This window comes from Lissotriton vulgaris, chromosome 1_1, assembly GCF_964263255.1.
Source record: "Lissotriton vulgaris chromosome 1_1, aLisVul1.2, whole genome shotgun sequence".
In the NCBI taxonomy this organism is placed as follows: domain Eukaryota; kingdom Metazoa; phylum Chordata; class Amphibia; order Caudata; family Salamandridae; genus Lissotriton; species Lissotriton vulgaris.
Genome location: NC_141685.1, coordinates 1,652,753,111 through 1,652,825,199, shown reverse-complemented (window position 1 = coordinate 1,652,825,199; position 72,089 = coordinate 1,652,753,111).

Here is a 72,089-nt window from a genome sequence, read left to right as displayed (position 1 = left end):
AGGGCGGAATTGAAGCAAGTAATCCACCATGCAAAGGTGGAATGGGACCATTCCAACTGGGAAAACATGCTGGCCTCTCTCCAGACCAGAGATGCTCGTAAATTCTGGCAGATAGTGAGAACAGGGTCTGCCGAGCCGATTCCAGCTATGGAGGCCAATATAGCGCCTGCGGTGTGGGAGGACCACTTTCGCAGCCTCTATGAAGAGGTTATGCCTGGTTTGGCTAAGCTTCATGATGGGCTACCGATTGCATACCTCCCACTCTCTGGTGGGCCAACCGCGCACTCTAACACTATGGAGGGTGCCGAGGCAATGCAACTTTCATTGGGGGAGGTTTTCAATGTAATATCTAAGCTGCCATTGGGTAAAGCTCCCGGGTTAGATAAAATCCCGGGAGATCTATTTAAGCACCAACCCAGGGTTTTGGCCCCCTACCTTTTGGAAGTTTTTAATGCAAGTCTTGGGGGAATGGCGGTCCCTAGTACTTGGCTGGGGGCAGAGATTGTCCCTATCTTTAAGAAGGGCTCTCTCTGCTCCCAGCCAATTACAGGCCGATCAGCCTCATCGACGTTTCACAAAAAGTCTTCACGAGGCTGAAAATTGACCGCCTGCAGGAATGGATGATAGACCATTCAATCCTACGTACGTTCCAGGCTGGGTTCAGGAGCAAGGTTTCAACTACGAACCAAATTTTCCGTCTGGCCCTCCTCTTTAGGAAGACTGTGTGGGTGGAGGGCGGTACGCTGTACACCGTCTTCGTTGACCTCCGCGCAGCCTTCGATTTGGTTCCGCGGAGTAAACTATGGACGGTACTCTCCAAACTGGGTATCCCCCCCGATCTTTTAGATATCATCGTTCATCTTCACACACACAACTATGCACAGGTTAGGTGTGGGAGGATGGGCAGCCTCTCAAAAAGATTTCCCGTTGGCAGAGGAGTAAGGCAGGGATGTGTCCTAGCACCGACCCTGTTTTGCCTCTTTGTCAACGGGGTAATCGATTACCTAAATAAGGTCCCCAACACAGACGCACCAAGGCTCGGCGGCAGCAGGGTGCCCGCAATTATGTTTGCGGACAACACCCTGCTGCTGTCGAAATCCCCAATGGGGATTCAGCGTATCCTGGAGGGTTTTGAGGCATTCTGTGGAGAGCATGGTCTCGAAATAAATGCCCTCAAAACCAAGTATATGATTTTTAACCCCCCCAAAAAAACACACCCCAACCCCTCTATAGGCCTGAACAGGTTAGAAAGAGTGTATACGTTTGAGTATCTGGGTGTGACCATGAACGACAAATTGGAATGGGGCAATCATCAAGATAAGTCTCAGCACAAACTAGCTCAAATAGCAGGGGGAATAATCAGGCTAGTTAACTGTAATAAATCATCTGCTAGACCGATAGGCCCCCCGTTGGAGATCTATAGACTCCAGGCCAGAGGTGCGATTCTCTATGGTAGTGAACTCTGGGTTCATGTCCAAAAAAGATCTAGTCATTGCTGAAAATAAGTTTCTCAGACAACTCTTAAAGTTACCGGCTAGCACCCCCCTTTTGCCCCTCGGGTTGGATCTGGGTTTGAAACCTCTGGACGAAGTATTGGGTGTAAAGCCCTTAACTTTCTGGCGAAGATTATGGTCCACTCCTGAGTTAGCCAACTATAGGCAGGAACTGCAGGACATTCTTGCTCTTCCTACTATAGAGAACATCCCGTGGTTTAAATATCTAAAAACCGAGTTTGCCCGGCTGGGTCTTCCGACCCTGTGGAGTGATCCCGAAGCGGCTTGTCAGGGACTGTCTCGCAAACATCTGGTGGCAACTTTCCATACATGCAATCTTGCATCCCATATACAGGGTACACGCCCAGATTCCATAACTAACATTTTCCTTGGGGTCAAAGACTGCTACAAGTTTGAGTCAGTTCTTGACGACATTTTCCCGAATCTGGCCAGGAAATTATACCTGCAGTGGCGGTATGGCACTCTTCGCTAAGAGCCTTTACCAGTAAATGGAAACAGCACTCCCTGGAAAATTGTCCCGGCTGCAATTGCAGGCTTGAAGACGAATTGCATTTAGTTTTCTTTTGCCCTGCCTACATTGCTGCTAGAAGGTTTTGGAAAATTCCACTTTGTATAAATCTAGGGTTTGTTAACTGCTCCGAGGCCTTCAGAATACTTAAGACTGACCTCTCAAGTGCAACTGTCTTTGCAGTGGCCAAATTTCTCGAAGCAGTATGGCACAAGAGATTGTTTTTAATTCCTAGGGCACTCCAATCCTGATACAGACTATGCACTAGTTAGTGTAACACATTTTTATGTACTAGGTCATTTTATGTAAATTTTTAACTGTAGTGTTAAATTGCTTCTATTTTTTTTAATAATCCATAATATTATAGATTGTTCTTAAATAATTAATCAGTTCTTAATCATCCGACTGTTTTTACAGTATAGATTGTTGTGTATTGGGGCATTGTCTTTGAGAACCACTAGCCTGTACTTGTGTGCTACCCTGCTATTGATGTAGCAGTGATGTCTGATTCTTCATCTGTATTCATTTTATACTGTATCTTTTATGGCAAAATTGCCGAAATAAAGATAAACGAACGAAGTATATCAGTATGTAACAAATGTAATCCCACGTTATTCTGGGTGCATATTAATGAACTAAATTAATATCTGAATTAACTCTTCAAAATCAATAGATTTGCCAAGACCAATGGGTCATGGTTTTGGCAACATTGGATGACAACTCGAACCTCTGCTGTTCATTGGAAGCCATTCCATCAAGAAAAAACTTTGACAGACGTAATAAATAAAACTCAAGATCCTTAATTGAAAGAAGAGAACACCACCAGCAAAAACCAAATGACCTTAATAATTAAATACGGCAGACAAGAAAGTGGCCCAGCAGGGGAGGCTCCTCTAAGGTGGAAGAGCGTCGCCCCACTGCTGGCAGAGCAGGAAATAAAATAAAATGATACTACCTCGTTATTATCATTTTATTTTTCTTTGCAGCAGGGCTGGGTTGGGGCGTGGCTGGGTCACAGGGGGAGGAGTGGTTTGCAAACTCTTAGTGTGTATAACAGCTTGGCCAGCCGTCTTGGGCAGGCCAAACAGTCATGCGCACTTTGCATCTTCCCCACCAGGCTGTAATGCACAGCCTGGTTAGGAACATGCACAGGCTCCCTTTTGCCATCTGTGTGCCGGACCACAGTGCTCAGACCAATCACAATGCTGCATTACAGCATTGTGGTTGGTTATTGGTATCCTGGGTGTTTCCTGGTGTGGACCTCAAGTAAAGCAGCAATGTGATGAAGAGACGGCAGCCGTTTTAAAGGTAAGTGTTTTTTTAATGTAATTACATTTTTTTTAAAGCCCCCCGCCACCCCGTTCCCTGCCAGCCACCACTGTGGCACAGCCCCAAATGGTCTCCCAGCAGCTTTATTGAAACATGACAATGTGTATTAGGCTAGTGTGCACTCCTCTCTTTAATGTATACATATTCTCCCAAAATATTTCAAAGGATTTTATTGCTGCGTTTGATAAAGTGCAGAGGAAACTACTTTGGGCAAAACTGTGCAAGTGGAACATCCCAGATTCTTTGCTTAAGGCCATAGAGTTACTGTACACGAGATATGGCTTCAGGTCAAGAGAGGAAGCAGCAAAGTCATTTTAAGGACAATTCCGACATGGAAAGGACTTAGGCACGTCTGTGTCCTGGCCCCCATACTATTTAACATTTTCATCTCAGACCTCTATGACGCGCTCAAAGATGTGGCTGTTAACACAGTCCACCAGTCCTGAGGGTGACCCCAATTTTTGCTCAAGAATAATTTCCTTTGGCCTTTTGGTAGGTGTTCACTCAGTGGTCATATTGTATGGTGCACAGTTGGGTGACAACTGTGCCTCATGCCCTGATGAATTTGCCTGTAAGTAGTGTTTGTCATTAAAACATATAGGCCGTTCGCAATAAAATAATCTAAATATGTTATATTGTTTTTAACCATGAGCCATTGTAGAGTAAAGTTTGTAACAAGGCTTGTTTGACTCATTTTTACTTTCCTTCATTTTATTTTGAAAGGAAGGTATTACCTTTTTTCTTCCTTTTCCTGAGGACCTCCAGAAGGGAGATGTACAGAACGTTAATTAGTAGTTATACACATGGAGCACCATTAGTGATATACATAGTGATTGGTCCTCTTGTCACTATAGGAAAGTGCAGCTGATGATACAGTTAGTCAGTTTGCGTGCCATCCGGCTTATGATGGTCGCTTCGGTGTTGCATCTGCTATACTTTTTAATATCTTCGGACTACTTTTGAATGATCTTGATAGTCCCTAGGCACTTTACCTAGAAAAAAACGTGACTTATGGTTTGTCTATGAGTTTCTACTGGAGCATGACCCAGGCCTATTCATGGCATTGGCTAGAGGGCATTGCATTTCATGTGTTCTTTTGAGAATAATAATCAGTGTGAGTGGCACCTAGTGCTTGTTTGTCATTTTGATCTTTTGAGTGGTGGGTGCCCTCGGTGTGTTACAGTCCCTCCATAGCTCCTGCTGTGCCCGCACTCAAATATGTGCCCGTGCTCAAACATGTGCCCGCAACCCCACCCCCCCAAACTGGGGCTTCAACATCTGCCAGTTCTGCAATACACCAATGACACTGTACTGCTCAGGCAATATGCCAAGAGGACTTCAAAGACTTTCAGACAGATTGCCTGTTTATTGTACCAAAAAAAAGGTAGAAATAAACACAGACAAAAAAACCCAGTGATCATTGGTAGAAAAAGAAATAAAAAGGGTCTTGGTGGCTTTACAAAAGGAAAAAAGGCACCGTACCAGCATGCAAATACTTGGGCGTTACATTTGACAATTGAGAGACTTTCCAGGTCCACACATTATATATTTTTTCTCTGACTTCAAAGTGAGAAGATTTATGTGAAATCTTGATGGATAATGGGGGGTAGATAAGGGTTTTTCTCTAGCACACAACACATTTTAAATGAACTGTGCATGTGTTTCAGAATATATCAGAATTGCAAAATAACAAATAAAGCAAATTTTTTGTTAATTCTGAACTGTGTTGGAAACAAATACTTTAATATGATCAAAACAAATCAATACACTCGTGATGCCATTTCCATACATTTACGTTTGTGTGCTGTATAGTTTTATTAGTAAAACTGTAGGTCTGTGCAAATGTAATGGTCATTTCAATTGAAATTGTGTTGTCTGTAATGGTATTGTGCTACCACACCATAAATACTCCACTCCACTCTACGTCACTCCACTCTACTCTGTACCACTCCATGACACTGCACTGCGCTATGCCACTGCACTCTACTGTGCACCACTCCACGCAACTGCACTCTACTCCACTCTGTACCACTCCACGCCACTGCACTCTACACTTCTCTGCATCGCTCTACTCTACTCTGTACCACTCCACGACACCGCACTGCTCTATGCCACTCCACTCTACTCTGCACAACTCCACACTATGCCTCTCTACAACACTGCACTCTACGCCACTCTACTCAGTACCACTCCACTCTACACCCCAGCACTCTGTGCCAGTCCACTGTATGCCACTTTATACTACTAGGCACCACTGCACTCGACACCATTTTATGCTGTGCCATTGCACTCTACACCACTTCAATCTATGCCATTACACTCTAAACCATGCCGCTGCACTCTAGCCTGCACCACTCAACTTTAAGTCACAACACTCTACTCTGAAACAATCTTTTCTATGCCACAACACTCTGTGCGAATCTACTTCACTCTTTGTCACAATACTCTATTAGACTAGTCAATTTGTTGCGGAACCTAGAACTAATTGCAATACAATTTCTGTGAGTGGATTGTTATTCCGTAGAAAACGATGGTGAAAAGTCTACCACTCTACCATGACGCGTTAATCCAATATGGCGTATTTTTCAAAACGGCTGCCCATTATTTGAGATATAGGGTATAACTGTTTATATGCCCATGTGTGGTATCATTTTATATGTTAAAGGTAACCATCCCGGTGTATCATCTGTCATCTTTCTGCCAATAATTAACACGGATCCAACAAATGAGACATGTATTCTCTCAACACTGTTTCTGGTTTCTGACCATGCCAAGAGATACAGCCAGACCCCTATTATAACATTCGACCAGCCGCTTTTCCACAAAGCACTTAGCATCATAGCCAATGAATCACAGGATAGTCCTTTAAAGAAGGCCATTCTGAGACTAGGAGGCCTGCACACAATCATGAGTTTTCTTGGATTCATCGGTTTTTTGATGAGTGGAGCAGGTTTGGTTGATATACTTGAGATCATATATGCAGGAAATGCTGTAAAGCACATGCTTTCTGGTAAAGCTATTGCAAGAGCGATTCGTGGTCATCTTATTGTTTCATCAGTTTTCAGCACGATTTTTAGCAACGCAGGCCCTAGATGATAACGAGGATTAACAGGTAGCTAGATCATTGTTCAATAATCTTCTTAATGGGGAGCTTTCTGTTGAGGATGTTACACATAATGCTGTTGTCGAAATTGCAACCAAACTGCTGAAGGCCAAAGATGAACTTACATTTTACAGGACTCCTCGACTTTGGTTGCAATCTTTGGAAATGGTCAACATCCTGAAACAATTCGTAAAAGCTGAAAGAACAGGAAATTGGTATCTACATCTTGCAATGGTTGCTCAGAGTATATCATCAGGTGCAGCAGTGGATGGGTATTCATATGGATCCATTACAGTGGGGATTTGAAGTGAAAGATGGAAGATTGGCTCCCATTAGAATGAGTCAAGCACCAGATCATTTATTAAAATGTGTGAAATATGGCTGTATCAAGAGTCAATGTGCGACTCTGCAATGTATATGCAAAAGACAGGGAATATTGTGCACAGATGCATGCACGGATTGTCGAGGAATAAGCTGTTGCAATTCCATGGAAGTGGACATGGACGATGATTGAAATCATACTATTCTTATACTAAGGAGTGCAGTTTAAATTTATCTCTTTAACAATTTTCATTTGTCAGTGTCATATTGAGAAGTGCTATATTATCTAGTTAAAATGTGTTTATCCTTTTCAAATGATGTTAAAAAAATGTAAATCTATACAACTATTATAAAGGAAGAACTTTGCACCTTTGAGGCGGGTAAACTCGGGAACCACAGCGCCAATCCACACACCCGATACATTATTGTAATCGTCAGGGTGTGCAGATGGACATAGGCTATATAAAGTATAAAAATATGCTTTATTAAAAAAATTAACATTAAAAAGAAAAGTAGTCCCTTCGAAGTAGCGCCTGCCGCGACCTGCGTGCTGACATCAGGAGCGCGGGGAGGAGCGGCGTCCAGGAACGCGAGGAGGAGCGGCGGACATGGTGCAGGGGAGGAGCGGTGACGAACGGCGGAATGGTGGTGAGGACCGGCGGACAGGCGGGAGGAGCGGTAAGTGGTGAGGAGCGGCGGAGCGGTGAAATGAGGAGCGCGGGGGAGGAGCAGCGGCTGAGGTAAGGCTCCGGGCTGACGGGGGTCGGGGCAGGCGGGGGACGGGACGGGCGGGGGCCGGCTGCTTGGCAATTTCGGGGTGGGCGGGGGTCCGGGCTGCTGCACAATGTGCGGTGAAATTAGGAGCGCGGGGGAGGAGCGGCTGCTGAGTTAAGGCTCTGGGCAGGCGGGGGTTGGGGCAGGCGGGGGACGGGGCGGGCGGGGGCCCGGGCTGCTTGACAATGTCGGCGCGGGCGGGGAGGCGGGCTGCTGCACAATGTCGGGGCGGGCGGGGGTCGGGGAAGCCTGATTGCTCCCGGACAAGGTCGGGACGGGCTGCTAGTAAAAAATAATGTCAAAACTATGTTTGGCATATTAACATATAATTATCGTTGTTTATTGTATTAATCCCAATTTGATGTTATAGTCATCAGAAACAATTTTTGATGTTATTTTTGACTTTCCCCTCCCTAAAAACATATAAAATGATACCACACATGGGCATATAAACAGTTATACCCTATATCTCAAATAATGGGCAGCCATTTTGAAAAATACGCCATATTGGACTAACGCGTCATGATAGAGTGGTAGACTTTTCACCATCATTTCCTAAGGAACATTTTCAATAAGAATCCACTCACAGAAATTGTATTGCAATTAGTTCTAGGTTAGCCCATTTTTTGAACTAATTTGACTATACTTTATGCAGCTCTTCTCTGTGCCACTCTACTCTATGTCACTGCACTCTACGTCAATGCACTCCACACCACTGCACTCTAAGACCCTTTACTCTACAACACTGCACTCTATGACACACTACTCTGCAACACTGCACACTATGGCACTCTACAACACAGAACTTTATGCCAATCTACTTTGCACTACTGCACTCTATGACAATGCACTCTATGCCACTCTACTCTGCATCAATGCACTCTATGCCCCTGCACTCTGCATCACTCCTCTCTATGCCACTGCACTCTTCGCCATTCCACACCTCTCTAACCTACTCTGCACCACTGCACTCTACACCCTGGCATTTTACTATGCACCACTCTAAATGAAGCTACGGCATTCTACGATGCTGCATTGAACGCCGCTGAATTCTATGTCACTGCGCTCTACACCACTATATTCTGCAACACTCTATGCCAATGCCCTCTGACCCAGTCCACTCTACTCTACGCCACTCCACGCCATCTCTCCACAACTGCACTGCACTCAATGCCACTGCATTATAGTACTCTATGGCACCCTACACCACTGCACTATGCCACTCTACTCTGCAACACTTCACTCTATGCCACTCTACTTTGCACCAGTGCACTCTATGCCACTGCACTCTACGGCACTCTATACCACCCCACTCTGCACTGCGGTACTCTATGCCACTGCACTTCACTATGCTACACTCTATCTATGCCACTATTTTCTACGATGCTGTATTGTAGGCCCCTGCACTCTATACCACTATACTCTGCAACACTCTAAGCCAATGCACTCTACACCAGTCGACTCTACTGTACACCACTCCAATGTGCGCCACTCTGCACAACTCCACTCTATGCCTCTCCAACACATGACACTCTATGCTGCTCCACTATGACACACTTTACTCCACTCTTTGCCATTCCACTCAACAAAACACTCAATGCCACTCTCCTGTATGCCACTAACATTTAACTATGCTCAACAGCACTCACATTGGTGCACAACATAGCTACATCTCATTGCCAAAGCCAATAGCTTTTGCATAGGCAAGAATTATTGGCTTTGCCACTGCTTGTATACAAAGTTACCAAAGAAAACAGCTATCTTGGACGACGGATAGGAGTGCTTTTAGTAGATGTTAATGTGCCTGGACCAATATTAATTCTTACAGTGCAGAGCAGATGTTCCTACGGCAACCGCTTTCATTACACATAAAATGAAAAACTACTCCAGCATAGTTTTGGCCTCTTTTATTGCACAGAACAAGCTCCTCCGTGGATTGAAATCGATTCTGACAAAAGCTGCAGGTTATGTGGTTCCCACGTGGAGTCAGCTTTGCATATCATCTGCGTGTGCCACAATTAAAACAGTTCAAACGGTCACAGCTAAAACAGCACTTTCTTGCTCTGAACATCCGCAGATGCCACCATGTTCTCACTGCACACCATCATAGTGAGAACCTACACATGAAAGGCAGACTTGTTCAATCAATCAATCAATCAATCAGGGGTTGGTAAAGAGTAACTACTCACCCGTGAGGGTCTCAAGGCTCTGGGGGCTGGGGGGCGCATCTATAGTGTTAAATTCATGACCTCATCTGAGACACCTTTTAATCTCCTAACCTAACTCGCACCCTAAAAAGTACTTTTAGTATGTCAAATACATGTTGAGGCCCGGGCCGGGAAGGCAAAGCCGGATCAAATGGGGGCCCGGGTAGAGCACCCTTCGGAGGCAGGGTTGCTCCCCCGCCCCCATTAGCATACCGGCTTGGCCGGCAGGGGCCAGGATTGGCCCCCGGGAACAAAGAGAGCCCCCACCCAAACAGGGGGCGACCAAGGCAGCGAGTGGGGTGGATGAGAGGGGCCAATGGCCAGCAGCAGGCATATTCATTCCCCCATCGCAAGGAAGAGAAAGGAATCCCACTCACCACACCTAATATGACGGGTGTCGCAGCCGTAAGTAAAGGGTAGCGGAACAAACACAAGGAAGCAAGTAGAAAGAGATAAATACTAGAAGGTAGATGGAAGACTCTCACAGTGTCCTTGGGATGCCTCACGGCAGGGGCACTGAGGAAGCAAAGGGACAGAGTGCCACCAGGAGAAAATAGATGTGATGCTCCCGCAGGACCCTTGGGATGCCTTACGGCAGTGGTACCGAGGGAGAAGTTGGCAAGAACTCAGCCTCAGGAAAGATAGAGTAGATGATCCAGTAAGGTCCTTGGGATGCCACACGGCAGGGACACCTGCGAGAAGGGAGGGCCCACAAAAGGGTACTGGCGAGCATCCCGGGCAAGTCCAGAGGGACATCCTCCAAAAGCGGTAGCAAGCTGAAACCTAGACCCGTGATTCAGAGGCCCGAAAAAGGGGGCCCCTCCCCTCCCAGGAAATGCTTTTTATAAAAGTAGTTTTAGCACTGTCCTTTTCCAGCCTTACAGTACCTGCTATAAGCGCGAGCTATGTACTAATAGCTTGAGATATTGTAACCCTTTGGCTGGAGAGGGCTCCCATGGGTGCACGTTGTTTACAGTCTCAAATAACATTTTGCTGGATAAGGGATTAACCTGTTTGAAAATTAGCTAGGCCTCCCTAATCAAACTATCTTCACAGTGGGTTTCTAAATTATGTTCTTATTAAATCTAATTATACATTTTTGATTTTGTCTTCAAAGAAGGATGACAGATTATCCCATAATTCGTGAGAGGAAGGCAATTCTGTGACAATTCTAAACAATTCCTTAGGTTTACAGTACTAGCTATTTTTTGGTAAAATACGTTTTTGCCGATTTAATTATTTTCTTCTATGTTTGAGCCAATTCCAAATAAATCAGCCCGTCTGTAGCATTACGCACTTAGTCGTAATTGCATTCTCGTTGTCAGGTTACCGATGTAGAATGAGCGAATTTTGGGGAGAACATTGGGTGCAGCTTTTTACATTCCTTATGGATCTAACAGTAACAGAATAGGCGCGGAGGGCGAAGAGCGGACAGGATGGAGAAGAAAACATGTGAGGAGGAAGGGATATGCGCTATGAGGGGGGAGACGGGAAGGGAGGGTTAAATGAAAGAATAAAGAAAATGCGAGGGAAAGAAAAGCAGTGGAGCAGAGGCTTATTGTTGAGGTGAGGAGGAGACAGGAAGTGATAGATAATTAGAAGGAAACCAACAAGAGGAGTGGGAGACGGAGGGAGAGAAAGAGGAACGACGAAAAAATGACAGAGTGGGGATCATATGGAGAGTCCCAGTTGACTAGAAAGCCTCCTTCAGTTTTGTAAAAATGGGAATTCGCCAAGACGAATGATTCAACTTTGACCAGGTCATTATAATGTAGAATATTGAAGAAGTAGTTTTGATTGTCAGACTGGTGTTTCTCATATAAGATTTTGTTAGGATCACTTATATTCATTAGTGTCAGTAACTCATTTTTGAACTTTTTGGGCTTGTTATACATTTTACCAATTAGCCAGTAATCTAGTGGATAGGATATGGGCAATTTTAGGCAGATTTGATCTTCTTTTGGAGGACTTGGCCCTAAGCAGAAGCAAGCCAGGAGTCATACACCGGAGTGATGCCCTCATAGCAGCCAATCTTCAGTTTAGTCGAAGAACCTGTGTAAGAAAACGGGGTGTCCAATCGGTATAAGGACATTTACAGTCAACGCAAAAGCCCTGTGATAGGCCACAATAGAGGATCTTCTAAGTATATTAAAAATCAAAACAAGCAGAACTATCATCCCACCAAGATAGGAGACAGATCCGAAGAACGGTTAATACAGTGGCTTTAGCAAACATATTATACTGCCTGTTCCCACAGCAGCACACGGAGCCATGGAAAAAAAAATGGCGTAATACAAGTAGCTTAAGAATTTGGATTCCATTTTAGCCTCTAGTATGACAAAATATCTTTAGCAAAAATATAGTCTGACAGAAATATTCTTGTCCACCATTTGCAGATTTCCTACTATTAAATCAAACGTGGTAATTTTTTTGTAGACAATATTTAGGGCACAATAGTTCTGTCAGACAAATATTTTGATTATGATATTCTGGTACCGTGCCATTTTCGCCGGTGGAAGATTCAGAATTGTCCACATGTTAGTTAAAAATTACAAAGGACAATGAACAGCTTACAATGCGCTGCAGGAAAGGGGCAATCTGAGACAGTGGCACGGTGAAATTGACATATTCACCGGGAGAGTGACACAATACTACAACCACCAAGATAGAAAGAGTAGTAAAGGAATATTGAGCAACTTGAATTGCTGTAGAGTTAGGAAGGCAGGAAGTAATCTATTTTGTCAGTGACAGAATTTTTCAAAAATCAAAGCAACTTTATTGTGTACAACGATTGTGCCAAAAAAGCAGTATGTGCCTGGGAAGATAGTTTCTTCCAGCGGTGGGTCAAAGGCACTGGTAAATCAACTCTACTTGAGGGTAAGAACATCTAGCGGAATGACGAACTAGGAACCATGTGTTAGAGACATATAATTCTTCGCGGCTGAGACAGATTGCAGAGGAGTGCATGTGTTTAAGATACTGGAGACTTAGTGAAGTAACCCTGGATTTATGAATGGTAGTCAGGAATCAGCGGACATTAATGGGATTCTATAGACCCAAATCCAATTAGCAACTGATTTCTGAATAACTTATAACAGGGTATATGTGCACTGATATTAAACAGGAGTGGATTCTATCTCACTGAGACAAACTCATTTTTGGGTGTCCATCTGGGTAGGTCTAAAAGATGTCCAATGGCTGGTGTCTGAACCCGGATCATGATTGCACATGGTCCTGATGGCGCTGAAATATATTTTGCTGCCTGCTGCATCACCCCATTCATAGCCAATCAGCAGTATTGTGAGAGATGGGGGAGGACAGAGGTTTGCCAGATTTCATTCCTTGGTCCGTATCTCTGTCCTGTATCCTAAGGCTAATATTCTTGTTATCATGATAAAGCAGTCGCTCTGAGGTACTCCTTGGAAACTCAAATGCGACAATTTGATTACTAAGACAAGACTGTCTCTACGGTGCTCCGTACCTGTCAAAGTCATTTGAAGAAACTCAATACACCCCTGCAATGAGATGTTCGACCACTCGGCTGAGACGCTGTTCTCTTCAACCTACCCAGAGCCCAGCACCATCCCTACAGTAAAATCAACTCCAGTTGGGGCAGGTGAAGATTACTTTACAGGTACGTTTGGGGCAGTGCTGAGCGCTTACATTTCTATACTGCCTACTATACTCTGCCGATTCTCTCCCAAAGATGCACCTACATAATCTAACACCTGTTTCTAAGTTTAACATAGAAAGAGAAGGCACAACAGATACACTATATATATGTAGGGTGACCAGAATTTTAAAGCCACAAACCGAGACATTTCCCAAAAATAGAAAAAGGACTAAAATTTTACTTCAACCGAGAGCACAGAATGACAGTGCTCCTTAGCAGTGAACAAACTACGGACAGCCACGCAGCACACAAGGACGCCATCCGCAGCCACCACTACCACCTCATCAGGGCGGCCAAGAGGACCTCCTTCAAAGACCGCCTCAACAACAATGCACACAATAGAAAGGAGCTCTTCAACATCGTGAAGGAACTCTCCAAACCCAGCTCCAACACCAACGGCATCCCGCCGTCGCAAGCCCTGTGGGACTCCCTCACCACTTTCTTCCACCGCAAGATAGCAGACATCCATGACAGCTTCAACACCCAGACAGCCCCAACAGACAGCAACACAACAGACCCTCTGCACACCATCGACCAGGACCCCATGCTAGCCAGGGCCAGCGTGAGCATCGATGACACTATCAAGACCATGCGCACAATCCACTTCGGCTCCCCGTCAGACCCATTCCCGCACCACGTCTTCAACAGAGCAAGCAGCTCCATCGCACCCCACCTGCGCAACATCATCAATCTCTCCCTTGAGACCACGACCTTCCCAGAGATCTGGAAACACACCAAGATCATCGCCCTCCTCAAAAAACCTAAGGTAGACCCAAGAGACCTCAAGAACTTTCGGCCCATCTCTCTGCTCCCCTTCCCGGCCAAGGTCATCGAGAAAACCGTTAACAGACAGCTGACCCGATACCTCGAAGAAAACAAAATCCTGAACCCTTCCCAATCAGGGTTCAGCAGCAACGACAGCACCGAGACTTTCCTCATCGCCGCCACCGATGACATCAGGACCCTGCTGGACAACGGCGAGACTGCAGCACTCATCCTCCTAGACCTCTCTGCCACCTTCGACACCGTCTGCCACTGCACACTACGCGCACGCCTCCACGCCGCAGGGATCCGAGACAAGGCTCTGGATTGGAGCACCTCCTTCCTCTCCAGCAGAACCCAGAGCATCCGCCTCCCCCCATTCCATTCCAAAGCCTCCAAGATCATCTGCGGCGTACCCCAGGGATCCTGACGCTGTTCAACATTTACATTGCCCCGCTCCCACACGTAGCCCGACAGCACAACCTCAAGAAAATCTCCTAAGCCAATGACACTCAGCTGACCCTCTCCCTCACCAAGGACCCCATCACCGCCAAAGCCAACCTCCACGAAGCAATGAAGGCCGTCGCCGACTGGATGAAGACCAGCCGTCTGAAGCTGAACTCGGACAAGACGGAGTTCCTCATCTTCGGCTCCAACCCTCCAGCCTGGGACGACTCCTGGTGGCCGACAGCACTGGGGGAAGCCGCGACACCCACCGGCCACGCACGCAACCTGGGAATCATCCTCGACTCAATGCTCTCAATGACCAAGCAAGTCAACGCCGTCTCCTCCTCCTGCTTCAACACCCTCTGCAATGCTCCGCAAGATCTACAGATGGATCCCGACAGATACAAGAAAGACAGTCACCCAGGCCCTCGTCAGCAGCAGACTAGACTACGGAAACGCCCTGACCAAGCTCATCAAACGACTACAACACATCCAAAACGCCTCGGCACAACTGATCCTCGAGGTACCACGCCACGGCCACATCACCCCCCACCTGAGAAACCTGCACTGGCTCCCCATCAACAAGAGGATATCCTTCAAGCTCCTCACCCACGCACACGAGGCACTCCACAAGACCGGTCCAGCCTACCTCAACAGACGGCTCTCCTTCTACATCCCCAACCGCCAGCTACACCCGCCGACCTCTCACTCGCCACCATCTTTCACGTCCGAAGAACAACCACCAGTGGGAGATCCTTCTCCCACCTCACCGCCAAGACATGGAACACCCTCCCACTGAGCCTACGACAGACCCAAGACCTGCTGACCTTCATGAGGATACTCAAGACCTGGCTGTTCAATCAGTAGCTCCCCCCAGTGCCTTGAGGCCCTCGTGGGTATGTAGTGCGCTTAACAAATGATTGATTCATTGAGAAGAGAATTCCAGAAGAGGCAGTAAGAACATACATAAAATGCCATTTTTAAAGCCAGTAGCCTGCCTGTTAGTTGAATTGCTTTCTTATAACAGTTGCTAACTATCCCTGCTTTGCAAAACATTAAAAGCACCTCCCACCGTTTTCAGCTGACCCTCCCTTAAAACCAGAACATGAGCTTAATCTCCTGAAATCTGCTGGGACAGCTGGCGAAAAACTGGGTTTGTCCAGGCAAATCCGGGGCGCCTGGTCACCCTAACTATATGGTGCAGACTGGTGGTGTCAGCCATCTTAGCTCCATCGTCATTAATAAATCTAGCAGGCTTTCTTTAAAATCTATAAACAATTGTTGTATAAGGAGTGGGTAGGGGCAGTGAAAAAGAGTGTGTGGGTTGGGGAATAATGCTAAATGTGGGGGCCACACCTTCAGAAGGCACTGACCCTACCTCTCACTGGGAAAAAAGGCTTCTCTTGAATCTGACGATGCACTGGGATAGATGTTACTCTGTCTTGCTAGTCCTTCCAACAATTGCGTTAAATGTGTTGGAAGTGGTAATCTTACATGAATTATTTATTTCGTTTTATATAGCGCTAGCCAGACCCGAAGGTCTCTGAACGCTTTACAGCATGAATCATTCGTAGGATACATTAAGCCCAGGGGCGTAGCTAGAGCTTGTGGCGCCCCGGGCTACCCCTCAGATTGCCGCCCCTCCTTTGCTGGGGAAAAAGGACGGTGAGCACTTGAAAGATGTCCGAGAGACACGTAGTATTGCTGCTAACAGTTACCTCGATCATGCAAGTTACATGAGCATACATGACACGGTCATTGGCAAAGCCAATAGCTCTGGCGAAATACGTGACCTATTGGCTATGCCAATGGTTGTTTTGTTTTTTATAGGCACTGTGAGATCAAATGATTTGCCCAGAATCACAGGATGTTAATTGCAACCACTGGCAAGCTGCTAATATATAAAAGTGGATGGGTTTCTATAGATTTCCAGGAGTGAAAATACCAGGAGAATGCAGCTCAGCAATTCAACTGCATCACGGAAAAACAGCAGCAGTGTAATTTACTAAAGGGAATGTTTTCTATCATCTACTATTTCCAATCAGTATGGCAATGGGTAACAGGGTTTACAGAACGAAGAGTGGGTCCAAGTGAGACTAGATTAGCTGGAAGTGGAGAATATTCCCTAAATACTATTATCGGTAAAATTAAGCGTTTTAAATGAAACTCCCAGACAGGAGGTAAGTTTCAAAATGTATTCCATAAGTACTTGCCAACGACAGGCAGCGGCCAGCCGGCTTGGATCCCAAGATGAACGGAATTGTTCAGTGAAATCATTGCCAGCCGCTCCATTTGCCTGCTTGGGCCTAAATTGAGCAATAACATTGTCACAAGCATTGGAGATGTAGCTCTAGCATGGTGGAGCACAAGCTGTACCATGCACAATTCACGGTCACCAGCTCACTTTCACTTAAATTGTTTTATAGTTGCGTGTGTGCTGCTCACCACACAGACAAAAGGAAGCAGCAGGCTGGCTGGGCAAGAAGAATGGTGGTGGTCTTCACACACTCCGACTCCAGTTCGGCTCGACACGACGAGGGGCGAGCATAGGGGCTGTGAGCGCATAACGCGTCACACTGCTACGGTGCGGCGAGGGCTGGCCCAAAATGTCCTTACAGGGCCGTCATTGGTTGCGCTCGCGCGCGCTACCACTGGATTGACGGCCCTGGAGGACTAGTGTGAGCGAGGCTGGGAGGGGGGGCCCAACAACGGTCGTCACACAGACAGATTGGCGATGAGTTGACACTGATTTTCGAATGAACGCCAAACCGATTTCAGTTACACTATTTATAACTATATTGGTATGCCATGCAAATTGCAATGCAAATGCAATCCCTAGATATAAGAAATTGTCTGTGCTAGAGCCCGCCGCAGCCGCAACGAGCTTCGGCCTCCAGTCAGTCAGTGCGGCATAGCTGCCAAGATTTCAGATTGCCATGTGTGACATTTCCATGATTTCTGTGGAATTATGAGTGACATTTCAACGACTGTGAGTGACATTTTATCACGACCAAAATCAAGCAATGAAGACGAGGGAAACCGTCACTCCACCCACCTCTCTCCCGTCACCCTTTGTCCCTTGTATTACTCCTATCTCTCCCCTCATTTCACCCTCTTCCTTTTGTCCGTACTTCCTCCTGTTGCACCACGTTGCCCTTGTCTATCGCTCTCCACTCTCCCAAGTCTTGATGACTCCTGTTCATATTTAGTGCTACTGTATATTTTAGCCTGAAAGACTCTTATTTAATGTTTACTTGCTAAATTGCTGTTAATCCGGTGTAACACCTTATTATAGGTCTTACTCATTAACCTACATGATGTTGCATTTTGGGACTATTGATACTACTGGCTAAAAGTATGAAAAGACGACACAGCCACTTGGCAGCCGCAGCAACTGAAGTAGCTCAGTTGGTTTGAGTGAGAGGCTGGCTGGGCTCTTTCCCGTAAGGTGCATCTGTGGAAAAACATGTCTCACATAAGCACACAGAGGCCTGTAAGATGTACATATTCGGAAAGAATGGTTTACAGTGCAGCTTGTTTAATGTTTTGCAGTGAGAGATCCGTGTAGAGCAGGAACAGTGGTCTAACGAGGGCATGACGGACGAAAACGCTTAGTTACAGTCACAAATAGTTTACTTAATTAACATGGTTTAACCTAAACTTTGCTTCAGTGATGGTTAATACTCCACAGTGACACGTCAATAATGCAGTATAAATGAGAGTATGGGTGTGTTACCCTTACTCTCATTTATACTGCACTATTGACGTGTCACTGAGTGACGGCCTCAGGACCTATAGTTGTGCAAATAAAGCCACTGTGGTACCTCCCTCACTGTGCCCCGGCAACTGCAGCTATTCTTACCCACCCTGAGACTGCTCCAGTGCTGATCTTTGCCTGCTATTGTGCACAGGTGGACTGACCTGCCCGAAGAACACAGAGGCCTTCTGTGATGGCAGTTTACACAACATATGCATGCCATACAAAACACATGCAGAACAGGCAACACAAGCTTCAATCACAGAAGAGGCAATGGCGGAGTAAACTTCACTCCAATACAGTAAAGCTGAATAGCCAGCGGCACATTCATATCTACACTCGTAACCAGAAGAGCCCCATCAGAGGAAATGGCAGCGCAAGCTTCAGTTTCATACATACTGAAAAGCCACTGGCAGTTCAAGTGTCAAGAATACACAGAGATTGTACGTCATAAAAAAGGCAGAATTTAATGTGATCGAGACGTCGACGAGAATTCAATTTAAAATGAATAGGTTATGCCTTATGCATTAAAATAACACCACCTACTTACTGATGGTCATGCTGGCGGCCGATCAGGAGAGGCGAGCGTCACGTGTGATGCGTCACTCCTGCCGTGGTGCTGCGCTACGTTTCAGCGCGAGGGCTGGCCAAACCCAGGGCCGTCATTGGTAGTGCTTTCGCGCACTACATGATTGACAGCCCTGGGACTTGAACAACAAACTGGGTAGGCTTAACAAGCAGTGCGAGGGCTTGCTGTTAACACTGGGGCAGCGCGGCACTGGCGGCCTGTGGCGGCGGCCGTTATCATTTATTTGGGGACACGGACACTACTCCTGAGGACTGAGTCTCCAAATAAATGATAAAGGCCGCCGCCACGGGCCACCAGTGTCGCGCGGCCGCCGCCCGCACAATAGTGCCGCCTCGGGCGGACTGCCCCCCTCGCCCCCCCCCCTAGCTACGCGGATGATTAAGCCAATTGTTAAATACAATGTTCCAGGAAGCATCACATAATATCGACGTGGAGTGCAAAAATGTTAACCGTAAAGTAAGTTATTTCAGTAAAATGTACCGTTATCACAGTAGAATGTACCAGTAACAAATAACGCCATGCCTTGCTTCATTGGTCGATGAGGATCCAGTGATTCCTGGGGGGGTTTGACCGGTGAGGGGGGGTGAGCAAGAGGTCATTGATAACCGAGTGTCCATGTGCTTCTATGGATTGTAGCTATCCATTTAGGCTAGATCGGGTGAGGAGGAGGTCCTTGAGCTGCCTTTTGAATTTTAAGTAGGACGGGTTAATCCTGATATGGACTGGAAGGGAGTTCCATATTTTCGGCGCATTTCCCGCGAAGGATAGACATGCGTTTTTTCTGCCTGCGAAATTTCGGTGGGATAAGGGGTAGAGTGTTTGAGCTCCTTAGGGTTCTTGACTGACCGGCCTTCTGAAGTTTAGCAGCTAGGTAGGTAGTTACCTGTGTGCAGCAATTTGTGTGTGAGGCAGGCGGTTCTGAAATTGGCACACATTTCAACAGGAAACCATTTTAGCTCTCTTAGTGCAGGCGAGATGTGGTCGTATTTCTTTACTCCGGTGACCATTCTGGCTGCTGCGTTCAGAGTTGCGTTCAGAGTTGAAGATGGGATTTTGCTGCTCCTGTGAGGGTTGCAATCCCATAGTCCAGTCTGGACAGTACTAGGGATTGTGTAGTTTGTTTGAGGTCACTCGTAGGGATGAATGGTTTTATTTTTTTGAGTAGTTTAAGGTTGAGGAAGGCGCTCTTTGCAGAGTTTTTGATGTGTTTGTTCATATCTAGTTTGGGGTCCAGAGTAATTCCCACTGATTTTGCAGACTCAGCTAGGGTGAGGTTGTGGTTGAGAGCCTCGATGGCTTTTATCCATTCTGTGATTTGTGGGTTCTCGTCTTTGTTAGAGATGAAGAGGATTTCCATTATGCCCTGATTTAGCTTTAAATGGTTGTGAGAGAGCCAGTGTTGGACTTCTCGCACAGTGTCGTTCAGTCTTTTGATGTCTTCGAAAGAGTTTTCCAGATAGATTTTTGTATCGTCAGCATAGAGGTGGAAGGGAATGTTTTTTTTCAGTATGGAGGTGAGAGGCTCCATATAGATGTTAAAAAGTTGTGGGGAGAGTACTGATCCTTGGGGGACACCCCTGCCCACGGGGAATGGGTCAGATGGAAAGTTCTTGATTTTTGTACTCTGTTTGCAGTTCTGTAGGAAAGAGGTGAACCACTGTAGGACCACCTCGTCTGCTCCTACTCTTTCTTGAAGTGCTTTGATGAGTAGTTTGTGGTCAACCACGTCAAAGGCTGCCGATAGATCCAGGAGTATGAGTAGGCAGCAATGGCCTTTGTTGAGAGATTTGTGCATGTCGTCTATTACATTTAGGATCGCAGACTCTGTACTATACCCTTTCCTGAACCTCGATTGATGAGGATCGAGAAGGTTGGTGCTGTCTAGGTGTTGAGTGAGTTGGAGGAGAACCCATTTTTCCCTAATTTTTGCAAGGAGAGGGAGATTGGAGACGGGTCTGAAGTTGCACAGATCGTTTGGGTTCGAGCCAGGTTTTTCAGTAGAGGAGTGACTTGGCCGATTTTGAGACAGTCAGGCATGACTCCAGTACTCAAGGATCTGTTTATAATCTTAGTCCAGTGCGGGGCTAGGCATAAGTTAAGTTTTTTTGCTAGTTGGGTTGGTAAGGGAACCATAATATGTGCTGAGGGTTTGTGTTGGAGATCAATTTGATGACCTCTATTTCAGAGATGGGGTTGAAGGATTTCCATAAGTTAGGAGGGCGCTTGGGGGTATCAACATCTAACTCAGTGGACGCTTTACTGTCACGAGGACTGCTTTGTATGTCCAAGGAGAGTTCAATCTTGGAAATGTTGTCAATGAAGAAGTTGGCAAAGTTGTCACACAGGTCTTTGGAGGCCATAACTTGTGTCATGGGGGATTTAGAGGTTTGTTGCCTGATGAGGCTGAAAAGTTCCTTAGGTCTGTTCTTTGCTTTGTCAAGGGCGTTGAAAGAGAAGGAAGTTTTTGCATTTTTTATGTGTTTATTGTATGTCCCTCTTACTGCTTTGAGTCTAGCTCGTAGGATTGTGGATGGGTTGTTTTGCCACAGTCTTTCTGCTGCTCTTAGTTCTCTTCATTCAGAGTTTAAATCTGTATTAAACCATGATCTGGATGGAATGTTTCTTGGCCTTTTTAGTTTCAGAGGGGCTATTTGGTCCATAATGGAGGTCATCGTGGTGTTGTACTGAGACGTGAGTTCTGTTACTGAGCGATCCCCCGTGTGGGAGGGGAAGAGGGAGCTTACCCTCTCCTCCAGGTCTACAAGTAGAATTTGACTTAAATATTTCACCAAGCGCGGAGGGTCTTGAGTGCAGGGATGGTCTTGAAACTTCTGGTTTAGGTGGAACAGAATGATATAGTGATCTGACCAGTCCACAGGCAAGGTGAGGTCGATGGAGACAGTATCTGCACAAGCGATAATGGCGTCTAGGGTGGATCCTTTGATGTGGGTTTTCTCTGTGCAGTGTTGTGTAAGATCGACGTTGCTTAGCAGTTTATTCAGGGATTTGATTAGCACAGTGTTTTCATCTTTCCAGTTTAAGTTGAGGTCGCCTAGAATTATGTTGTTAGAGTCCTGGAGGGAAGAGCGAGTTAATAGGTCAGAGAGATGTCCTCCGAAAGAGGCGGTGTTTCTCGGCAGATGGTAGAGGAGATGACAAAGTAGTGATTTGCTGTCACTCATCTTAATGGTTGTAGAGAGACATTCGAAAGAGTTACATTTGAGGGCGTCCGTTTCCTTTATGGAGAGGCTGTTCTTATGTATGATTGCTAAGCTTCCTCCCCTTAGATTTTTTCTGTCTTTGTGTATGATGGTGAAGCCTGGGGGGACAAGCATGTCTATGATTGGGGGAGAGAACTTGTTTAGCCAAGTTTCGGTAATGAACGTAATGTCAATGTCGTGTGTTAGCATGGTCTTTGCCAATTCAGTTGCATGTTTGGAGGCCAACCTGCCGTTAATGAGCATGCAGTTGGTGTTGGATCTCTCAATAACGGGATTCTTTATTACAGGAGCACTAGGGATATTGGTGAGGAGGGCTGGCAACCTTAAGGGTCTGGAGGGGGGCAGTCTCTGCCCATACCCATGATCACCTGAATCCTGGAGCTAGGGATGACATTAGTGGTTGTGTTGAATGTGAAGGCAAGATCCATTGCTTCCTTAGTGGACATGGTGGCTATTGTTATTTTGGGTCTCTGAAGCTGTGTTGGGAGGGGGGTTGTGTTCCAGCTGAGCCGTTGGTTCTCGACCTTGAGTGGTTAGATTTGGTGGATGGGGGTGTCGGATGTGAATGATGAAGGGGATTTTTGAGTGTGGTGATGTTCCGTAATATTTAGGATAGGCCCAGAATTACCGTTTCTAGCTGGCTTTCGAGCAGGGCCAGTCGCTGGTTTGACTTTACATTGAGAAGGGAAGAGGAGTCTCGGGAGGGTGATGCAGCTCTTTTGTTCCTGGGTCTCTGAGACTGGGTCGTGTTAGGGGATGTTGTAGAGCTAGGCTGTTCGATCTTGGGCGGGTTTGCGTGAGAGATGTCAATAAATGAGGGTTTCAGGTATGGGTGTGGACTGGGCTCTCCGAGTTGGCTTTTGGTGTTGGAGATGCCCCAATTATCTCTATGGAGAGTCCTGGATATTGAGGGTGTACGATCTCGGCGTGGTTCCCTCTGCCATCTCTTGTGTGGCAGTGGAGGGAGATAGATAGGCGTCGAGGGAGGGGCCATATGATTGCAGGTTGTCTGTTGAGAGTGGGGGTTTGAGGAAGGCGGGGCAGAGTATTGGTCGTGGGGTTGGAGAGCCTCATCTGTGTCAGGGATCTGAATAGATTTGGTGGGTGGGAGAGAATTTTCACTGGAAGCGTAGACAGAGTGTAGGGTGATGTTTGGAGAGGAGAGGCTGGCTTGCGTGTCAGGGGTCATGGGGGGATGGAGGGATGTGGAGGGGGCTGTGGGTGTTGTCCGGTATGAGGTTGCAGAGCCTCGTCTGAGATTGAGCTCTGGTTAAATAGGGAGGGTGGGAGAGAGTTGAAACCTCTCTCTCTCTCTCTCTCTCTCTCTCTCTCTCTCTCTCTCTCTCTCTAGAGAGAGAGAGAGAGAGAGAGAGAGAGAGAGAGAGAGAGAGAGAGAGAGAGAGAGGGTGGACAGGGTGTCGGTTGGTTTCTGGAGGGGGAGGATGATTCGTGTGGCAGATGTCTTGTGAGGGTCTTGTGCAATCACAGGGAGAGGAGCGCTATCAGGGAATGCGAGACTGGGCGGGTGGGTGCTGAGAGAATGTGGTGGGGCATTGCGGAGCGTGGGGAAGAGGGAGTCAAATGCTTCTAGGTTGTCGTTATTGGCTTGGATCAAGACTGTGCCATTAGTGTAGGTGGTTACAGAGGTGTTACCGCTGTGTTTGGGGCGGTTAGGGAGTGTGAACGTACGTTTGCAGCTATTGGTGGTGTTGGTTGTTTTGGATATGTGTTTTCTGAGGATGCTGTTCCAGTTAGAAGGTCTTAAGGTGTGGAAAATTAGGTCCATTTTTATCTGGTCTTTGGAAGAGCAATAGTATATGTCCGCGATTAGTATTTCAGGGTGTAGTCTAATTAGTCTATGTTTAAGGTTTCATTTTGATTTGGGGGTGAGGTGGGGAGGGGAAATGATGTAGAAGGAGTTCAGGCCGTGTGGTTTTAGTCCTTTTGGTAAGGGGGGCAGGATTCTGTGGGGGTGCCATAATGACTCCAATCTGTAGGTCAGAGGGGATGCTCATGCAAGGGGTTAAGGCAGGGGTTCCCAAACTTTTTTGACCTGTGGCTCCCCCGACCTAATCGGCAGTTGGCCGTGGCTCCCCGCCATTTTTTTTACCGGTGGGTGGTTGGTTGTTGTGTACCTCCTGTTATCTTCCTTAAAGTATTTGGGACGCAATGAAGGTATTATATTGGTTGGAATGCTTGAATTATTAATCTCATCCACTGGCAATCACTTTGGCTGCATCCCAATCTATCGTTTTTTCCCCCAACAGAGTGCCTGGTCCCAAACCCTTATTTATGTCAGCTGCTGCTTTCAGTACCTTTTGGTACTGAGACCCGCTCTGAGAAAATGGAACATTGAGTTTGGTCTGTCGTAATCAGTATCCCCAGCCTTATTTTTACACTAAAAAGGTCTGTCTTTCCATCTGTGTGCCCATCTATATCCAAACATATTCAACCATTTGCACACCTATCCACCATATATCCTTCCGTCCATCATTTCACTCATCCATCCCTCCATCCACCCTTTCACTCATCCATCCATTATTCATCTACCCACCCTTTCACCCCATCCATCTGTACAATCATCCATGCATCCACTCTTCCACCCAGCCATCCATTCACTTACTCATCCATCCACCCATTCACTTACTCATCCATTCACCCAGTCATTTATCCTTCCACCCATTCACCCTTTCAGTCATTCATCCTCCCTTTCTCTCTCCATCCCCCTTTCACTTATCCATCCATCTACCCACCCATTTACTCATCCATTCATGAATCCATCCATTGATCCTATTACTCATCCATTCTTTCACTCATCCAACCATCCGTTCACTCATCCAGCCATCCGTTCTCTCATCCATCCACCCTTTCACTTCACTCATCTATCCATCCTTTTGTCCATCTACCCCCTTTCACTAACTCATCAATCCTTACATTCACCCTTTCACTCGTCCATCCATTCACCATTTCACTTATCAATTCATCCATCCATTCACTTGCCCATCATCTACCCTTTCATTCATCCACCCATCCATCCTTTCACACACCCATCCACCAATTCACTCGCCCATCAGCTGCCCTTTCACTCATCCATCCATCCTTTCACACACCCATCCACACTTTTACCCATCCATCTATCCTTCCACCCATACATCTACCCTTCCACCCATACATCCATCTATTTACCTTTTCTCTCATCCATACTTCCATTCATTCACTCATCCATCCATCCTTTCTTTCATTATCTATCCATTCCCCCTTTCATTCATGCATTCATCCTTTCAGTAATCCATCCAGCCATTCAGACATTCCTTCACTTATTTACTCACCCACCTTTTCACATTATGAGTGGAGCCTTTGTTTGCAGAGTTGCAGACAGAAGAGTCCCATCAAGAATGAACTACAGCAAGGGGTGGGCTGGTGGAGAGTTCCCTATGCCCCTGCACATAGGCAGACTGAAAACGTAGACGTCATGCATGATGCACAGTGCCAGGATGTGAGGTTACTGTAACATGGTGTTGTTTCCAGGGCTTTAAGCGGTGTAAAAAAAACTGAGGGGTCTCTTCAAAGGAGATGTTTGACGTAATTAAGAGCGCAGCTTAAAACACCTAGGCTAAAAATCTGCGCTTAGCATAGTGTTCCGCCTCATTGGTATTATGTTGTCTCTGTCATTGCATCCAGATATATAATACAGCAGGTATCATTACACCTCAACAAGCCAGGACTATTGGCTTTGTCAATGGTTGCTAGTTCCTTAAAAAAAAAAGGAGCAACCATGGCTTTGTTGAATACAATATTGAAAATACTTCAGTTCTAAAATGACAGGACAGTGAGAGAACGATAACCTGTTCTTTTAAACTTATTTTACAGGCTTCTTTGAATGAAGTGTTTATTAACGTTGCAGCGTGGGCGTTTGACTTTTTATCTTACAGAATGCCCTTCTGTACCCTGAGTATTGAGTTACAATGGGGTATACCCTAAGAACTCTCTGACCTGGGTCAGTTAAAGTAGGTACAGTCGTAATGGTCAGAGTCTATAGATTCAATAACACAACCAATGTGATATATACATACAATTATTTAGGAAGCAAAAGATTGCTCAGTCCAAAGTGTGCTTCACTTTTTATTCATTACTTAAGCACATAGTTGCTTAAGTACTCAATTCAAGTCATTGAGTACCCGGATTGTATTGAGTGTCTCTTAATTCAAACATCAAAAATACAGTATTCAATTGCTTCATTGAATCACACAATAGCCTTAAAGCATAATTCACATTCGATGTCGAATTTATCAAAAGAGAGCAGCACAGTGAATTTCAAATCATCATATTTCAACACGCTCAAAGTGATAGAAAAGGGGAAGTTAGATGGGATAGGTGTGATGGGAAAGAAGTGAGGACTAGGTAAAGGTGGTTGTGACCTTAAAACAATCACAGTGCTATAAAATACATCCTTTACAGTCTAAATTAAGATCTGCAGTTCCAATAAACTCTTAAGCATAGGATCCGTTTTGCTCTGTTAGTTATTCCTATGCGTAGAGAACATGTAAAGTTTGGTCTACGTTTCGACCCCCTGATTGGCGGGAAAGTTAAATCCTCAGGCTGGGGTCTTCTTCAGGACAAGGAGAAACAGGAGCGCTTATTTGTAAGGCCCTTGGGTGGCCATTGTCATTGGACCGTCAAAGGTTCCTTCCTGGTTGTCGTTCTGCAAATTATTGGGAACATGGCATTTCCATTTCCAACACCATGTTGTTGCAATGGTCGCACCAAGTCAAACGCTGTTGCGGTGTAGGAATCATACAACCCACGTGGTTCGTAAGCTCAATCTCTGTAGTCTGTCTCCGTAACGCTGCCTCCTCGCTGTCAATGCCGAGAATGAACGGCCGCGAGGTGCAGCCGCTGGATACTTCGGAGGGGCTTCTGTACCCTGAGGCAGGAGGAGGCCGCCACATGGTGTCACACCCCCAGACGGCCCCATTGTCATTCAGTAAGTGGCAATCAGCGGCATACTGGATGACAATGGGCGGGAGGAGCTGCTCTTGTGCTCCTGGAGGAGTGCGAGGCGCCTCCAGGAGCAGGGGGGTGAGGCCTCTCACAGGGGAGCAGCGCTGCTCCCTGTGATGGCCAAAATTACAGATAAAAGGCCCGTGGAATTTACGTACGGTTGGTCACCCTAGTGTGCGCGGCGCCCCTGGCACCTCATTACGGCGCACCGGGGCGCCGCAGCGCACAGTTTGGGAACCACAGGGTTAAGGGGATTATGTTGGGTTCACTGTTCCTGGGCTTCTGCTGATGTGTGTTTTGTCAAAGGCATAGTATAGCCCCTTTCTGTTGATAAAGGGCCGAAGAGTAGAAGTGAAATCGTATTGCTCTGATTACATATCTTTAATCTTCATCTCACTGATGCTTGCACTTCCTCGTCACAATCCTCAATTCCTTCCTTCAACATGGTCTGGATTATGACCACCGTAGAACTGATGAGGTAGTCCGATGACTTCAGGGTAAGAGATCAGGTATCTATGCCTTTAAGAGAAAAGGGGAGACTAAAACTAACTGTCCATCATACTGTTAGTACTGTGACAAGGAAAAGTAAATCTCAGTTTAATGAAGAATACTGGGAAGTAATCAAAGCTTTCTATTCCTGAAAATTGATGGCTAGAAGAGATTTTGAGGGTTCTTCAAGTCAGATGGCAAAGGGCTATTTTGAGGCCAGGTGAGGACATCTTTGAAGGATTGTGAGGGAGAAGGGACCTTATGGATGGTAATGGGGTTAGGGAACTAGATTTATACATGAATCTTTGTGGTGCAACTATGTTGGTACTGCTTATTACACTTTTTTCAGTGCAGAAAAAAACAAAATAATTTACAGAATATACAAACAAACATATCACTTGACTGGGAAGCAGTACAAGTGCACATCTTTTTCAGTTGGCCTTTCAAGTGTAAAGGGGTCTTTTATTCATAACTGTCTATACTTGTCCATCCACCTACTTGCCCATCCTTGTATGTATTCATTTAGTTAGGAAGCCAGACACCTATCAGTCGACGGATAAGAGCATTACGTTTATATGGAGTGAAAAATCTATAATGAACAAAAATATTGGTATCTCTGTGTTGTATCTTGGTACCTTTCTTGTATCTTTCCTAATGTTCTATGTTGTTATGCCATGTTCACTGGATTCTAGAGTGTGGAATCCAGGGAGCAGATCAGAGATGTACAGTTACAGAGAGATTTAACCGAGTGTTAAAAGAATGCATTCAACTAGCCAGTAACGATGATGATAATTGTAAAGATGCTGTCAAGGAAATGTTATGGTGCTCTAGGAATACTCCTCATACAGCTACGGGAGTGTCTCCTTTTTCTTTATTGAAGGGGCGAGTGGCTGGGTCTAAAGTTAAACCAACTTGGATGTCAAAAAATAATAGCTCAAAAACATTTGATGTTAAGGATGTTTTGAGTAAGGTACAAGTGTATCAGAATAAATATGTGCGTGATCATAATGTTAAGGTCAAGAGCTCTTTAAGATCATTTAGAGTTGGTGAGTGGGTACGCACACAGCAGATGGGGAATCAAAAACCTGGGTTTTCCAAATGGTCTAGACCAAAACAAATTATTTATGCTGCAGGAAATATCGTGAAATTGGATGATGGTAAGCGGTGGAATGTGAGAAGCATAACGAGATGTAATGATTTGGAATGCAAACATATTTTGAGTCAGGGAAGTAAAGGTCCAAAGACGTCCGTTGATAAGAGGGATGATGTATCGGTTCCTCCCAAACCTTTAGTCATTGCATCAAATATGGATGTGAAGGAAAGGTACATTCGACCTAAGTTTAAACCAATATGGATGAAAGATTATAAATGCTCGTAGTCTTGGTGCAATTAATTTTAGAATTTTGTCTAGTGCTACACCTTATTTCTTTCATATGTTTCTTGTCATTTTTTTTATTTCATTTTGTTTAGTTATTTTATAGGAAGGGAGATATGTTGTATCTTGGTACCTTTCTTGTATCTTTCCTAATGTTCTATGTTGCTATGCCATGTTCCCTGGATTCTAGAGTGTGGATTCCAGGGAGCAGATCAGAGATGTACGGTCCTGAAGAAGTTGGTCCTTGGTTGTCTCTGGGGTTGTATTGCTGAATAAACCTTCTTACTACTTTAAACCACTGTACTTCAAGTAATTTCACTCTGCATTCAAACAAGCAAATTATCACGGCTGCTATAGTCCTGTCCTTTTGGTCATGTCCTAATGAATCACAACTCTTCCATCCTGCCCTACTTGTTACTTTGGGTCCTTGACGTACTAATTCTGTAGGCTCCAGGTCTGCATTCTCCAGCCCTGCATGCTACTGCCTAGTATATTCCAGTTTATGAATTATATACAATTACAGCAGCCCTGAAGATCCAGCTGAGAGTATTTGTCCTCCAATCAAGGCAAAATGTCTTTATGTTGTTGAGCATTCTCCGTCTGAGTTGTTGGCACTACCTTTCAGAGGGCATACCTCTGTAACCTAGGTCCTGTTTTACGGTTTCCACTTTCTCGGGAGGAACTGTGCGTTTCTTGGACAACATAAACGTTGGGATGTTGCCAGACGTATTGTATGCACCCCCTCAGGATATGTTTGCTTAAAGACCTGCTAGTTCACAGTGCCACGATAAGCACCCCTGAACCTAGAAAGGCAACAAATCAGGCCACATGACAACTATAACTCCCTCAGGAATCATGGTAACATCTAGAACTCTTTTGCTCAGTTACTCGTGCTCACTCAGAAAGGTACATAAGAAATACACAAGGGAGCGTAGTCAATATTTATCGAGCCATGGTGATTCTTGTATATAGTATATGTGCTGCAATGATTATTAGATAGAAGCAGATAAAATTGATTAGCAATATAAGAATGGTGAACAAGATGCACAATTCCACCATTGTGTTCAGACAGTGTATATATGCTGCTGTATAAGTACTGTATATAGTGTACTCCAACTATGAACTCCCTAACTTGGTTACCTAGGGCGGGTGTTCTGCCAAGAATCCCCTACTGGATGATCTAACTCCCCATTACCTGAAGGCAAGATATGTAGGTCCCTGTCTTGGTCACAAGTTGAACATCCCTCCTTTCAGAGGATAAACAGGAATCAGCTGGGTTGAGAGTCTGACACAGTGATTACCTCACAATGACAGCAGAGTGCTCCTCTAACTTGAGGACAGAAATGCATGTGCATTTATAATAACATTACCCATGCTTCCGTGTCGAGGCTTCAGCCAGACCAAATTGTTTATTGTCTTTGTGATAACAATGTCGCCTCATGGACAAAGAACAAACAACAACATTTGCACAATGTGTGTTCAGGCCTTGTACAAAATGTTCAAGGCATTGTGACAGTGTACTTACGAAGTGGATTTGTAAGTAATGTGGCTTCAGAGAAACTAGTCCTGCACTGTCTCGTAAACAAATGTGTGTCAAAAGTCATTGTGTAGAAAAAGAAAAGAAGACAACTAAAGAAACATGTACATGTAAAATGGCAGTATTTCTTCCTAGGCCTAACTCAGCCATGTGACAGTCAGTGTAGGTAGTGTGCTTCTGCAGAATACATATGAATATATATGAATATTCACTGAAAAAACTCTTTAGCCACACTGAATTAACTATAACTTGCGCCTTCTCCATGCACTGTTTATACAGTTTTATATTATCACATTTTTTACCATGTAAAATAATTGTAGATGCATGAACATTTATGACATTGCAAACCAAATCTTTTGTGAGAAAACAGTGCAAGGTAAAGTGGCAAGTTAATAGTTAATGTAGTGTGGTTACAGAGTTGAATACACTGTGTTTGGCGGTGCGATAGTTATAATAATTTGAAGGTGTTGCGCAAAATATACATTATAAGTTCAAGTTTAGAAATTTAGATTTTTGTGTGGCTTAAGTTTGGTTTGTAAATATAGAATATACATATAATGATATTAATTTAAATGTGATGAGTACATTATATATTTAAGGCATACCTATAACTTAAGAAGTTGTAATGTTTCTGTATTTTAAGTTGGCATGTATAGAAAGAATAAATAACATTTTCCTAACTATAACAAAGGTTTAACCTTTGTTTTTTAAGTTTAATTTAAATATATATATATTTTTAAATAAAAATGTGGTTCAAATCATAGAGTTTACTGACATTAAGTGAAGTGTGGTACAGTAGAGTGGAGGAGCGTGTTGCACAGTATGGTATTGTATTGTGCAGTAGAGTGGAATGTGGTACAGTGGAGTGACGGACAATGGAATGGTGTACAGTGGAGTGGCGAGGAGTGCAGTAGATAAGTGTAGACTACATTAGAGTGGAGTAGAGTGGCGTAGCGTACAGTGGAGTAAATTGATGTATATTGTAGAGGGATGTTGTATAATAAAGTGACATAGTATGCAGTAGAGTGGACAGGCATAGTGTAGAGTAAAGTACATTATTTATAAATTGGAGTGGGGTCTTATACAGTGGAATGGATTGTCGTACAGTATTGGAAAGTGTTCTAGAGTGAGCAGAGCATTGTACACTTGGGTGTAGGGACATAGAGTGGAGTAGAGGGCAGTACAGTGTAGTGTTGGAGCATAGAGTGAAGTGCAAAGATGTATAGTGGCACAGAGTGTAGTTGAGCCTTGTGTAGTGGAATTTCATAGAGTGGAGTAGCGTGTGGTACAGTGGCATGGTGAATAGTGGAGTGTAGTACAGTGCTACAAAGTGGGGTAAGGTGTCATGCAGTGGAGTAGAGTGTATTGAAATGCTGAAGAGTGGCGTAGAATTGAGTGGAGTTGCGTATTATAGAGTACAGTGCTGTGGAGCCGTGTAGAGAGGAGTGGCATAGCATACACTGGAATAAAGTGTTGTGTAGTGTTGTGTGGTACAGTGGAGTGCACTGGCATGTTATAGAGTGTCGGAAAGTGTCACAGAGTGGGGCAGAGTGTCACAGAGTGTACTAATGTGTTGTACAATGGGTTGGGATGAAGTAGAGGTGGTACACTACAATAGAGTAGAGTGAGATAAACTGTTGTACAGTTCTGTGGCAGATAGCAACATACAGTGGAGTGGCATAGAAGGCAGTAGTAGAGTACAGTGGAGTAGTGTCTCATAGAACAGAGTATATTTACTGGGGTGGAGCGGCATAGAGGGAGGTGTGTAGAGTGAGGTGTGTAGAGTGGAATAGAGTATTGTAAAGTGCTATAAAGTAAAGTAGAGTGCTGTACAGGGCCATTGAGAGGAGTACATCGTTGTACAGCATAGTGCTATACAGTGGCTTATAGTGTGGTACAGTGGAGGGGTGTAGATTGTTGTTGACTGGAGTGGTGTGGAATTGTGTAGAGTAGAGTGACGTACAGAGGAGTAGCATACAGTGATGGGGCATAAACGGGAGGGGTGTACAGTGCAATAGCGTGTAGTGGAGTGGCGTAGAGCGGAGTGGCATAGATTGGAATAGCATAGAGCGGAGTTATGTGTAGTGGAATAGCGAAGAGTGCAGTGTCGTAGAGAGGAGTGGTATACAGTGGAGTGGTGTTAACTTGTGTGGCTTAGAGTGGAGTGGCGCACAGTGGAATAACATACAATGGAGTGCTGTAAAATGGAGTAAGGTAGAGTGGAGTGGCATGCAGTGGAGTAACATGAAGTGGAGTAGCGTACAGAGGAGTGGGATAGAGTGGAGTGGCGCAGAGGGGAGTGGCTTACGGTAGAATAGCATACAGTATAGTAGCATGGACTGAGCCAGCGTACAGTGGAGTGACGTAGAGTGGAGTGGCTTAGAGTCGAATACCATAGAGTTGAGTGTAGCTGCTTACATTGGAATAGGCTTTAGTGGAGTGGCATAGAGTGGAGTCAGGTACAGTTGAGTGACGTACAGTGGAGTGGCGTGGAGTGGAATAATGTAGAGTGGAGTGGTGTACAGTAGACTAGCATATAGTGGAGTGGCGTAAAGTGCAGTGTGGTACAGTGTAATTGCAGACAGTGGAATAGCATAGAGTGCAGTGGCATACAGTGCAAAAGCGTAGAGTTGAATAGCATATAGTGGAGTGGTGTTACATGGAATAGTGTATAGTGGAGTGGCATACAGTGTAGTAGCATACAGTGGAGTTGCGTACAGTTGAGTAGCATACAGTGGAATAGTGTACAGTGCAGTGTGTTAATGTGCCGTACAGTATAATAGGGTGCAGTGGAGTGGTGTACAGTGGAGTGTCACAGAGTGGAGTTGCATACAGTGGAATGTTGTAGAGTGGACTGAAAAAGAATGTAGTGAGGTAGAGGGTAGTGGTAAACAGTGAAATAGCTTAGAGTGGAGTGGAACAGAGTGGAGTGGTGTACACTGGAGTAACACACTGGAATAGTGTACACTGGAATGGGGTATAGTGGAGTGGGTTAGAGTGGAGTATTAAAGAGTGTATTGGTAAACAGTAAAAATAGCTTAGAGTGGAGTGGTGTACACTGGAGTAACATACAGTGGACTAGTGAACACTGGAATGGGGTATAGTGGAGTGGGTTAAAGTGGAGTGTTAAAGAGTGGAATACCATATATTGGGGTGGAGTAGAGTGTAGTGGGGTAGAATGTAGTGGTGTACAGTGTAATAGCATCCTGTGGAGTGGCATAGAGTAGAGTGTTGTAGAGTGGAGTGACAAAGAAAAACCAAAGGAGTGACATACACTTGAATAGCGTTGAGTGTATAGGCGTGGAATGGAGTGACATACAGTGGAGTAACGTACAGTTGAGTCATGTAGAGTACAATAACATGGAGTGATGCTAGCATACAGTGTAGTGATGTGGAGTGACATATAGTGGAATAGTGTAGGGTAGAGTGACGTAGAGTGGAGTGTCATACAGTGTACTAGCATACACTGTATTGTCCTAGAGTGGAGTGATGAAAAGTGGAATAGCGTACAGTAGTGCACACTGAATTGGTGTATAGTGGAGTGGCATGGGATGGAATAGCATAGAGTGCAATGTAACAGAGTGGAGTTCCATACAGAGGAATCGGGTACAGTGGAGTAACGCAGAGTGGCTAGGCATACAGTGAAGCAGGATACCCTGGAGTGTCTTAAAATGAAGTGGTGTAAAGTATAATTGTGTACAATGTAGTGGTGTAGAGTGGAGAGGCATAGAGTGGAACAAGGTACAGTGGAGGCGTGTAGAGTGGATTAGCATAGAGTGGGGTGGTGTATAGTGGAGTGACAAAGAGTGTGGTAATTGAAATAGACGTGGCATGAAAGTATGGTATGTGAATGCATGTAGATATAATGTGGCAGGAACATACATCATTAGATGTCAATGGTAATTTTTGGTAGTATGTGTGAATAGTGTTAGTAGTGTTGAAGTTATACGTTTTACAATACTTAATTATATATTGTGCCATAGTATACTTCTGTACATGCACATGGGAAGGCACTATGTGATTGGCTAATGGCACTATTTACTAAACTTAAAATGAAGCTATGTCGTTTTCAGAACAGCATGGCTTCTGCTGGGTTCTGGGTTTGGTCTTAGAGCTAGGTAAGCAGTACAAAAGTTGTTCTTTCCTACCTTTTACCACTTTATTAAAGTGCTAATAGTTAGAGAAATGTACATGCAAGCAAAGGAACTAGGGGCTAGATGTAGGTAGGAACGATTTACCGATTTTAAATTACCGAATTTTACCGATTCGGTAATTTAAAATCGGTAAATCAATGGGTCCGACATGTAGGTATTCCAGATGTGCTGGAATACCGAATCGGATGAATTCGGTATTTACCGATTCGGTAAATACCGAATCGGTAATGCCCATTCATTCCTATGGGCTTTGAAGCCCATAGGAATGAATGGGCATTACCGATTCGGTATTTACCGAATCGGTAAATACCGAATTTCACAAGGGTGCAGGGGGTGTCACTTTGACACCCTCTGGCACCCCCAAAACAGGCACGGGTGCCATGTGGCAGGCAGACCTGCCCTAAGGGCAGGTCTGCCTGTCACATGGCATAGGTGTGCATGCACACATGTGCATGCACACCGGAATCGGTATTTTACCATCAAATTGGATTTGATGGTAAAATACCGATTCGTTAAGGCTCCTGGGACTCTGAAGAGTCCCACCTACATATGGGTGGCTCCGAATCGATAAATTTACAGATTTTTTATTTTACCGAATCGGTAAAATTACCGATTCGGTAATTTTACCGATGCGGTAAAATAATGCCCCCTACATGCCATTCACCTGTTTACCGATCGGTAACGGCCGAAAATACCGATACCGACCTACATCGGGCCCCAAGTCCCCTCACAAGGGTGATACCTCAGTCTGTCAGCTGCCCCTGAAACTCCTCAACCTCTTTCCACAGATTCAAACCCTGCCATATCAAAACTCACTACCATTCTCATACACACACTAGTATATTTCTACTTCCTGCTCTGCATTTCTTCAAGTCAAAGCCATAAGCCTACAAAGTATTACCAACACTAATAGGTTTGGCCCTTGAAAAGTGCAAGCACACAAAGACATAACATGCAAAGACCCCACACTCACACCTCTGTCCGTAGCAACATCCCTCATACTGCACTCACGGCGGCTGAACCACTGGTAGCTACACCCCTGTCTACAAATTGCATAATAATAGAAATATGTCTCCAAAAAGGACCACTTTAATATTTTACTTTCACTGGAAATGACATTTTTGAATGTCAGGAAGTTACAACCCAGAAAAAGACATCCCGCATTCATTCTTTTTTTTTTTAATATCGCTTCGCAAACATGCCAGAAAGGAAAATATGAATGCGAAAACATCTCAATGCCATAACGTGTTCTTAGAAGGCTGCGTGTGAGGTAGATTACTAACCTTTAATTCCAAAAAGCGGTCACAATTTGCACACGGGCATTATATCAAATGAAGCCAGATTTTGCAAAGCGACCTATGTGCCAATAGGTTGGTTCACAAATCACTATTTGGAGCAGTTTGCCCTACCCCATCAATATTCATGAGGTAGGTTGTAAATTGTGACTCACTTGATGGTATGCTATCACAAGGATATTGGTCTGCTGAGGTCAGCAGACCACCATGTTTGTGATCGCATTTAAAATGGAGAACCGCTTTTTGTAATGCAAATGGATCTGCATTTAAGCTAAAAAAATAACTTTTTTCTTCAAACAGAGTTTATCGAAGAGTTAGCTGTCCACTACTTTGTTTTTCATTCGAAAAGGACCCCTTTGATACATAGCATGCAAATTGGAATTTGGAAGGAACACCCTTAACACGCCCTTCCAAATTGAAATTTGTCAAGAATTTTTACTCCATGTTGCAATACGATAACTTGTTACGGAATCCCAAAATGGTTTTAATACATTTCAAATAGTCATTTAACGTTAGCAAAGCCTGTGATTTGGTGAATTGCGGGCGTTTCTAACGCTAACTGGCTTCATACATCTGGCCTCTCGTGACGTAAGTCCTAGTCACCCTCTTACACAAAAGCCAGCTCACAACAACAGTGCTACACGCACACATGAGCAGTGACGCCTAGTTATACAAGAGGAGGAATGAAAAGTACTTAATTATAAAAAAAAAAAGGCAACAGACACATAAAAACAATTGTATCTAATACATTACAGTAGAAATGTTAAACCTCATATCCACATAAAAGAGGCATTACCAGTATCAGGAAATAAATAGTAAATATGATGTTAGCTTAGTTTGTAAAGTGGTTTTGTAATAGCGCATTTCCCAATCTCTCCAGCAGCTATTGTGCCTTGGGCAGATTACTGGGCGCACATTTAATTAGATAAAAAGGGAATTGATTTTGTATTTTTTAAGCAATTTAATGTACTCCTTCTGTCAACAGCACTGTACAGTATGAAGGGATCCAGCGGAAATGTGGACATGCTTTTAATAAGCAAAGCACAGCTGTAAAGCTGGCGGCCTGGCTGCAGGTCATGTGATCAGACGCGCGCACGCCATCGCGTAGTTAGCTGGCAGTCACTAATGCGCAGCAGTTATCAGCGACTATCTGTGTTTTCTCAAATAAAAAGAGAAATGTGCGTGTTTATCACATACAAACCTAGATAATAAAGCCAAAAATAGAAATTATCAGGAAAGATTTTAGTAGAAGGGATGTTATGGGAATGATCCAAAACCCTAAAATTTACTTACATTAAACAATTATGCTTAGCTGCGCAACTGCAGCTCCATAATTCATTTTTCATGACCTCACAAATGACGTAATGGAGCATCTTGCGAATGACATTGATGTCATCTCACGTGACGTAAAATTGTATGAGTCGTAGAGCACAGTTTACCCTTGTCACATATGATGGCCATGTTTATGAACTTCTTGACACTATGAATGGGCAATTATGAAGATGAATGTCTGTCCCTCATGCCTGACAAACCAGCCAGCCTAGTTCCTGCCCACTTTTTTTTCTGACGTTCACAATATTTCTCCATTTTGCCTCACTCTGGCAGGCCCCTGACCAAGTAACCTCCAAAGTACAACTCTAGGCTTTCTCAGGGTCAACCATACACTACCTTGGAACAGAGGAGATCCTGCTCCACTACCCTCCTGGAGACACCGCCTTAGAATAGATAACTTACCAGCGATATTTATAGTTTTAAGGTAGCAGAGGTGATGCCTATTGGCTCACATGTAAATGGAGTCCAGTCACCTCTGGTAGCAGGGACCCACCTTTTTTTATCGACCACAATAATCATTAGGAACATCGAACTGAGGGCCATATTATCAAGAAAGGATTATACATTATCGCCGCTTTTATCGGCAGGAAACTGCCTCTAAAGTGGCGACAATGGGCTTTATAATATGCCCTTGTGAATTTCAATAGAAGCCCAGGTAAACACCACAACCTGGGCTTCTATGGGAATTGTAATGTAATGTAATGTATGTAATGTAATGTATAGGCATTTATATAGCGCACTACTTACCCGTAGGGTCCCAAGGCGCTTCGACCGCTGCGAAACCCTTCCTGGCTTCCCTGAGAGATGGTCCCTTAATGGGTATCTCCAGGGTGAGACCAGGCATCCCCGGCGGTCTGGTGGGGCAAGCTAATGCCCAGAGTTGCTGAGTGTGATCGCTGATCAGAGTGGGCACCGAGGCGAGAGAATTATCGAGTCCGCTGACCCTGGTCCAGAAACCTGCCGCGCCGGGAATCGAACCCTGGTCCCGGGCCGTCCTCTGCTCTCGGGTCTGCCGCCTCTAACCAGTGAGCCACACTACTTCACTAGGGCATATTATCAAGCCCATTATCACCGCTTTAGCGGCAGTTTCCTGCTGATAAAAGCTGCGATAATGTATCGCCCTTGCTTGATAATATGGCCCTGAGTGTGTAAAGAGTAATGATAGCAATCACCTTCAGTATGTCTGTTATTCGATGATCATGAGACTTTTTTGTGTGAAAGGTGTACGCATGAGGGTTACTGCCACAGAGAACCAATAGGGTCAGGCCGTCCCTCACATACTCTTCCTCCCTCTCCCCGCATCCTTGGCCACTGGGCCGGTCTGCAGTGCAATTCACAAGGTTTCCTGCCAGATCAGGTCACTGTGGAGTGTGCATGTCTGATAGCACAAGGGTACCATCCTGCAGATACTACGCCCCTCCTTGGGGCTTCATACCAGCCACCGCTGTTGCAACCAATGCTGGCTTTCTTTGAAAATAGTGCAGTCTGGAGTGATAGGTAGAAGCAAATGTAGTCCTTGTTTACTGAATTATCCCAACAGTTCCAAAACATACAATCCACGTGTACTACTCCATTTCATTTGTTTCCGGGATCATTTTGATGGTGGTCCTGAATGGTACTCTGTGTTGTGGGGAGGAGCACATGTACAATCAAAACTCCGTGGATGAAATGAGAGGGGTTGATGAATGACTACAGGGAGTAACACATAACCATCTCCATGCATTCCCCAGCAAAAAGAAGCCATAGAGCAGGAATGGACTCAGAGAAACAGAGATACTTTGAGGTAGTTCAATAAATCCGGGAAAAGGAAGGAATTTTTTTGAAGAAACCAGAATGTGCAAGAAGAACCAAAAAGCTATAGTCTGACAACATGCAATCACCATGGAGCTGCTGGCTACAGTGACGAACAAAGCAAAACCAAAGAGGATGATGGACGGAGTGTTGAACATTGCAAGTACTCACCCCCAGTCAACTGATCTGGGTTTAATCCATCATCATTCTTTAGCTCACTCCGCCACCTCAGTTCAGACATGGCCATGTGCAAATCAGTCTGACCCTGTGCCTCATGGGAACAGTCCAGCCCGAACTGCCAAGCCATGTCTTCCCTGGACCGGAAACAAGCATCCTGGGACCGGTTTCTGGCTAATCAGCCGTCATCAGCCAGGCTAGCTTGAATCCAGTGGCAAAGTGAGCAGGGGACCCACGTCTGGGCATACCCTGCCAACTTAGGGCGAACATAGCAAAACCAAAGGGGATCAAGTTCCCTAAAGACCGCTCTGGGGATCCATATTGGGAGCACAGTGAAAAAGTATAATAGCCGGGGGAGGCCCGCCATTTTCAGCAGGGCCACTCTACCAGTAGCCGACAACGGGAGCGTTCGTCAGAAGTCGCCGCTCTACCATAGGGATCTGATAGCCTGTCCTTCATTCCCATCTAGCAGGCGCTGTCTGTCATGATATATTTTCTCCCCCAGCTATGGAAAGCAGTTAAGTTACCAGCGGAGGTCGCCCAAGTCATCCGGCCGGGGAGCCCAGACTCCAAAGGGACCAGCAGCGATTTCTGCCAGTTGATTCGCAAACCAGATCAAGAGCCAAACTCCTCCATCAGAGCCCTCTTCCCCCTCCAGGGCCCTCCTCGTGTCCCCCCCAAAAAAGTATTAGGTCATCCGCAAAGAGGGCTATTTAGTATTGATAACTGCCAATCAGGATTCCCAGCTATCTGTTTCCTTCCTGTGCTAGGCAAGTGAGTGGCTCCATCACCAGGTCAAAGAACAGGGGGCGACAGCAGGCATCCCTGTCAGGTCCCTCTACCCACCCTGCAACTCTGAGAGATCGCCCATCCTGTCCGCACCCTGGCGACCGGGTGTGTATATAGTAATTTAGCGCAGGACAGAAAGCCCCGCCTCAAGTTCATCCTGTTCAGGACCCTGTATAGGAACTTCCATTCTAGGCTGTCAAAGGCCTTTTTGGTGTAATTCGAGAAGGCTGCCACCCCTCTATGATCATAGGCCTCAGAGTCCATGATGGTAACCAATCGTCTGATGTTCAGTGCAATGTTTCTGTCTGGTATGAAGCCTGCTTGATCAAGATGGACTAGTTTAGGCATGAGGGGGAGAAGTCTGGCCGCTAAGGTTTTACTAAATATTTTGTAGTGAAGGTTGAGCATTAACAGCGGACTATAAGACTTACAGTCATGCCCAGGTTTTCCAGGCTTCAATATTGGAGCAACTTGTGCCTCCCTCATGGTGTCTGGAAGATGGTCTTTATCTCGTGCTTCCTGATAAAGGTTCTCCAGCCGTGAGGCCAAGTCACTCGTATATGTCATATAGAATTCAGCCGGAATGCCGTCTGTCCTCGGAGTTTTACCACATGCTATTCCCTTTATTGCCCGCCGTATCTCCTGAATCGTAATTGGGCTTATCAAGTCCTCTGCCTCTTCAGCGGAGAAGACAGTGATCGGCAAGGGTGTCAGATAAGTTCGTAATTCGTCCTCTCCATAATGGGCAACACTTGTATACAAGATAGTGTAATATTGCAGAAATCTTGTGTTGATTTCCACCTGTCTAGATAAGCAATTTCCTGTGTCCGAGAAGAGCTCAACAATCACCGAGATTCTTCATGATGGGTTGGCCAGCCAGGTCAGTAAGGAACCTGTGCGGATGTGCTCTGCATGAGCCCTCACCATATATTTTTTATAGTCGTATCTACGCAGTTATTCGGTCAGTCCCGCCACTGTCTCACTAGTGCCAATAATGTCTGGTGGGACTCTGGGTGTCCCGGCCTAGCTTTCTCCACCTCCCGCAGAGCTTGTTTGACCTGCGTAATTTCTCGCAGCAGCAGACTTCGGAATCCCGCTGAACCCACAATACACCACCCCCGTATGACTGCTTTCAAAGAGTCCCATTTTACTCACATTGAAAGAGGTTGATCCGTCGTCCACAAAATATTGTCCGAGGTGAGTACCAATACTCTGTCTGAACACATTATCTTTGGTTTCTGACACATCCAAGGTACTGTAAGGAGGATCGGTGTAATTCCCCATCTGGCCCGTGCTTCATCGTGGCCCGACTGAACTTTTGGATTTGTCCCAGTCAAGCGTGACCGGATAGCCCCAGTTGGAGCTAAAGACTTCTAAGCACTGTATTTTAATTTAATCTTTAAAAATTCATATCTTAACTTGTGTACGTTAATATTGGCTATTTTTATGAACTGATGTGGAGTACTTTTGTGGTGTTTTTACTGTGTGTGTGTGTGCACAAATACTTTACACATAGCCTCTTTAGATTCGCCTGACTGCTCTGTGCCATGCTACTAGAGGGTGTGCACAGGTAAACTTTTAGTGTTTACTACACTTACCATGACTAGAGTGTGTATCCCTACTTGGACCAGGTGCATACCTCTGCCAACTAGAGACCCAATTTCTAACATTTTATTGTACATTTTCCCCCAACTGAGGCCAAGTCGCCTGCATCTCCAACATTAAATGCATGCCGGTATCACAAAATTCCACTTCCTTCTCAAGCTGCATGCCCTTAAAACTAAACTCAACTGCGGACTCATGCAAGCACAAACTGCCACTATGCTCATACTGAGCCTGGCTTCACTGCTGGCTTTCAGATGCGCAGGTGCGGACTCGTAAAAACATACACAGTGATTCCTAAAATCAAAACTCAAACAATGCGGCCTTCCTTGCTGCTTAAATTCACATGCGCTTCAGAAAAGGGGGTGGTGATGAACAGAGTGTCTGAATTAAGCAGACCACTCTTACCCAGTCCAAAGATCAGGGCTTGATCCATCACCGTTATTTATCTCACTGCACCATCCCAGCTCAGAACCTGGCTATATGCAAATCAGTCTGTCCCTGGCCCAGTGTATCATGAGAACAGGGCAGACTAAACTACCAAGCCAATTCTTCACCAGAAAGGAGACAAGCTACCGGGGACCGGTTTCTGGCATTTCAGCTTTCTTCGGCTCGGCTTGCTTGAATCCTGATGGTGCAGTGAGAAAGAGACTCATGTCTGAGTATACCCTGCCACACCTATAGTGGCCAAAAACGATTCAGAAAAGGGGGTGGTGATGAACAGAGTGTCTGAATTAAGCAGACCACTCTTACCCAGTCCAAAGATCAGGGCTTGATCCATCACCGTTATTTATCTCACTGCACCATCCCAGCTCAGAACCTGGCTATATGCAAATCAGTCTGTCCCTGGCCCAGTGTATCATGGGAACAGGGCAGACTAAACTACCAAGCCAATTCTTCACCAGAAAGGAGACAAGCTACCGGGGACCGGTTTCTGGCATTTCAGCTTTCTTCGGCCCGGCTTGCTTGAATCCTGATGGTGCAGTGAGAAAGGGACTCATGTCTGAGTATACCCTGCCACACCTATAGTGGCCAAAAACGATTCAGAAAAGGGGGTGGTGATGAACAGAGTGTCTGAATTAAGCAGACCACTCTTACCCAGTCCAAAGATCAGGGCTTGATCCATCACCGTTATTTATCTCACTGCACCATCCCAGCTCAGAACCTGGCTATATGCACATCAGTCTGTCCCTGGCCCAGTGCATCATGGGAACAGGGCAGACTAAACTACCAAGCCAATTCTTCACCAGAAAGGAGACAAGCTACCGGGGACCGGTTTCTGGCATTTCAGCTTTCTTCGGCCCGGCTTGCTTGAATCCTGATGGTGCAGTGAGAAAGGGACTCATGTCTGAGTATACCCTGCCACACCTATAGTGGCCAAAAACGATTCAGAAAAGGGGGTGGCGATGAACAGAGTGTCTGAATTAAGCAGACCACTTTTACCCAGTCCAAAGATCAGGGCTTGATCCATCACTGTTATTTATCTCACTGCACCATCCCAGCTCAGAACCTGGCTATATGCAAATCAGTCTGTCCCTGGCCCAGTGCATCATGGGAACAGGGCAGACTAAACTACCAAGCCAATTCTTCACCAGAAAGGAGACAAGCTACCGGGGACCAGTTTCTGGCATTTCAGCTTTCTTCGGCCCGGCTTGCTTGAATCATGATGGTGCAGTGAGAAAGGGACTCATGTCTGAGTATACCCTGCCACACCTATAGCGGCCAAAAACGATTCAGAAAAGGGGGTGGTGATGAACAGAGTGTCTGAATTAAGCAGACCACTCTTACCCAGTCCAAAGATCAGGGCTTGATCCATCACCGTTATTTATCTCACTGCACCATCCCAGCTCAGAACCTGGCTATATGCAAATCAGTCTGTCCCTGGCCCAGTGCATCATGGGAACAGGGCAGACTAAACTGCCAAGCCAATTCTTCACCAGAAAGGAGACAAGCTACCGGGGACCGGTTTCTGGCATTACAGCTTTCTTCGGCCCGGCTTGCTTGAATCCTGATGGTGCAGTGAGAAAGGGACTCATGTCTGAGTATACCCTGCCACACCTATAGTGGCCAAAAACGATTCAGAAAAGGGGGTGGTGATGAACAGAGTGTCTGAATTAAGCAGACCACTCTTACCCAGTCCAAAGATCAGGGCTTGATCCATCACCGTTATTTATCTCACTGCACCATCCCAGCTCAGAACCTGGCTATATGCAAATCAGTCTGTCCCTGGCCCAGTGCATCATGGGAACAGGGCAGACTAAACTACCAAGCCAATTCTTCACCAGAAAGGAGACACGTTACCGGGGACCGGTTTCTGGCATTTCAGCTTTCTTCGGCCCGACTTGCTTGAATCCTGATGGTGCAGTGAGAAAGGGACTCATGTCTGAGTATACCCTGCCACACCTATAGTGGCCAAAAACGATTCAGAAAAGGGGGTGGTGATGAACAGAGTGTCTGAATTAAGCAGACCACTCTTACCCAGTCCAAAGATCAGGGCTTGATCCATCACCGTTATTTATCTCACTGCACCATCCCAGCTCAGAACCTGGCTATATGCAAATCAGTCTGTCCCTGGCCCAGTGCATCATGGGAACAGGGCAGACTAAACTACCAAGCCAATTCTTCACCAGAAAGGAGACAAGCTACCGGGGACCGGTTTCTGGCATTTCAGCTTTCTTCGGCCCGGCTTGCTTGAATCCTGATGGTACAGTGAGAAAGGGACTCATTTTTTTTTTTTTTTTTTTTTTTTGGAAGACGTTTATTATTGCGAGAAAAAATGCAGTACATATAGCCAAGCCTACAACCCTGCGGGCCGGCTGCAAGTAGTCTGTGCATTGTTGGGGCATAGGGTACAGGGGAAGGCATTATGCATTGTCTCGTTCGTTGTCTGGTGTGCTTTGTCACAGATAGTTGGTACAAATTTCTTACATTTATTGCACGACCATTCCTGTAATTGACGTCTCATTTTACATTTTTCTATAACTCAACCATTAACTCCTCAACATAAAAACAGGGCTGCTCACTACGGTGTGTCCCATTGTGTCTGTGGTGCCAGTGCCGCATCACGTACCTACGGCGCGCACGGCACCATCGTCCCATCTACTTGCGAGGTATGCGCTGGTGGCGCTTCAGTGGGATGTGGGATCTATGGCTCGCTTGCAAGGGTAGCTGTAAAGCTGGTGGGGTACGGGCCCGGTGAGCGGTGATGTCACCCCAACTGCCGGTTCAGTGCACGGCGTGTGTGGCAGGACATATGTGTCTCCCTATTTGCACTGACTGCGGGTGTCACCTGCTCCCGCGTTCCCTGGCGAGGGTTCAAGTAGCGGCACCTATCCGCCGCTGTGTGGTGGTGGGTGTATACGCAGCTAGTAAGAATAGGAGTGCGAAACGTTTAACGTGGGGTTGTGTTGGGGGTGCCAGGAATAGGGGGGGGGGGAGTGTACTCGTGGGGGTTGTGTCTAGGCTATAGTACGAAGTGCAGTGGCCGGGCCATTGTGTGGTGGAGAGCCCCATTGTGTGTGTGTGGCCAATTATGGTCGCGGCCCGTGTTCCGGGGGGTCGGTGTTGCCCATCTGGGGGGGGGGGGGTGCGCAGCGCGCAGTCCTATCTATGGTGTCGCCGCTCGCGGGGCGCCTACCCCTCTCAGTTGTCTCTGCGTGAGTCCCCTGGCCTCGCCCTCCTCCCGCAGGGCTCCCAGGATGTCATCCCAGACGTGTGCGATCGGGAACTGTCGCAGACCTGCTATCTCCTCTCCGCGCAGCGCCGTGCCCTCTGCTCTGGCCCAGTTAATAAAGGATGTGTACCAGTGTGCGGGGGTTGGTGGCTCTCTTCTTTTCCAGTGTCTGGTGAGCAGGCGTTTGGCCGTGATAAGGCCTAGGTCCCAGAACCGGGCCTGTGTTTTATTTTGTTTAGTCCTCTTGTATAGCCCAAGAACGCATGCCTCCCACGTGGTAGGTAGCCCCGGGCCTGTGCTGTGCGTCAGGAGCGATGTCACCTCCCCCCAGTATGCGGACAGGGTCGGGCAGCTCCAAAGCATGTGCAAGATGTCGGCGTCCCGCAGGTCGCACCTGGGACAGGCTGCGGTATCCGTCGCGAAGTATTTATTTATTCTGTCAGGTGACAGATATGCCTGATGCAGTATGTACAGCTGAATAGTACGGAAGCGGGAGTTACGCGGGACGTTCACAGGGCTGGCTAGGACCAGTTTCCATTCTTTGTCTGTCCATTCCCTCCCTCGGTGAGCCGCCCACTTGTCCCTAATCGGTTGTGTGGTCCTCTGGGTGTGTATGAGGAGCGCCTGTGCCAGCCAGTGTGTAATATGCGAGCCTCTGCCCATAACATGTAGGTATTGGATCAAGTGATGGAGCGGTGGCTCCTCCTGGATATCCCCCCAGGACTCCGTGTACGTCCTCATCACTGACGCATGGAGCAAGAATTGCCCCGCCGGTAGGCCTGTGCTCGCTGATAGTTCCGCGAAAGGAAGCAAGCCCCCGTCCGTGTAGAGGTCTCCCATTGTCTCTACTCCGGCTGCAGACCAGGGCTCCATGTTGCGCAGTGACACCATCCCATTCCTCCGGGGGGTGCCCAGTAGGGGAAGGGCGGGGGCGTATGGCCTGACGTTCTGTGTCAGCTTCAAGCAGCGAAGGAAGCATTTGCGGGCTACGGCCATGTGAAGGGGCAGAGGGCGAGGACCTTTGGTCAGCGGGTGAAACAGTGCACACACCTGTGGATGCGTCCATTGGTAGTCCGCGTTGGCGGTGTCATCCAGGTGCGTGTCGCTGAGCCAGTATGTGACCCACTGCAGCTGGGCTGCCAGGTAGTACAATTCCATGTTAGGGACCGCCAGCCCTCCCTCCGCCGTCGGGGAGTACAGCTTCGCCAAGGCCACTCGCGGGCGCCCCGCGTTCCAGATCAAGCCGCGGAGCATCGACTCCAGTTCGCGGAAGATCCTTGTGGGGACATACATTGGGACATTTGCAAAGTGATAGAGTAGTCTCGGTAGCGCAATCATTTTAGACAGGGCAATCCGGCTAGGCACATTCAATGGCAGGGTCTTCCAGAAGTTCATCTGGGCCCTCAGCGAGGACACGGCGCGCACCAGGTTGCCCTCCAGTATATTCTGCGGGTCTCTGTAGATTTGTAGCCCGAGGTACTTGAACGTAGTCGGGTACCAGGTAAGCCGGGCGCCACCGAGGTGTACCTCGCATTCCTCCAGCTCCGGGCTGAAGGCGTATACACCGGACTTGGTCCAATTGACCCTGAGGCCCGACACCTCCCCAAAGGTCCGGAATATGTCCGACAGTGCTGCAGGCACCGCGGTGAGGTCTCGCACATAGAGTAATAGGTCGTCCGCGTATAGCGAGACCGTGTGCACCCCGTCAGCCAGCGGGATCCCCCATTCCACTCCCTTGTCCCGCAGTAGAGCTGCCAGGGGTTCTATGGCCAGGGAGAAGAGAAGGGGCGACAGGGGGCAGCCTTGTCTGGTGCCCCTGCGTACCCGCACCGTCTCCGACAGTAGCTTGCCCGTCCGCACGCGGACGTTGGGTCTCTGGTATAGCAGCCCGACCATGTCCATGAAGGCTTCCCCCACGCCAAGTTTGTCTAGCACCGCACCCAAGTACGGCCACTCCACCGAGTCGAAGGCCTTCTCTAGGTCTAAGACGAGGCACCCCGACCTCGGCCAGTGTGTGGTGGCCGCTTCCTGGACTCGGAAGAGGCGTCGCAAGTTGCGGGAAGTGCTCCTCGCCGGCATGAACCCGTTTTGGTCGGCATGTACCAGCGCCGGGACCTCCAGGGTCAGGCGGCGGGCCAGCAGGGAGGTGAATACCTTGTAGTCCATGTTCAACATGGCTAAGGGCCTGTAGGACCCCATACACGTGCCATCCCTGCCTGGCTTCAACAGCGAAACCAGGTTCGCCTCATTAAGCGAGGTCGGGAGCGCTGAGTCTTCGATCGCATGTGTATATAGTTTGAGCATCTCCGGGACCAGTACATCCGAGCAGGCCTTGAAGAACTCGGCAGGTAGGCCGTCGGGGCCAGGAGACTTGCCGTTGGACAACGCGAAGATGGCCTCTCGCATTTCCTCCTGGGTAAATGGGCCCCCTAAGTCTCCCTGCTGCGCGTCCGTCAGGGAAGGCAGCTGGATATCAGCAAGGAAATCCGCGATGGTAGCCGCAGTGACCCTCAGCTGTGACTTGTATAGGGCTTGGTAGTGCCCCACAAACGCCCGGTGTATCCTACTTTGTGTGTACGCGATCTCCCCTTCAGCCGTCCGGATAGCGGATACCGGTTCCGTGCGGGACTCCTGCTTGACCAGCCAAGCCAGTAATCTCCCCGGTTTGTCGCCGTGCTGGTGCACCCGCGCAGAGTGGGCCGCGAAGTTGACGTGCCTCAGTCTCTCCAGTAGTGCCGCATGTTCCTTGCGAGCCTCCCGTAGTTGGTCACCCGCGCCGGACACCGCCTCCCGCTCCCAATGGAGCAGGTCCGCCTCCACCCTGCATAGGTCAGCTTCCAGCTTCCTCTGTATGCTCCCTTGTGTACTCAAGCAGTGACCCCGTATCACCACTTTGAAGGCGTCCCATTCCACACTTGGGGAGGACGCCGTGCCCGAGTTGTCGGTGAAGTACTGCGCTACTCGGGCCTGTAGGGCGTCTCTGAAGGGGGCGTCAAGTAGGAGGGCGGGTTGTAGCCGCCACGTGGGGATGGGTGGGTGCGGGCGCTCCCATGCTATTGCCAGCGTGTGTGGGTTGTGGTCTGAATGTGTCCGACCGAGATATTGTGACTCAGTGATTTGCGGCAGCATTTCCGTTGTCACCATGAATCTATCTAGGCGGACATGTAGCGCGTGTGCCCCCGAGTAATATGAGTATACCCTAGTGTCTGGGTTGTGCGCGCGCCATGCATCCTTGAGGTCCCACTGTGTCGCCCATCTGGTGAACGCCTTTGTAGCCCCTAAAGATGTAGCATCCGGCCTGGGTGGGGTCGAGCGGTCCAGTACAGGATCTAGCACTGTGTTGTAGTCACCTCCCAGTACCCAGGGGACCCCGTGCCAGGGCGCCAACTTTTCCGATAGGTGTGTCAGGAAGCTTCCCTGGTCTGTGTTCGGAGAGTAAACAGACGCCAGGACTACTGGTTGCCCGTCCATCCTACCCCTCACAAGCACATATCTCCCCCCCTGGTCCGTGAGCACTTCCGACATCGTGAAAGGGGTGCCCGGCCTAACCCACAGTAGTGTCCCACGGGCAAACGAGGAGTATTCTGTGGCGTACAATTGACCCCTCCACCTGCGCCGCAGTGCAGCCACTTCCGCCCCGCATAGGTGTGTTTCCTGCAGGAGTGCGATCTGTACCTGCTGCCTTTTCAGGTAGGAGTATATCTGGTATCTGCGCGCGGGTGTGTGCATTCCTCTAATATTCCAAGTGCATATCTTGATCGAAGTCATATTAGCGGTGCGTGCTCCACCCCGTCCCCCGTGTCAGCAGCAGTTCCACCAGGGGCTCTCCCATCGCTATCTACAGCATGCCCAACCCCACCCCCCGTAGTACACTCAATATTGTTCAGGTAGACATTAGGTAGGGGAAAAACAATAAACAACATTAACCAACTGTGGGCAAGACCCACTGAAATACCAAAGGGGCAGTGGCGAAACGAGCCACCGTCCATAATCTCAATTGAGAGGGACAACATTTCCAGTCTAAGGGGCAGTGTGCATGAGCACGGTTAAGGCTAGGAGGAAGATTAGTCTGTTAAAGGGATTCCAGTTCCATCCCCGAGCCTCAGTTTGCAGGCCGTTTGCTGGCCACCGGTTGTGGACCGGCGCATGGCATCGCTCTGGTCCCATGGAGCCCCGCCTGCATGGACCCCGGCCATCGGGGGGGAAGGGTCGCGGTTCTGTGCGTGCTCTCGGCCTCAGTCATGGAGGGCACCCCACCTCGTCCAGGCCGCAGCAGCAACCGGCCAAGGATGAGCACGGGTCAAGGGGTGACCCCACCTTCGCCAACCCCGCAACCACCAACGCCAATCAGGCTGTACTCACTGTTTCTGCAGTCCGCTGTCCATTCCGTTGTCAGGGGGGGAGAGGAGCGCACCCCCAGTTGCACCCGGCGCTGGCTGCGCCTCAGTGTCCCGCCGGCCGCTGTTTCTTCCCCCCCTTCCCGTACGGTCATTTTCCTGGCCTCCCCTGCGGTACTAGTGGATCAGGTCTGAGGTTTGCGGCGTGACCACTGGCAATTCCACAGAGATCTGTGAGTTTGGGATCCCGTAGATGGCTTCGTCGTCATCGCTGGGCGCTGGCTGCTGCCCGTCCTCATGGTGTGATTCCTGGGAGGGTGGGTTGCTGAGCTGAGAAACTTTCCGCAGCGCATCGCGCTGTTCCTGAAGCATCTGATCCAACGGAGGAGAGTGTCGTGACCCTTCTTCTGTCCGCTGGGACTGTTGAGTCCCGTGCCTCCGGCGGTGTCGTGGGCCGCGCCGCCTGGGCCTTGTCTCGCCCCCACGATGGTGCTTGGGTGCTGCGTCCGTGCCTCCGTCCAGCCACTCGCTGACCTCCCCGGGGGTCCCGAAGAAGTACGTGTTGTCCCCCGCCACTACTCTCAGCTTTGCGGGGAAGAGCAGGGAGTATTTGAGGCCTGCAGTGCGTAGCCTCCTCTTTACCTCCAGGAAGTCGTGTCTCCGGCGTTGCACCTGGATGGTGTAGTCGGGGAAAAACATGATCGCCGCATTGTCTATGCGAATTTCACCCATCTTCCTCGTTTCCCGCAGCACTGTGTCACGGTCCCTGTAGTTAAGGATCCTGAAGAGTAGCGGCCTCGGGTTGGCGCCGGTCGCGTAGGGCCTGGTCGGCACACGGTGCGCGCGTTCCACGACAAAGTGGGGTGACAGCGTGCCTTCAGGCAACAGTGTCCGCAGCCAGTCTTCCACATGTTGGGCTGGGCGGTCCCCTTCCCATTTTTCCGGGACCCCTACGAGCCTGACGTTGTTGCGTCTCGCCCTCCCTTCCGCATCTTCGGCCCTATCTTCCAGGAACTCTACTCTGTTCAGTAGGTCCTGCACGTGTCTGTCCGTTTGGGTGACTTTGGGCTCGATCTCCTTCACCGCGCCTTCCAGGACCTTGGTTCGGTCTGACAACTTCCTGTGGTCGTCTCGCAAGAGGGTCAGGTCCACAGCCACGCCGTCTATCTTGGACTCCAGGGAGGTCCTGGTCTGTTGTAGCGATTGTTCCATTCGCTCGACGGCCGCCAGCACGCTGTCCAGTCTCGTGGCCAATTGTTCGGCAGCCATTTTGTCGAGCTGCTTGTTCGCTTTTCCTTTCTGCTGGGCTCCACCAGTCCTGGTGCGGGTCCTCGCCCCCCCTGACATGTGTGAGGGCGCTCTCCTAGCAAAGTTATTGTCTCCGCCACTCAGTTAGCACCTCTGTTTGGTACCTCTGGGATCACCTCCCGCCTGGGTTGGAGGTCCGTGGGTCCGGGGTTCCCCCCCGGTCGTGGCCGATGCCCCCGCAGGGGGGGGAGGGGGGTCCGGTGGTTCCCCTCCTCTCTGTGGCCGTGCAGCCCCCAGCGCAGTGGGCGTCCCAGGGGTCCAAGTATCTCGCGTGTGGCGGATCTCTCCTTCCTGGCCCGTTATCCCCCTGCGCGTGTGTCCGTGCGGAGGGGGGTAGTCCGCAATTGCCTCCTCAGGTGCCCTCACTGCGGGAGGGGGGGGAGGGGGCACGGTCGCTGTGTCACCAGCCGATTATTGCAGGCCTGGCCGGGGGCACCGGTCCGTGTTGGCGAGTAGTAGCTGGTCCCTCCGCCCCGGCCCCTCCGACTCCGCCAGGTGTTGTGTGGCGCCCCAGGGGTCGCCCGACTCTCCCCCTCCTCACCAGGTCAGTTCTCGCTCCTCGGGCGCCTCAGGCGCGCCGGCGGTCTCCTCGCTGGGTTTACGGCGTCCTTTCGTCAGGGCGGTAGCTACAGGCTGCGTCTCCGCCGAGTCCTTGGCGATCGCTTTCCGGGCGGCGGCCCTCGGGGAGTGTGGGTCGGGCGCGGTGGCGGTTTGTGGGCGGCCTCTCCGTCCCGGTCACTCCGTGGCTGCCTGTGTGCCCGTGGCTCCCCGGACAGCGCCTGATGTTGCGCAGCGTCCCAGGGGCCGCCCGACTCTCCCCCTCCTCACCGGGCAGGTCGCGCTCCCGGGCTGCCTCACAGGGGCTGCGACGCTGATGCCGGGCCGTCGTGGTTCGCTGGTCGCATCGGAGGTGGCGAGGCTGGCCTCCGCTGTACCCCCGGTGGTCACTCTCGGTGCAGCGTCGGTCCGCCAGCGGCCCTCAGGGAGTGTGGGCCGGGGCCTACACGCCGGGCCCAATCCTCGGTCTCTCGTGGTGTCCCTGCCGGCCGGGAGGTCCCCAGGCCCGCAGGAGGGTTGCAGGACAGGCCGGGGTCTGGCCCGATGGAGCCCTGGGCTAAAAGTCAGCCAGGCTGCCGAGATGACCTCCGCGGGTGTCCGCCTGCAATTTCCGGCGGTTTCCGTGTACTTTAGCGGATAATAGGCTCGGGGAAGGGGAGCTTTTCACGGAGCTCTACCCGAGCACGTCCTCCGCCATTGCGTGCTTAGCCACGCCCCCGTGAGAAAGGGACTCATGTCTGAGTATACCCTGCCACACCTATAGTGGCCAAAAACGATTCAGAAAAGGGGGTGGCGATGAACAGAGTGTCTGAATTAAGCAGACCACTCTTACCCAGTCCAAAGATCAGGGCTTGATCCATCACCGTTATTTATCTCACTGCACCATCCCAGCTCAGAACCTGGCTATATGCAAATCAGTCTGTCCCTGGCCCAGTGCATCATGGGAACAGGGCAGACTAAACTACCAAGCCAATTCTTCACCAGAAAAGAGACAAGCTACCGGGGACCGGTTTCTGGCATTTCAGCTTTCTTCGGCCCGGCTTGCTTGAATCCTGATGGTGCAGTGAGAAAGGGACTCATGTCTGAGTATACCCTGCCACACCTATAGTGGCCAAAAACGATTCAGAAAAGGGGGTGGTGATGAACAGAGTGTCTGAATTAAGCAGACCACTCTTACCCAGTCCAAAGATCAGGGCTTGATCCATCACCGTTATTTATCTCACTGCACCATCCCAGCTCAGAACCTGGCTATATGCAAATCAGTCTGACTCTGGCCCAGTGCATCATGGGAACAGGGCAGACTAAACTACCAAGCCAATTCTTCACCAGAAAGGAGACAAGCTACCGGGGACCGGTTTCTGGCATTTCAGCTTTCTTCGGCCCGGCTTGCTTGAATCCTGATGGTGCAGTGAGAAAGGGACTCATGTCTGAGTATACCCTGCCACACCTATAGTGGCCAAAAACGATTCAGAAAAGGTGGTGGTGATGAACAGAGTGTCTGAATTAAGCAGACCACTCTTACCCAGTCCAAAGATCAGGGCTTGATCCATCACCGTTATTTATCTCACTGCACCATCCCAGCCGGGCCGAAGACGTCTGAAATGCCAGAAACCGGTCCCCGGTAGCTTGTTTCCTTCCCAGTATAAGAATTGGCTTGGTAGTTTGGTCTGCCCTGTTCCCATGATGCACTGGGCCAGGGTCAGACTAATTTGCATATAGCCAAGTTCTGAGCTGGGATGGTGCAGTGAGCTGAAAAACAGTGATGGATCAAGCCCTGATCTTTGGACTGGGTAAGAGTGGTCTGCTTAATTCAGACACTCTGTTCATCAACACCCCCTTTTCTGAATAATTTTTGTCCACCATCAGCGTGGAAGGGTATACTCAGATGTGAGTCCCTAGCTCATTGCACCATCAGGATTCAAGCAAGCCGGGCCGAAGATGGCTGAAATGCCAGAAACCGGCCCCCAGTAGCTTGTTTCCTTCCCAGTATAAGAATTGGCTTGGTAGTTTGGTCTGCCCTGTTCCCATGATGCACTGGGCCAGGGTCAGACTAATTTGCATGTAGCCAAGTTCGGAGCTGGGATGGTGCAGTGAGCTGAAAAACGGTGATGGATCAAACCCTGATCTTTGGACTGGGTAAGAGTGGTCTGCTTAATTCAGACACTCTGTTCATCACCACCCCCTTTTCTGAATAATTTTTGTCCACCATAAGCGTGGAAGGGTATACTCAGATGTGAGTCCCTAGCTCACTGCACCATCAGGATTCAAGCAAGCCGGGCCGAAGACGGCTGAAATGCCAGAAACCGGTCCCCGGTAGCTTGTTTCATTCCCAGTATAAGAATTGGCTTGGTAGTTTGGTCTGCCCTGTTCCCATGATGCACTGGGCCAGGGTCAGACTAATTTGCATATAGCCAAGTTCTGAGCTGGGATGGTGCAGTGAGCTGAAAAACGGTGATGGATCAAGCCCTGATCTTTGGACTGGGTAAGAGTGGTCTGCTTAATTCAGACACTCTGTTCATCACCACCCCCTTTTCTGAATAATAATTGTCCACCATTAGCGTGGAAGGGTATACTCAGATGTGAGTCCCTAGCTCATTGCACCATCAGGATTCAAGCAAGCCGGGCCGAAGACGGCTGAAATGCCAGAAACCGGTCCCCGGTAGCTTGTTTCCTTCCCAGTATAAGAATTGGCTTGGTAGTTTGGTCTGCCCTGTTCCCATGATGCACTCGGCCAGGGTCAGACTAATTTGCATATAGCCAAGTTCTGAGCTGGGATGGTGCAGTGAGCTGAAAAACGGTGATGGATCAAGCCCTGATCTTTGGACTGGGTAAGAGTGGTCTGCTTAATTCAGACACTCTGTTCATCACCACCCCCTTTTCTGAATAATTTTTGTCCTCCATTAGCGTGGAAGGGTATACTCAGATGTGAGTCCCTAGCTCATTGCACCATCAGGATTCAAGCAAGCCGGGCCGAAGACGGCTGAAATGCCAGAAACCGGTCCCCAGTAGCTTGTTTCCTTCCCAGTATAAGAATTGGCTTGGTAGTTTGGTCTGCCCTGTTCCCATGATGCACTGGGCCAGGGTCAGACTAATTTGCATATAGCCAAGTTCTGAGCTGGGATGGTGCAGTGAGCTGAAAAACGGTGATGGATCAAACCCTGATCTTTGGACTGGTAAGCGTGGTCTGCTTAATTCAGACACTCTGTTCATCACCACCCCCTTTTCTGAATAATTTTTGTCCACCATAAGCGTGGAAGGGTATACTCAGATGTGAGTCCCTAGCTCACTGCACCATCAGGATTCAACCAAGCCGGGCCGAAGACGGCTGAAATGCCAGAAACCGGTCCCCGGTAGCTTGTTTCCTTCCCAGTATAAGAATTGGCTTGGTAGTTTGGTCTGCCCTGTTCCCATGATGCACTGGGCCAGGGTCAGACTAATTTGCATATAGCCAAGTTCTGAGCTGGGATGGTGCAGTGAGCTGAAAAACGGTGATGGATCAAGCCCTGATCTTTGGACTGGGTAAGAGTGGTCTGCTTAATTCAGACACTCTGTTCATCACCACCCCCTTTTCTGAATAATTTTTGTCCTCCATTAGCGTGGAAGGGTATACTCAGATGTGAGTCCCTAGCTCATTGCACCATCAGGATTCAAGCAAGCCGGGCCGAAGACGGCTGAAATGCCAGAAACCGGTCCCCGGTAGCTTGTTTCCTTCCCAGTATAAGTATTGGCTTGGTTGTTTGGTCTGCCCTGTTCCCATGATGCACTGGGCCAGGGTCAGACTAATTTGCATATAGCCAAGTTCTGATCTGGGATGATGCAGTGAGCTGAAAAACGGGGATGGATCAAGCCCTGATCTTTGGACTGGGTAAGAGTGGTCTGCTTAATTCAGACACTCTGTTCATCACCACCCCCTTTTCTGAATAATTTTTGTCCACCATAAGCGTGGAAGGGTATACTCAGATGTGAGTCCCTAGCTCATTGCACCATCAGGATTCAAGCAAGCCGGGCCGAAGACGGCTGAAATGCCAGAAACCGGTCCCCGGTAGCTTGTTTCCTTCCCAGTATAAGAATTGGCTTGGTAGTTTGGTCTGCCCTGTTCCCATGATGCACTGGGCCAGGGTCAGACTAATTTGCATATAGCCAAGTTCTGAGCTGGGATGGTGCAGTGAGCTGAAAAACGGTGATGGATCAAGCCCTGATCTTTGGACTGGGTAAGAGTGGTCTGCTTAATTCAGACACTCTGTTCATCACCACCCCCTTTTCTAAATTCACATGCGCAGCCGTTTCCTTGGAATTTTAAATCCTCAAAATCTGATTCTAATTCATGCCTGCCTTGAAAGAGAAAGCTCCAAACCATCAAAACAATTACTCTATTGTAGTCAAGCAACATGCTCCTGGCCAATAAATACTCATGCAAACATATTAGCAAAATCAACTCCTGACACACAACTGTATAATATCAGAGTACTTATCTTGAGCGCGAGCAGCAACAAAGAAAGGAAGATGACTGCCTGGGTCAGGATTATACAGTAGATTTAAATGTTTCAAAGATTCATTTTCTGAGGTCTAAATGTAATGTTCTAGTTGCTGCTGTGAGTGACAAGAAAGAGGACATGCATAATATTGGTCTCCGTGCGGTGCCATAAGCTTCCAAATTCTAGTTGCATTACATGAAAAAGATTGCGCTGTAAGTTTTATAAAACGGTGAGATTTCTACTGTTTAGATTTACTTTTTGCCTTTTTATGTGTATATATATATATATATATATATATATATGTGTATATATTTCAGTGTTTTTATACTCCAACTCTTTTAAGTAAATACCCACAGTAAGAAATTCCATTTTCACTGAAGTTACAACAACTGTGCAGTGGGGGGGCCTCTGGTCATAATCAGGAGCTATCGGGTCAGGCTACTGTGCTGAGGGGGCCCTGGATCATGCCCCCACCTCCACCGCTGAGGCCTATGTTACGCCACTGTGACCTCGCTGTCCTGCATTTAGTCTTAAAGTTTGCTCTTTTTCCTTGGATCTAGGCCATGACTCGCGTCTACTCAAGCCTGAGAGTCAAGGAGACTTTGGAGGCCAACCTTCCATCTCACATTAAGTACCCCACCTCATGTTCACTATGGTTCACGTGAAATGTCACATTAGATATTGCTAGATGATCCACACATTTTCATTGATCTGAGAATGTGTCTGACATTTTTGTATTGATACTGTTTTCCAACATCAGACACTTTGGGTGCAATACTCAGGGCATGGCCTTTCACCATGCCTGTTTCCCATGCTCTATTCACAGTACCCATTCCCATTGCACCCACAGAGCAAGGACCATATTTGTGATTTCTGTGTGGAGGAAAGGACCCACCTCAGTCAGGCTCAGTACCCACTAGGCTCTATTCCCTGCAGGGTCAGCCCGCAGTTCTTGTATGCTGCGTTGCCCTATGCTTTTGCTTGTACCGCATATGCATTGTAACAGGCCTGCCCCTGTGCTCTCTGTGCCTTGAAAGAAGTACTGTGGCCATGCTCTGGGATACTGTACACAAGGCATGGGGTTTTGTATGCTCTGTATGCGAGTTAATTTATTGAATGCAGTTCACACTTGTCTAGTTAGCCTTGTACTGTGCACAGGATATAGGCTTATACCATATGGTTCATTCTGTGCATACTATGAATATATCACATGTAACATAACTAAGGCCATAAACACTACATAAAACACTCTGGGTTTAGCCTCCATGCGCTACATACATGCGATACTTCACATATGGTATTCAAGCCTGGCTTGTAGTACTCACTGGACCCTGGCTTGACTGGGTGCCATGCACTCTATGTACAGTGTGCTGGTCATGGCTAAGTGTACTATACACTCTGGGAATGGTGGATCCAGGGCAAAGAAGAAGGCCACCTACAGAATGTAGTACATCATATCTCATGAGGCTTTTGGTCTTACCCGGTGTCAGGGAAATGTAAAAAATAGTTTTGAAACTAGTCTTTCTCTGGGCCTAGGGATTTGTGCCTGAGATTTCACATCACCAGTTGGGGGGTAGAGTTGGAATGGGAAGAAATGGTTTGTCCCACAGCTGGGAGGCAGGTCTGAATATGTGAATGCTGTGCTGCATTACAGCTGGGAGATAGGGCTGGGTTCAGAAATAGTATGGTGCCTTCAAGGGGGGAGGTGAGATTGAAACTGGGAAATGTGGCAGCTTCTAGCAGAGAGGTAGAGTTAAAATGAGAATGATTCTGAGTCTTACAACCAGGAGAGTGTTAAAGTAGGATATTACATGAAGCTTTGTAACTGGGTGGTAGGTTTTGATTCAGAAATGATGTAGTGTCACCCATCAATGAGGTAGCATTGACACAGAAATATGGTGCAGGTGCCTTTTAGATGGGAGGCAGATTTTGAATGGGAAGACAGGATGTATTCCTCATCTGAGAGCTATGTTTGGGATGGTAAGATTTGTGGTACCTGCCAGCTGTGGGGTACAGGGAGGTGGAATGCCCCCCGCTGCAAGGGAGCTTGTGAAGGCGCAGAGCTACAGTCCATTCGCCACAAAGTGCAGTTTCAGGCTACAAGGCGGGAGAGTCCACGACACGACTTTAAAATCTGTGACTGCTCCACCTAGCTAGGCACGGCCAGTAATAGAGTAACTGTGAAGCTGAGTCACATTTCTCTCTTCCAGAGAGAATTCCCCTGCGCTCCTCGGGCCTGTGAAATAAAATGGCATACACTCATACTTTGAAGACATTTTCCTTGTAGAGAAACTGTTCAAGATAAATTAAAATGGAAACCAGCAACACACAATTCATTGTACAGTGGATATCTATCCCCAGGGCATGGCGCCAAAACAAAAGCGGGAAATGGAATACAACGAATAAAGACACAGTAAGTGAAATATACTTAACAAAGAATCTAAAACATATTTATGTGATTCACTGTCAGGAAATAGCAAATATTTCTCACCAGAGCTTCAGTTAAACAGCAGCTATTTTACCCTGTGGTGGAATTTTAAAATCAGAGGTAGCAGATGCAACATCACGTAGCCTTTGACCTCTGACTCTTCAAAACAGCCCATTGCAGGTTTGTTTTAAACTATATTTTATGAAAAATCAATACTGCTACAGCAAATTAATAGAGAATACAAACATGAATTGCATATGAGTACAAATATGGCAGCATTGGCATATTGTTCTATTGTTCCTATTGTCCGTGAAGTTTACCACTTACAAAGGGTTATAGGTGAAGTCCACATTTTTGGACTTCCTCCCGTTACAGATTATTTTGTGTGTGTACTTTTCAGCTTTTCCCTCCAGTTACCTCAGCGTCCTGTGAGGCAGCCCATATAGACTCTATATTGCCCTGTCTCCCTCATCCTAACTGTGCTGTATTTTTTTTAGCTTCCGGTTGCACAGCTTAAACTGTCTGGTGTGAACATTAATGGGGTCAATACAGGACCAGAGGCATTTCAAGGATGGTTACTCCGTGCCATTGACTTTATATTATGGCTTTGATAATGTCGCAAAGTAGTTCCTTAGTGCACACACGCCCGGTCCATGTCTGCCAGGAGCAGGAGTGATGAATTCACTCATGAGGCTCACAGCCCTCCCTTGCCCAGCCCCCTCCCGCTGAAGGCATCTCCTACCGCCTGCCCCCTCCGCCCACCTGTTAATTCTCGACTGAACTCTTATCACAATGCTTTTTTCTAGTGTGTATTCTTTTCCACTGCTCTAACCTGTCATGTCGGACCAGCCTGACCCTGATGTCGGTAGAGGGCAGGTGGAGGCGGAAAAGGAGTGGCCAGAAGTAAAGTAGAAATGGTAGTAGAAGGATGCCGGAGCTTGAATAAAGAAGGTGCCTCCAAAGCTCTGTGGTGCGAGTCGTCCTTGGGGGGCCTGACTATCTTACACTGGCGACGAGAGTGGGATAGTGACAACCCACCACTTCTGCCCCCCCGCTGCGAGCATGCAGCCGAAGACCTGCCTGCTCAGCGCGTCGGCGCCAAAAGAGCGCGAAACGCGATCAAAATCACGTGGAAAGTCGTGCGCTGCATGAGCACGGTGCCAGAGATTGAAGACACGAGAAAAGGGTGAGTCCAGAGCAGTGACTACCCTTGCGAGAGGCAGAAAGAGAGACTGAGGCAGAGATTAAGAATAAAGACCCACGTCCTCCCCGGCGGCCATCTTTGAGTCGGGCACCGTCCATAGGACAACACTGGCTCTCACCCCGGTGGCCATTTTGAAGTCAGGCAGTTTCATAAAAACTTCAAAAAACAGTAAATTCCAGCAAATAAAGCCTCGCCCGGCTTAGGGAACTTGCGCCTTTGCTCAAGATGTCAGTAGAAGCTGATCCTTCACGTCCAGCAGCCATGGGATCCACCCAACAAGCCCCGCAACCACATCCAAGGTTGCTAGGAGTGTCATATCTGCGCCCACCAGAACCCCTAGAGCTGACGTCCGGGAACAGCATGGGGCCCAAATGGAAAAGCTGGGCTGAGGATTTCGAGGACTTCATGACTGGGTCTCACGTGCAAGACTCCAAACAAAAACTGAGAGCGCTGCGAAATCTGATAGGGAAAGATATCGCACAGATCATCAAAGAATTGCCTGCTGCCAGTGCCGCCTCATATGAAGATGTGAAAGCAGCTCTAGATCGGAAGTTTATCCACAAACGAAACCTAGACTACGAGCGGTATACGTTCAACCTTGCGTCACAAGAAAAGGACGAACCAATGTGTGACTTCATTGCTCGCATTCGGCGTCTAGTCCGATATTGCGAATTCGACACGTTCAACACTGAAGACGCATTGCGACTGCGCATTATTGAAGGGTGCCAGTCAGAATCACTACGCCGCCGATTGCTAAAGAAACACTATACACTTGAAGAGATAGAAGAACTTACTCGCATTAATGATCAAGCGGATGATCATGCCAAGAAGATGGAAGCCAGCAAGTCTGAAAAAAAGGAGCAAGCCTTCCGAAAGCAGTCTCACACAGACCTGAAGCGCCGTTCCGGCCGCCGCATGTCAGGAAGACAGACTCAGACCTTCCGTGCAACCTCCTCGCGCACCGGTACCAGAAGCAGTCGGACAAGCAGGCCAGCCTCAAAATGCTACAGATGCGGACAAGATTATCCACACTCAGGACAGTGTCCTGCCATAGGACAGCAGTGTCACCGCTGTGGAAGAGAAAACCACTTCGAAGTAGCCTGTCAAACACGAAGGTCGGAAACGAAGACAGCCAAGTCAAGCTCAGAAACCCACCACCATGCAAGAGCAGTGAGGGGAAGGAAAAGCCGCTTATCCAGCTCATCAAGATCGAGCGCCCCGTCAGTTAACTCATACAGATCCCGGAGGTCGACGTCCCGGGAGTCGTCGTCTCCCACACCTGTCTCGCAGGACAGCGATGAATAAGTATGTATGGTGTCAGACTCTGACAGATTGAAGAAGTACCCAAGATTGAACATTTGGATAGGGAGTCACCCCGCCAAGTTTGTACTAGTCTCAGGAGAGTCCTTGAACTACATATGTGCCATGGAATACCAAAGCATGAAACCTCAGCCGAAACTGGAACCGGCCACCGTTCGAGTCTACACCTGGATGTCCATGAAACCTCTACCATGCCTGGGACAATTCCGCACGACTCTGACCTATAAGGACCGACAGATCCAAGCTCACATCCATGTGATCGAGGGTTCAGACGCAGCGGACTGCCTTCTCAGTCTACCGACAGCTGAACGCCTCAAACTTGTCAAACTTTTATACACGGTAGATGACTCCCCAGACATTGTCAACAAGTTCCCAAACCTCTTCATAGGCCTTGGGAAACTCAACCAATTCAAAGTCAAACTGCACATCCACGAACAAATATCACCGATAGCGCAACATCACAGGAAGGTGCCGTTTCATCTGCAACAGGCAGTAGATGACGAGCTACAGGACTTGCTGAGGACAGATATCATTGAATGATTCACAGGACCCACACCCTGGGTATCACCAGTAGTGGTAGTGCCCAAGAAGGGACAAGACAACAAAGTACGCCTGTGTGTGGACAGGCGTGCCCCGAATACGGCTATTGAGAGGGAACGACATCCTGGACCTCATATCAGTGATATGATTGCTCGACTCAATGGGGCAACTGTTTTCTCGAAGCTGGATCTCAACAAGGGATGTATGACGTTACAACGCGTTATTTTACAACGCAGACCGTTACATTGCAATTTTTACAACGCAGGATCCATTACAATGCATGCCTTTACAACGCATGTCATTACATAGCAGATACTATTACAGCGCATGCCATTACAACGTAAGTATAGGTAAGTATATCTTTTTAAAAAAAATGTAATTAAGTTAATTTTATTAATTTAATTTAATTAATTTAAATATTATTAATTTTAAAAAAGTAATTTAGTTTAATTATTGTAATTTAATTAATAGTAAAAATGTAATTAATATAATTAATTTAATTTAATTTAATTAATGTAATTTAATTAATTTATAAATTGCAAATAATAAAATTTAATTTAATATAATTAATTTAATTTTAATAATTTTAAAATAATAATGAATTTAATTTAATTTAATTTAATTAATGTAATTTAATTAATTTATGAATTGTAAATAATATAATTTAATTTAATAAATTTAATTAATTTAAAAAATGTAATTATTTAATTAAATTTAATTAATTTATTATTTGTAAATAATATAATTTATTTAATTTAATTTAATTTAATTAATTTAATTAATTTAATTTAATTTAATTAATTTAATTAATTTAATTTATTTAAAGTCGTGTTTTTAAAAAAGTGAACCCTAAAAATACCCCTGTACCCCAAAACACAAAACCAAGTCCTAAAACCTAAAAATACCCCTGTACCCCAAAAACCAAACCCAGCCCTAAAACCTAAAAATACCCCTGTACCCCAAAAACTAAACCCAGCCCTAAAACCTAAAAATACCCCTGTACCCCAAAAACCAAACCCAGCCCTAAAACCTAAAAATATCCCTGTACCCCAAAAACCAAACCTAGCCCTAAAACCTAAAAATACCCCTGTACCCCAAAAACCAAACCTGACCCTAAAACCTAAAAATACCCCAACACACCAAAACATATACCTCAGTACCCCAAAACATATACTCCTATACTCATACTTATTTTTAAAATTACTTAAATAAATATATTTGATTTATAATATTAAAAAACATAAATAAATATATTTATGTATATTTAATATTAATTAAATTAATTAAATATTATTAAATAAAATAAAAAATTTTTTAAAACTTACCTATACTTACGTTGTAATGGCATGCGTTGTAATAGCATCTGCTATGTAATGTCATGCGTTGTAAAGGCATGCGATGTAATGGATCCAGCGTTGTAAAAGTTGCGTTGTAAAAGAAGTCCGTTGTAAAAGTTGCGTTGTAACGGTGCAATACCTCAACAAGGGATACCACCAACTGGAACTACATGAGAAATCCTGCTACATTACCACCTTTACCACCCCTCAAAGCCTGTTCCGCTATAAACGTCTAAACTTCGGAATATCCTCAGCTGCTGAGATATTTCAGGAAGCTATTCGGCGGGTCATCCAGGACATCCCAAATGCCTTTAATTACAGTGACGATATCCTGGTCTTCGGGGAAAATCAAGCGGAACATGACAAAGCCTTAGACCGAGTGTGTCACGCCTTACTCAGTGCTAACCTCACACTCAACCAGGATAAATGTGAGTTCCACAAGTCCACACTAAAACTCTATGGACATATCTTTTCAAAAGATGGCATGAAACCAGACCCTGAGAAAGTGTCTGCCCTTGCAGACACTCCACAGCCACAAGTCATTAGTGACCTCCGTTCATTCTTGGGGATGGCAAGCTATTGTGCCCATTACATTAAGGACTATGCTACCATCAGCTACCCGCTTAGAGAACTCACCCGCCAAGGTCAGCAATTCCTGTGGTCACCTGCGTGTGAACATGCGTTCAGTAAAATCAAGAAGGCTGTTTGTACTGCTATCAATTTGGCATACTTTGACACCAAGAGAAAGACTGAAATCACTGTGGACGCCAGCCTGTTTGTTTGGGCGCCATCCTGGCGCAGTACAACCATGAAGCGGACCAACATCATGTTACCATCTTTGGCAACCCACAGGCGAAGATGCCCCCACGAATAGAAAGATGGGGTCTACGTTTGCAGACTACATCTACACCATCGTCCATAAACCTGGAAAAGCGGAAAACCCAGCAGACTACATGTCACGGCATACGCAGTCTCACACCCTAGAATGATGTTCTGTAGCAGAAGAGTACATTCACTTCATCATTGACAATGCGTATCCTCCGGCGGTGCCACTAGAAGCTATTCGTGAAGCATCTACTCAAGATCCCACAATTCAGGCCATCATGGCCCGGATACGCACCAGCTCGTGGAGACATCTGGACAACAGTCACTAAAATACAGCTGCTGATACTCAAGAACTCGTGGCGTTCAAACATGTCCAAGAAGAACTATCCATCAGCACGGATGGTTTATTGCTGAGAGGAGGGAGGATAGTCATTTCTCAGAGACTGCGACAAGGGGTCATCAACTTAGCTCAGGAAGGACCCAGAGGAGTAGTAGCCACCAAGAAAGCACTCCGAGAACGCGTCTGGTTCCCCTCACTTGATCAAATGGTGGAGGCCACACTTAAGGACTGTGCCTCATGTCAGCTAGTGAGTCGAGACGAACCGCCAGCCCCTCTGCAGATGTCTGAACTACCAGACGGGGTGTGGCAACAAGTGGCTATTGACTTTTTTGGTCCATTTAAATCGGGCCGTTACATCATTGTCATCATGGACGAATACTCTTGTTTTCCTATGCCACATCAAGTATCCTCCACCGAAGCGACGGCTGTCATCCCCGTCATCGATGAAACGTTTGCAGCATGGGGAATCCCCACGGGAGTAAAAACAGATAATGGACCACCGTTCAACGGTCATGAATTTGCCAAATTTGCAAAACATCTCAACTTTAAACATCGAAAGATTACTCCCTTATGGCCTCAGGCCAACGGCATGGTTGAACAATTCATGGGGACCCTCAAGAAGACGGTTCAGCAAGCAGAACTCGCTCACGGCGACATCCAGCAAGCGTTGAATGAGGTATTGAGGGCATATCAGACCACGCAGCATAATACTATGAACCAATACCCTGCCACTCCGATGCTTGGGCGAGTCCCCCGCACGCGGCTGCCCGTTTCAAACACTGTCATGCAATCTAGAGCTGTGACCACTGATCATGACACCCTGGTTTGGACCAGAAAAAGAAATCAAAGATGAAGGACTATGCTGATCAACGCAGGCATGCGAGACAGATGGACATTCAGGAAGGAGACTGGGTGCTGGTGAAACGCGACCGTAGAACAAAGGCAGACAGTCGATACCTCGCACACCCACTGCGAGTCTCCAATCGGAAAGGAACTATGATCACAGCTGAGTCTGAAGGCAAACGATAACCCGAAAGTATCCCATTTCAAAAGATGCAATCCCTCTGCTCACACTCGAGTCCAGGACTGTGGCTCCAGTACGGACTCGTCGAGCCAAGGAGGAAACAGTGAAGGAGCACGTCCCAGCCCAGTAAGGCGTGAAGATGCCTGGGATTGCTACACTTCTGAACAAGCGCAAATCAGCCGTCCGCGACGAACAACCAAGCGACCTGTTCAACTCATTGAAGAACTCTGAGAGACAGTAAGCATCATTGTACAAAAGGTGGAGGTGTCATGTCACCCCTGCCTGACCCGGATGTCGGTACAGGGCTGGCAGAGGCGGAAAGGGAGGGGCCGGAAGTACGGGAGAATCGGCAGTAGAAGGATGGCGCAGCTTGAATAAAGAAGGTGCCTCCAAAGCTCTGTGGTGCGAGTCGACCTTGGGGGGGCCCGACTGTCTTACATAACTCTGATACGCCCTTGTTCGATGCCCTCGTGACTCCAAGGTTACAATCAACTCCGTTTCCGGGTCTCAGCCGGAGTACCTCCATGTTCAACTCTTCTTCAGGGCTGCCTGTGAACTGAATTTGTAAACCAAAACTTGCAGCTTTCTTTGAAAGGACAGAGGGTTGTTTTGGTGTTACAGCAAGTGAGCAGAAAGTCACAAAGTTTAGCTGCTTGGTTAGTGACGCAACTGGAGGGTAGGGCCAGGGCCCCAGTGCAAGCAATGTCAATGGAGCACTCTGCCCCATGTTTGGGTGGCAAACGTTATGCAGAATTTGGGAGCAGTGGTGCCCTCATTCTCCGGCCACAGAAGCCACTGCCTGTCTTGTGGCAATCATAGCTATGTCCCTGTGCATGAATTCTAAATTGAAAAGTTATTGGTCATTTTTTGTACTAACCCCAAACTCAAAACCGTTTGCTCCAAAAAAAACAATTTCTGTTCACAAATTCTAAATTGTGATTACGCGAATCTGCATTTATCTATTTAAATGACTACCAATGTCACTTACCCCTGAAAATACACACAAGTAAGGTGGATTATTCGCAGTCATAAGAACAGGGCAGGGATTGGAACAAAGGAGTTCCCAGCAGAGGGTCGTGTGGGGCCTGTGTGAAGAAAGGAAGCACCTACAAAGTTGAACCTTTGTGCAGTCGTAACACATACGGATGGCTTTTAATGTCAGTTTTTCACTTACTGTCGTCAAAGGCTGGAGTGCACAAGTTGGTTATGAAAACTCAAAAAAACAAATATTTATAAGGTATTAGGTGAGAAGAGTTTGCACTTGGAAAGATTATTGCCAAGTGGGCAACATAAAACCAAAAGGTTACCTGTTGTGATGGATGCCCTGGTCCTGATGACCACTGAGTTTAAGGAATGAGTCGAATGCATAGAAATCTACAACTTTCACAGGCTTTTGTGACTGTCCAAATGTGCAGGATACGATTCAAATCATAGTAAAGAATTGCCTCATTATGAGACTCACGCAGGCCCTAACAATATGGGACTTGCCCATGTGAAAGCACACATTGCTGGAGTTGCGTCACTTTTGTGACACACTCCAGAAATGCATCACTTTTGCGCCTACAGATACGTCAGAAATACTGATGTATCTGTAACTCCTTGCGACATGATGCGTCATATTATAAATATGACGCATCAATCATGACCCAAGGAGTGCGCACTGAGAAGTGACGCATCGCTGCCTTCACGCAGTGATGCGTCATTCCTCATAAATGAGGCCCGAAACGTTTTGTAGACTTACACACACGTTTGTGCATCATGCCCATGAGCGGAGGTGACTGACTGTGCTGCCCTGCCCCTCAGCCTGCCACCCTCGCTAGTCGGCAGTGGGAGAGGGAATCCTTCACTTGAGCTGCAGCACCAGATTAGGAAAAACTAAACACAGCAAAGCCACCCTCCCGTCCCATACAGGGCTTCTTTACACATCATTATACATAAGTTTCGGGTAAATCTGAAAGTTATATTTTATTGTGGTATTGTATGGCTCTTTCTTATCCCTTATGAGCTTCAGCTCTATGTGAACGAGTTTGTGTGTGAAGTGGGATGAAAATAATGTGTGTGGGGGGTCTGTGTACTTATACTCGTGGCTTAAACACCTACATTTCGTTGATTCCATAGTGTGCTACATGACTGGCCTCTTGGTTTCTCTGAGCTTTCTGTTATTGCATCCAGGTATAATAACACTACAACTGACATACACCTAAAACCAACTTGGACTATTGGCTTTGACAATGGTTGTCTGTGTGCTCTCTGGAGAGAAGCCAAGGATTGGATGAGCATGTATTCTGAATGCCTTTTGACCCAATGACAGACACAGTGAGAAACTCTCCCTATCTGAAGCCTCAGTTCCCGAACTCTCAATCGCAGGCGTTATAAACACCTGGAGGCGTCTCAACGGAAAGTATGCACTATACAAGAGTAATAGACTGCACGAAAAAATACAACAAACACAACATCTTGGGAATAGCTAAAACTCTAATGGAGTAAAACATGTGAAAAATAAACAGGAGCCAAATAACTGACGCGGATTACTTGTACATTTATTACATTAATTGTTCAGAAATCGCCTGTGTTTTTCCCAGTAAAGTTAAAGGCAGGGGTATAGATCCTGATAGGACCCCGTTTCAATGCATTCGTTGCACTAATACAATCTGAAATTTGAAAGACACACTATTTTAAGAGCAGTGAGACTCTTAGGCACTGATTCAAGTGCCTAGGCCCTGTTGAGGTATTCCTGAGTCCGGTAAACACCTTCAAAATTCAGCAAATACTAATTCAAATGTTCTCATTTCATTAATTGTTTTCCTTATTAAATCTTCCTTATTCCTTGGCTTGTGAAAGTTTTAGCCTTATGTCACCAGTTTCCAAGTACCAAACAGCCGATGTATATACCACGGTATTGCATAAACTACAAAGTCTCCATCAGGATGGCACCCATTAGTCATTCTTCCATCAGTCTCCAGATGTTGCCTGCAAAACAAAAATACACTTTGTCAGTACTTTTCATTGGACACAATAGATAGAAAGCGCTCTACAACCCCCAGCACATATTTTCAGACTAATGCAAGTGTCTCTATTTATGTCTGTTAGGAAAACTCACAGTCTGTAGGGGAAGGGTTCTTACTGCAATTAATGTCAGAAAACTGTTTTCATTCGGTGAAGATAGTATGTCTTTCTAATAAAGCATGTTTTTCAATGTCCTGTCACCCAATTGGCTGCTTTTAATTGCCGCCATATTGTTTCCTATCTTTTATCTCTAGATGTGTGCACTATCGATGACAGTATGATTAGCAGTTGGTGTATAATCACTGACAAAGTCACTTCGGTCAATTTAAAAGGAACTTTTGCTTTAGCATGTTTGTAACTCCTGTTAGCCGGGGTACTTATCTGAGACTGTGACTCCTACCACAGCACCACACTACCTATGTGTTCAGGCTTCGAAAAATCATAACATTTTTACCAGATCCAGAGGTCTAATGATTTAATAATCTATTTAACCTAACTGGAAAGCTCTTCACCCATAAACTGGTCTCAAATTGTGTGATCCTGGGCAAATATTTTATTTCACTGAGCTCCTTTCTTCATGACCAATTTTGAAAGCACCTTCAAATATGTGAGTTTATCGTGCCTGCTGTACAAAAACACTCATTTGTTGGATTTAATAAACTAAACATTTGCTCTATGTATAATAAAAATCCAATCTACATTTAGGGTACACCTGACCCCTGACTTGTCTTTAAGTTCATTAACAACATTGTCACCAGGGCAGGGGTAGCAATGTTTCTCAGTTCATGTTTACAAACTACTTTTAATAAACATATTTTTAAAGCATGATGTGGTAGCGCACAGTCCTTTTCAGACAGCACATTTCCCAATGAAATGGCCACAGAATTTCCCACCGAAATGCAGTTTTACCAATAAAATGACATGGCATACAAGGGATAATGCTCAATAGAAATTGAATTTCAGCAAATATTTATCATTTGCACAGCACCACCTACAATGTGTTTTGATCTATTTTGTTCCCGATAAAATCTTTGTTTCAATTATACTTATGAATTACAAATAAAGTCCTTTCCTAAGACTGACAGTTTAAAATATTTGTACTGTCCATTTATGAGCTGTTTAAATGTTTTGTGTGTTAGAAAAAACAACAACTCCTACAACTGTTGTTTAACACATTCTGTACCCCAGCACCTTTGACAGACAGTTCACTTTCCTCTAACTTCGCAGTCAGGGAAAGACAATTCCAATTCCTCAGGATAAAATAAGCAGTAATTTGATAAGACATAAGCTGACATTTGACCTCTGTCTTTAGCACAGCAAGATAAAAACAAGATTTAAAGTCATCTTTATTGCTCATTCACTTTCTGTATGAATAGAACCCTGTTCTTTGCTGGTTCCAGCTTTCTCCCCAGAAGGTGGCCAGTATGTCCCCAAAATAGCTTGCGCTGATAAAATATGACATGTCATAGCGAGTGAGGCCTGATGTTGCAATTGCTCCTGCCTGGTCCTCACCTGCTCAGAAAGGGCTCCTTTGTCATAGAGCCCTTGTGCTCTTCCTCGCATCCTGCCTGCAGGAGGAGGTCTTTTGAGAAAGATAGTTGTTTGAAGGCGCTGGAACTGGATTTATCCACCAGCTGCAGCCCAGCCCTGTCCTAGTCTGTCAGCTTCTAGGGGAAAGGATTTCAAGCCGACATTACACGGATAGATAGGCTGGCTGCCCAAATTGTGTTGGAAACATCATTTGTATTAGAACTGGAACCTTATCCCCCACTGCTGAAGAGCTAAATAAATGCTGAAGTCCTTGGCCCAGTTCTTTCAGTTTACTGACCTTATTAGTGGAGGAGGTACAGTGGCACCAGGGGCCAGAAGGTTGAAATACCCACAGACCCCATAAATGACTGTTTTACTACCCAACTGAAAGGCTGAGGCCCATTTTGCTTGCCTGCTTTGGGGCCCATTGTGTCTTTGGTAAGCTGATGGTGAAGAACTACCAGGAGAAGTAATTTTCCTCTTCTCAGCCTCCTACTGCCATGGCTCACATTTCATCCAGACAGAACACTCATCCCTGCACAGAGAGACAGAGGGGAAATACCGTTCACAAGATAGCACTCAAGGTCACCTTTACAGAACAACCAAGAGAGAGACAGAGCACCCAATGGCCACACCAGATGTGTGTTCCTGGAATCACACACCGGCTACAGACCCGCACAGAATGCACAAAACATAACATCTTTGGGGTATGTGGAACACAAGCTCCTGCAGCCCCTGTGACACAGGGGGCCACCAACTTTCAGGTACTTAGAAACCCTTCAGGGGCAACCAATGAACCCAAGGCAAATGAATATATGTGAGATATGAGAGACTCAGGGACCCCTCTTCACATTCTGTAGGGGGAGCCAATATTTTGTGTTTCGCCACTGAACATCCTGTCCAGTGAAAGTCAACCTCTCTCCACTAGACCGACTCCAACACCCTTCAGGGGCAAGTATGAATACAGAAATAGGTGCAGCTAGCACAACTGCCAAAACGCGCACGCCTCCAACCACTATACACATGCGTCGAGTGCAGTTCCTTTAAATGAGCAAACCCTCCATCCAAACAAAGTTATCAGCAGAAATAATGTATCATGACTGAAATCTATCACACCGCTCTAACACATGCTGAAAATGAATGCTCAGCCAGTGAATCATGAAAATGCATCACATAAAACTTGTACCAAGCGCATAAACCATAATCAAGTATTCTCCCCACTGTGCATCCGGTGCTAACGGGCATGCAGCTGCACACAAAACGGAAAGACTGTACCAGAGAAGCACAGTGACTTTGGCAATTAAAGCACTGATGCCCAGCAAGGAGCTGAGTACCACATCAGCATCTGCCCTGATAGCTGAAACACAAACCTAACTAACACTGTTAAAACTCTCAAAGTAGACTTCAAGGGAAATGAGACTGTGATTGTTTCTAAAAATAACTCTGCCAAGTCTCAGATACAAAGAGGTTCGGAATGCATATTGGACAGTCAAACAGTGCCCGAAGGGCTGGGCTGACAGGTTAGAGTCTTGGGGGCAGATTTATGTCGGACTTGCACCACGTTTAAGCCGCCGTTGCATCAAGCAACGGCAGCGTAAACGTGGCGCATCTCTGTGACCCATTTACAACGTGACGCACCTAGGCAGATGCGTCCAGCTTGTAAAGCCCTGCGCCACATGTGGGCGTTCCAGCACAGGGTGGGCGTTCCGGGGCAGGTGCGCCTTGCAAAAGTGCCTGCGTGAAATCTACAAGATTTCACGCAGGCACTTTTAGGCCAATGCTGCGTCAAAACCCTGCGCCTGCCTGAAACAGGCTTAAGGCTTGACGCAGCATTCAGACAGATATGGCCCCCCAGAGCATTGCTGGAGCTGCGTCGCGCTTGCGACGCAACTCCAGCAATGCGCCACCTTTACGGCACAGATGCGTCACGCATCTGTGCCGTTTTTGCCCCATGGTGCGCCGCATTGTAAATGCGGCGCACCATGGGTGGCGGAGCTGTGGCGCACAATAACTGGCGCATCCCTGGGGATGCGCCAGTTATTGTAAATCTGCCCCATAGTTTTTTGGTTGTTTGTAGGACTGTTTTATGGTTTTGTGGGCCAGTTTTTACTGTTAATTTCCCTGATATTACCACACACATTAAAAATATAAATGCACGAAGTCTTCCATCTTTTGCAAAACACCTGTACAGCATGTCTTTACAAGTTCAAAATTGCCCCGATTTGCAAATGTGAGCCAATTTTTTAGATATCTGTTTTGCTAATGGGAACCGCTTTTATTTTGGTGTCTGTGCCTATTTTCTGTCCCAGTCCGACCCTGGATACAAACCACCTTGCAGAGTGCACCATACAATAAAGAGTAGACTCTTTTTCTCTTCAATACTTTTAAGTTCACAGTAAAGTGAATCACTTAACCCCAAAGACATCATTTCTTCCTC